We start from the raw sequence: 72,089 nt of genomic DNA, 5'->3' as shown, positions 1-72,089 counted from the left end.
CTGACAGAGGTGGGCGCTCTTGCATGATTGCCATGCCCGACTGAGTAATTACTGCCGTCAGAGACCCACAGCAAATGACAATACCATGAATCTCCTGCGGACTGGGCGATCATCGTAAACCTACAGAGTGTAGGTGAGGAGAAGCGAGGCTGTGGAGACAACCATCCGCCCCGGCTGTGTCCCGAGCGCGCCCAGCGCTGATCGCCAACTACCGGCACCCTCTTCCTGCCTGGCCTATTTCCTCCTAAAGGGACTCTGCATTGAGCTCTGGTGCTGGCATAGGAACGGGGGTAAGGAGTTCCCCTATCTCCCCCGCTTTGTGTGTGTGTACAAGCCCATAGTAACCCCCTGGGTGGAGGCCGCCAAGATATCCCAGGGTTGAGCAGATAATTACCCAGAGCGCGCCCTTGAGGTGGAGGCCTGTGGCGAGAGCCGGCTGTGTTGGGTGGTGAGCGGCATGCCTGTAGTGATTATACGAATGTCTGACATAATATCGACAGACAGAATATCTACATACACAAATATCGGCACAAAAATATCGAAATCAAAAATATCGGAGTCATATCTTCATAAAGGTAAGTACAAAAATATGGAAAAATTAATATCGTAGTACAAAAATATCGAAATTAAAAATATTGTTTTTTAAATGTATTAATAATAATGTAAAAATAATTTTAAAATACATATAATTTTACATATATTAAATAAAAATATTAAAACATAATTAAAAAATTAAAACTAATACATATACATTTAAAATAAATTAAACACTTAATAATTTAATGTAATTTTATTTTTTTTAATTTCATTTAATTGATTTAATTTAAATGTATTTTATTTTTACCCTGTTCGCCTGTACCCCAAAAACCCAAAACTGACCCTGAACCCTAAAAATATCCCTGTACCCCAAAAACCCAAAACTGACCCTGAACCCTAAAAATACCCCTTTACCCAAAAACTGAAAACTGACCCTGAACCCAAAAAATACCCCTTTACTCAAGAACTGAAAACTGACCCTGAACCCTAAAAATACCCCTTTACCCAAAAACTGAAAACTGACCCTGAACCCTAAAAATACCCCTTTACCCAAAACTGAAAACTGACCCTGAACCCTAAAAATACCCCTTTACCCAAGAACTGAAAACTGACCCTGAACCCTAAAAATACCCCTTTACCCAAAAACTGAAAACTGAAATACCCCTTTACCCAAAAACTGAAAACTGACCCTGAACCCTAAAAATACTCCTTTACCCAAGAACTGAAAACTGACCCTGAACCCTAAAAATACTCCTTTACCCAAAATTATTTAATATTATTTAATTACCAATTAATTATTAATTAACAATAACAATAAAGTAAATATATTAGCACATTAGATGTAATTAATTTAATTTAATAATTAATATTATTTTTTCCCAATTAATTAATTAAGAATAACAAAAAATTATATATAAAAAATTACTCTAATTAATGTAATTAACTAAATAATATTAATTAATTACCAACTAATTAATAATTAAAAATATGTACAAAATTATATTAATTAATTAACTAATTAAAATTAATTAATTACCAATTAATTAATAATTAAAAATATTTACAAACATATAATAATTAATTAATTATTATTAAATTACTTCCCACCCTATTCCCCTATAAACCCATAACCCGCTACAGAACATATTTATCAATTAATCAATTAATTAAAATTAATCAAAAATTAATTCTCAATTAATTAATTAATAATTCCTACTAACTAATAATTAATTTAACATAATTAAATTACTTCCCACCCTATTCCCCTATAAACCCACAACCCGCTTCAGTACTAAAAGACAATATTAATTAAATTACATTAAAAATAAATAATAAAACATAATAAATGCAATATAATATACACAAAATTTATTTAAAAATTGATATTAGTAACATCGAAATTATTTATTTCGATATTATTGATATCGATATTTAAAACTTCAATATTACTAATATCATACTAATATCGATATTTAGACTGTCGTTATTACTTACCTTCTATATTATGTCCCATCGATATTTAAACTTCGATATAATTGTATATCGAAATTTAAAACTCGATATTTTGTCTGTGTACCGATTATACAGAACTCCTCAGTCTGTGAGCAGCAGCCTATCTTCCTGGGGGCCGCCCTCCGGTGCTCCATCCACAGCATGGCCCAACCAGAGACATTGAGAGTGATCAGAGGCATCTCTCCTAGGCAGCGCGCTGTTGATGCAGTGGACCTCCCACTGGGTGCAAGTGGCGCTGCTTTGACCCAGGATCCCTAAGTCATCAACATCTGTGGGCACCAGGCCAGGGACACAGCTACATTCCTCACGAGGTGGGGTCCACGACTGGACGCGACCCGGACTGCCTATGGGGCTACATTCGTCTTGAGGCCTGGCCATGGGTGTAGGAGACTGAGTGACGCACTCCAAAGCTTGGCGAGCTGCGCCACATGAAGAGGAGACACAAGTGAGGCTCACTGGGGTTGAGCTGGTACAACACAACTGCCAGGTGGGAGGATCCATGCATGACCAAACCTTACTAGCAGCCCATTAGAAGCTTCTGGGGCACTGAGAGGGTGAGACATTACACTCGTGGCAGGTTCTTGGACGCCGCTGGACCTTATCAGCCATGAAAGAGATACAGATACCCTCTGTGGCTGCATTGTAGGGGGAGCTAAGAGACCGTTACTGATTCACAACCAACGAAACTGCAAATCAGCCACCCATCCACACTGATCTCCGAACCTTACAAGTTGGAACAGTGCGAGACCTACCTAGAATCAAGAAACCAGATTGCGCTGATGGTACGGTTGACCGGCATCCCAGCAAAATAAACCCAAGGTAGGCTACTCTGTGAAATCTAACAAATTCGACAAATACACAGTCCTGCAACAGACACTGCCAGATGATGGGGCTACAAATGAAAATAGACAAAGTCTCTTTTGAAATGAACTTGCTCAGGGCGGACATGAACAAGACGTCGGAATGCATGACAAAGATAGAAGACAAAGTCACAGAGCTACAAAGAAAAACCCGGAAACTGGAAGAAACTGCCCAACAACTTGTTCATCAGCATCGTCAGGTGACTCTTAAGATGGAGGATCAGGAAGGGTGGGACCTCCGCAACAATATTTGAGTAGTTGGGTAACCAGAGGGGGTAGAAGGGACAAGCGTTGACCTCTTCCTTCAGGATCTAATACTGAACCATCTCAAGCCAAAATGACTCTCCGCCTTTTTCACTTTGGAGAAGTCACATAGAGCCCCGATCCCCCCGCCAAAACCTGGGGTACCTCCCAGGACAATTATAGCCAAAATCCTCAACTACAGAGACCGCGATGCAATACTACAGGTGGCCCGCCTACAAGGAGATCTCCGGACTTTACCCGCAAGGTACAGCAAGATTGTAGATCGAGTGAAACGAGCGCTCAGAGACAAAGGCATCAAATATATGATGTTTTTTCCAGCAAAACTTAAGAATATAGCAGATGGTAAATCCTGGTTCTTCACAACCCCATTGGATGTGCAAGCGTGGCTCGATGGAGGGACTGCACGGAAGACGAGATCAGCAATCGAGGATAGCTTGAGAGATTCCTGAGTGAGTCCACCGAGCTCCCTAGATGGTCAGACAGAGCCGGACAACAGACGCCTGAAATCCTGGAGATCGAGATCCACTAGCCCCATGGCCATAGTGACCAACGGAGAATGAACTCCTCACATTTGACAGCAGACCCAGAGACTCATAGTAGCACTCAGTAATGTATACTACTTGCTCTTTGACAAAGGGGTAGTGTCTACCAAGGAGTATGGGCATGGCGAGACCAATAATGTATTATAATGCCTCTTTCCTAGTTAGGGCTAGAGTTAGGCCCCGGGGAACCTAGGGTGGTGCCGCACTACAGCCCCTGTAGCAACCTATGAGTTATTTGGGCGACAGGTGCTCTGCTAATTGGGGTTGTGGGTAGTTTCAAACCTAGACAGCAGGGTAGCAAGGAGGGAAGGGACAGTTTATCGGGTTTTTCTATTGTTGTTTGTATTTTCTTTTTCAGAGAGCCACAGGGAGGGGGGAGTGAGCGGGGCGTGGGTCCACAATTTTTTAACATTATGAGTGTTACATCGACAAATTATACTGACATCTATACAGAGGAACCTATGACTTATTTTGGACTTAATGAGTACACAATGGGACAAAAGTGCTAAAATATTACGCTGGAATTTCAATGGGCTTAGAGATAAAGTCAAACGCAGTATCATCCTGCAATATATTAAACAACATGCCCCTGACGTTATTATGCTTCAAGACCACACTTGGTGAGAAACTCCTGTAAGGCATTAAATAGGTGGGGGTTACAAATTGGTGGCGCATGCGGGATTCACAACCAGCTCATGAGGAGTAGGAATTATGGTAAGAAACTCCTTTCCCCATGCTGTGAGCTCCACCTGGGCAGATGACCGCGGTAGATACATATGAGTCACAGGTTTATGGGAAGGACACACGCTAACACTTATGTTGGTCTACGTGCCACCAGGCCTCCTGAGCACCACATTTAGAGAACTGGGTACTCTCTTACTTTCATTACCGGAAGGTCTCCTGATGATTGCAGGGACTTCAACTCAATGGCCTCGGGCACATTAGACCGACACCCACCACGTGCGCTTGGATCAACTAATAGATGGCTACATGACTTCCTTGAGGCGCTAGTGCTGGTGGATGGGTGGAGGACATACAACCCAGAAAGAATACAACACACTTTCCACTCCGGGGCCCATCGTAGCCTTTCCTGCATTCACTATGTCCAAGTTCCCACTTCACAAGCTGCTCACATCCGCGGCATCAGGCATTTCGCTAAAGGGATCTCCGACCACTCCCCTATATGGGTGCAAATAATCCTCAGCCAGGCAAAGGTGGGGATGATTGCCCCCATCAATCTGTAGTATCTCCAAGATCCTGGAGTCCGTAAAGCACTACACACATCTAGGACTGTGGGAGGCATTTAAACAGTAATACGAGGACAGGCACTGTCACTGATTGATGGGAGGAAGAAGTACATGCAGAAAGAGGTGGTAGAAGCCGAGGCAGGAATCAGCAGACTGAAAGAAGAATTAGAAACAGAGGTTACACATGAAAAACTCCACTCACTGCACCTTAAACAAGACGAATACAAAGCTCCAGCGACTGACAGGGCCAAAAGTATTGGGAAGGAAAAGTTTGGCAGAATATACGACCTGGGAGACAGAGTGGGGAAAGTAATCGCCTGGCTTGATAAAAAGGAAATGGCGAGTCGACTGGTACTGGAGCTAATAAATACAGATAGCAAACTTATAACCAACCCACAGGACATTGCACATCAATTTGCGACTCACTTCAGGACGATATACACGGCCAGTACACCACACACGGAGGATGACTCACATGGTCTGCTGTGTGATATAGCACCCACCACCTTATCGGAGGAAGAAGGTCACTTCTTAGACAGCCCATTGACAAATAACGAAATAGCACAGGCCGTTAGAACACTGTGCCCCGGGAAGGCCTTTAGCCCCGATGGCATACTCATTAAACTGTACAAACTTAAACCAGACAAATTAGCCCCGTACCTGAAAGCCATGTTTGAAGAGAGCAAGGAGCTAGGGACACTGCCAATAGATCAGAGGGTGGTCACGCTGGTCACTATACATAAGGAGGGTGAACCCAAAACCAACTGCGCCTCATATAGGCCGATTTCCCTTCCAAATGCAGAGCCCAAAATTCTGGCCAAGCTCCTCGCAAACCGTCTAGTGGAGAACATGCACAGTGTGTATTACGCTTTGGCCGGCCAGAGAGGGCCAGCCAAAGCATCATGCGCACTTACGGAGTGCACTTACTACTCCTCCCCCTGCAGTGCTCTGGAGTCACGGAGCCCAGCACCGCCCCAACTGAGCCCCTGCAGTAGGAAAAATAAAATGATACAAATGTTGCATTATTATCGTTTTATTTTTCTTCCTTCAACTGCTTTATCAACTTTGGGGCATATTATCAAGAAAGGGCGTTACATTATCGGCGCTTTTATCGGCAGGAAACTGCTGATAAAGCGGCGATAATGGGCTTGATAATATGCTCTATGGAATTCCAATCGAAGCCCATGTTACATGTCTTTACATCTAACATGGGCTTCGATTGGAATTCATAGAGCATATTATCAAGCCCATTTTCGCAGCTTTATCGGCAGTTTCCTGCCGATAAAAGCGGCGATAATGTAAACCTCTTTCTTGATAATATGCCCCTTTGTTCTTAGAATTCTGGCCATGCTGCTAAAATGCTGGTAAAGTGCTGGCCGTGTGGCAACTGTGAAATATAAAAGCACGCTGGGACAAATGGGAAAACAACTGAAAGCGCTTACAGCATCTGTCTGCAAGATTCTCGTAGCTTTGGTAGGTCAGCTGCTGGCCCAAAGAACAGCTGGAGTCCAGAGAAAAGGATGTGTTTGCTTTATTGACCTACCCTATATAGCACAGCTGTGCTTTATACTGATTACAGAGAGACACAAAGCCCTGATGGCGTTGATACATTTGAGGAAACAGGTGTTGGCTACTGGGAAGAATCTGTTGTTTGACTACTGGAAAAAAATATGATGGTTGAACAGTGAAAATGATCTGCAATAAATTATCTCTGGAGTCCAAGATTTGGAACATCAAACTTTCGTGTGGAGTTGGAATTACCCAAGAGTGTATTTCTGATGAACATAAAATCGTGAAAACTCTAATATATAATTGTGCATAGTGTGTGCCAAAGGGCTTTGTATGACTTTGTTCAGGACTCCTGTTCTAGGGGTCTGATTGTGAATGTAGGGTAGCCATTCCTCCCCTCTGTGCACCACTGTGTTAACTGCCCAGTGAGCGTCATTGCTAGATCCTTCATCCGCATGTCCTTGCAATTCCTTTACCGAATGCAGTGCAATCCAGTCAAATGCAGGGCAAACAAAGTTGTGCCTGGGGGAGCCAGAGATTTGGAAAACTAAAACGGAGTGTTGTCAAACAAAACCCACTTTGACCGGAATAATTAAAACAGTTGCAAATGTACAGTCCCAGTCAAATGCAGCTTGGAGCAGCTGCCTTTTCACGTACTGCAAATTTAAGCAATGCTGCCTTTGAAATCTCAGGTCAGGAATCCCAAATACAACACCAATGGTAGCAAGAGACAAGCCAGGGGTCCCAAGTGCAACTCCTGGCGATCCCATGACAGCCATGTCAGTCATTTGTATCATTCCATGGCTTTGTGAGGCATGCAGTATACACTACAGTATCTTCTTGGAAGCTCCGCCCACTCTCCGGCCCATCATCTTCATTGGCTTAGGTTATAAAGTCTACCTTGGTTTCAAGCTTGTTAGTACCTCCCCATGACAGCCAGGTCAGTCATTTGTATCCTTCCATGGCTACTGGCCCCTTTACTGCACAGGCTACTTTCTTCCCGTCCCTCCCTACCCCCCTACCGCAGTCCGTGACTTCTTGGAGCCCCACGCCCCTCTCCCATTTACTCCCAGTCATGCTCGTGCCTTCTCGCGCCCACCCGCACTCCCATTTTCAATGCAATAGGTCTTGTGTAAATGCGAGTCCTATTGCATTGCCAATGCTTGTTTCCTTATCTCGCATTTGCCCCATTCAGATCCTGTCTGCCATCTGCGTGTACATCTCTCTCCCAATAACTGCGTCCAGACAGCAAAATATCCACCCAGCCCCTGCTCTCACCTCCTTTGTCCTGACCTCTCCACCTAGTCAGTGTGTGAGTACAGCAGAGCGGTGGCGGGTCTGGGTGTGCTGTTGTCCACCCTCCTCCTGAGTTGCACAGCAGCGGTCAGTGCTCCGCTGCTCTCGTGCCCCAGTGGGAGTGCCGCCCTGCCCTCCCCTCTTTTGCCCTTCGGCATATACTTTCGTTCGATGGACACTCGGGCACTGGTTCTCAGTTGTAGCAGCCGCCACCAGACATAGCAAAGGGCTCCGTCTCACTATGGCAGAAGTAGTGCGACACAACACCCTCAACATCCCGCTCACTGCAGCAGTCACAGGTAATGGCAAGTGGCCTTCTAGGGAAGGGGGTGGGGATCAGGAGTCAGAGTGCTCTCAAGGCATCCGGCTGCAGCCTGTTCACCATGGCGGCTCCATGGACCATTGCGTCCTGTGGTGCAGTGATCAATGCCTTCTAGGAGAGTGCATGTTTTTTTGGTGCCCGGGCCTAGCGTACACTGTGCAGCAGTGTCGCGCAGCGAGAGTCCTTTTCCCGGCGTTTTGAAAATGGACCTGGAAATTCCACGCAGCTCGTGCGTGTTATTTCCAAGGTCCATTTTCATTGTCTTTTGTGTGCATGCTGCATTTTAACAGAACATGCAATAGGCCATAGGCGGTCGTGTAGCTCCTCCTATGGCCTATTGGTGTCTGTTACGCTCTTTAGAGGCATATCTTTTGAATTATCGTGGCTTGACAGCCACGCTAATTCAAAACATATGCTCCCATGTAGCCCACTCCCACGCCCCCCAGCCCCGCTGGCAGGCTCTGCCCCGCCACCGAGTCTGCGCTGAAACAAAACAGGCTGCAGGGCAGGGGGTGTTGTGGGGCTTAGTCCCCGCTCCTTTCAGATAGTTTCCTTTGAGTGACAGTGTGATTTTGCAATGTTTAGTCCAATGAACCATGTTTCTTTACGGGCCATTCACATCAGTGTGATTTATTTTGCTTAGAAACTCCAATAAAACATGTTGAACGCTCACAAAGGGACGCCGGAGCCCCCGGCTGCACCCCATCAGGGTGGGAGGACTTCTGGTGCCCCCTGTTTGTCTCGCAGTGAATGAGCGGCTCCGGCGCTCCCCTGGGCTGGGAAGCAGCGTTGAGACTCCACCTGCTTCCAGCTCCAGCCTCCGAGTTGCCTCAGACCGAGGAACAGCTTCAAAGCGAGGAACAGCTCCGCAGCTCAGCACATTTCTGAGGCTGCAGGAGGCAGAACAAGCCTGCCCCACGGCCCCCCAACCTCAGCGCCCGGCAGCCTCTCCACACTTCCAGCATTCCCACCCACCTGACTTCGTACCTCAACTCCATACCTCACCTGTCGTCCCTACCTGTTACACACCTGCAGCTACCTCAGTCAGACCTCATCTCCATACCTCTCTTGTCCATCTAAACTTCTTTACTATAATCCTCCTGCCTTCCCGCCTCACCTACCTGGGTCCAGACAGGTCCAGCCTTAAACCTTTATACCTCACATGCATCCACATCTGTAGAACATCTGCCCCGCTTCTATCCCTCCCCATCACCTCCGCCCTGTACCTCAACTGCTCCCGCCGCATTATAACACCGTGCCTCCTCCTGCATACCTCAACTGCAATTACCTCTTTACATTACCTGCATCGATCTCTGTACCTTACCTGCCCGCGCCTCTATACCCCATCCGCCCATCATCTGCCATTATCTGCACCTCAGGTGCTTCCCCGGTCTCCACTCCCCTAGCTCCGCTGCCTGCCACCCGACTGCCTCCTTCATGGGCCCAGGCATGGATGCTGGGGGTCGTTCTCGGTGCCGGAGGGGGCTGATCTTCTGATGATGTCCGGCGTGAATACATCTGGATTTCTTCCTTCCTTCCACTAAGCACGAGCCTGCATTAGGAGCCACGTGGAGCGCGCGAGCCCGGATTACTTGGAGAGTTGGTGGTTGTGTTCAGGTGTCACAAGCAGCGAGAGAAGATGCTGCACTGGGTCTGGGTATTCGCCTGGCTCATAGGTAGGCGGTTTGTCGAGTACCTGTGTGCAAGCGCGGTATATAGGTGAAGTTTCTGTTTTTGGTTCTACAGAGTAAGGATTGCAAACGACAAGAAAAACAAAACAAGTAAACCCTATAGCGCCATATATTGCGATCACCAGGTTTCTAGGCGCTACTGTTTTTGGATAGGAAATGGGGAACGGGGGATAGGCTGGACTCAAAGTGGGTCCCTTAACATAACAGGCATAACAAAAAAAAACTATAGCGCCTTTATATTGCGATCACCAGGTTTCTAGGCACTGCGATTTTTGGATATGAACTGGGGAACGGTGGGTGGGCTGACTCAAAGTAACAGCTCCCACCGCCGAGCCTGTGCCAGGCCAAGTTACGTTCTCTCTCGGCCTGATATATACACAGTACATAGAAACAGGCAACACAGGCAGGAGTGAGTAGGGTGAGCAGTGTGTGAGTGTGCAGGGTGAGCAGTGTGTGAGTGTGCAGGGTGAGCAGTGTGTCAGTGTGTAGGGTGAGCAGTGTGTCAGTGTCCAGGTTGAGCAGTGTGTGCGTGTGTAGGGTGAGCAGTGTGTGAGTGTGTAGGGTGAGCAGTGTGTGAGTGTGCAGGATGAGCAGTGTGTGAGTGTGCAGGATGAGCAGTTTGAGTGTGCAGGGTGAATGTTGTGTGAGTGTGCAGGGTGAACGTTGTGTGAGTGTGCATGGTGAGCAGTGTGTGAGTGTGTAGGGTAAGCAGTGTGTGAGTGTGCAGGGTGAGCAGTGTGTGAGTATGCAGTGTGAGCATTATGTGAGTGTCCAGGACCAGTAGTGTGTGAGTGTGCAGGGTAAGCAGTGTGTGAGTGTGCCGGGTGAGCAGTATGTGAGTGTGCAGGGTGAGCAGTGTGTGTGTGTGTGTGTGCAGGGTGAACGTTGTGTGAGTGTGCAGGGTGAGCAGTGTGTGAGTGTGTAGGGTGAGCAGTGTGTGAGTGTGCAGGGTGAGCAGTGTGTGAGAATGCAGGGTGAGCATTGTGTGAGTGTCCAGGGCCAGCAGCGTGTGAGTGTGTAGGGTGAGCAGTGTGTGAGTGTGTAGGGTGAGCAGTGTGTGAGTGTGCAGGGTGAGCACACATGACGTGCTTTGGTGCCAGTGAAGTCCAGTGCTTTCACTGGGACGTTGTTCTAGGCACCTAGAAGACCTGGCACATGTTACTTGAGGCACACTGGTGTGGTGGTGGTAAAGACAGGGGCACTGCTTTCAGAGTCTTGGTCTCCTAAGGGAGACCCCAATCACCTGCCAGCTCTTTCACAGGAGTGCCACATTTCCATGCTCCTTCATCTGACCAAAGCTTCCAATCCAGACGACAGACCCCAGTGTCTCACAGAGGATCACACAACACCACACAGACATACACCACACACACAACACACACACCACACACACACACCACACACAACACCACACACACAACACTACACACACACAACACCACACACATAACACTACATACATAAGACCACATACACACACCACACACACAAACCACACACACACACCACACACACACCACACACACACACCACACAAAAAAACCACACACATACACAACACCACACACACACAACACCACACACATAACACTACATACATAACACCACACACATAACACCACACACACACACAACACCACACAACACCACACACACACACCATCACCCACACAACACCACACACACACACTCACCACCACACACTCACCACCACAGACTCACCACCACACTTTCACCAGGCACACACACACACCACCAGCCGTCGGTGCACACTTTCAACAGGCACACACAACACCAGCCATCAGTGCACGCTTTCACCAGGCACATACCACACCAGCAGTCATTGCACGCTTTCACCAGGCACACCCACCACCAGCCGTCTGTGCACGCTTTCACCAGGCACACATACCACCAGCCTTCTGTGCACACTTACTCCAGGCACACACACCACCAGTTGTAAGTGCACACTTCAACCAGGCACACACACCACCAGCCATCCGTGCACAATTTCTACAGGCACACACACCACCAGCTATCAGTACACCACCAATTGTTAACGCATCCACAATTAACTATTGTAGCAATCACAGTATGGCACACTTTACTTTTAAACATATTAATCTAAAGCGCAGCATGCCACCATTGCTACAATTCAAATCCAACTCACATAATTCCACTACACACCACATGCATACACTCCATAACACATGGCGAAAAGACATTGCCATTTACAATGCCATTAGCTCAAACTCAAATAAATCCGAGACCAATTGCATTTCCAATGCTTGTTTCCTTTGGCACCTTTTCATGGCTCTGCAGGCCTAGAGGCTGCAGCAGAATCACCAGACCATGGTGCCTGCTGCCAGCAACACGGATTGCTTGTGACGGGCGGCACATGTTCTGCCGGGTCTTTATTAGTTCTCTCTTTTGTATTTTGTAACCAAGAGCTGTCTGACGGTTCCTCTTTCTATGACAGGTGTGACCTTTACTTATCTGTTCCCCTGCTGCCTGTCGGACACCAGTAGTTGCAGTGCTGTGGTCACACTTACTTCGCTCACTACTATTGTTAGTCGTGTGTCTAATGTTGCAGTGTTACGTTTTTAAAAGACATTTCAACTGACCTTCTGTCTTATATGAACATTTGGCCGAGTTGTGTCAAATTCTGTTTATTGGTAATAAATAAGACGCAGTCTGTAAATTTCTCACATTTTTGCTTAAAGTTTGCAGTGCTGTCCATTAACAATAATGACGGATCTCAATCCTAGGTGAGGTTACCATGTTACCCCATGACTACATTACAAGTTATAGGTTTAATTTAATAAATCAATGCATTCTGGTAGTTGTAGTCGTGCACAAAAATAATTATTGCACTCAATATCAGTTACTTTTTGCAGCCTTTCTAAGTACTGGTTGGTGTAACGGTGACAGGTAGCCACCGGGTAATCCTAACCACAGGTCATGTAGCACGTTGTAGAGGCAGAGCAGTAAATATTTCAGCTTCTCCCACTCCCAAAATTATTCTTTAAAATCACGTCTGAAAAACGCCAACCCTATTTGCGAGCACAGTTTTCTACCGAGTTGCACCTGTCTATATTTGTGATGTGGTGGCAGCTCTTATGTTGAATTATGTTTTTAATTTTGATGTGGTGGCGCATTACAACAGCAATGTCATTTGTATTGTAGAAGTGAGGCCTGTGATATGAAGTGACATTACCCTTCATGTGTCCCTCATAATGTCAATCTGGAGTATGGACTTGGCTTTTTGTTTTTGTGTTTTCTTTAGCATGTTGAGTTTTATTGGCCTGACTGTATCCAGTTCAAACTCTTGGATCTTTTCCCATTCTTTATATTTATTTTACTTCTGTTCTTTGTTAAGCTCATGCTTTTATTTCATTAGATGGGCCAAGTGTTGATACATTGTTAAGACTAAGGGGCACATGCATCAAGCTAATTAGGAATCGCAAACGGTGCGATTCGGTAAAATCGGCCGTTTGCGATTCCTAAATACCTTTTTTCTATGCATTAAGCATTTTTGAAATAAATCGCTATTTTTAGCGAATTCCAAAAATGCGATTGCTCTTAAGGAATCGCAAATTTGCGATACCTTAAAAGCAATGCATGATTAATTTTAAAATTGCGAATTCGCAATTAGGGGGGCAAATTACCACGAGGGTGAATACTTTGAAATAGTCCAACAACTGGCAATTGCTCTGGTAGCGTTTCAACCCATTGTTTATATCTATACTTCAAGACAAGTGCAAAACAATCTTAAATATCTTATATTGAAAATTGACCATATAAGGACACAAGACAATAAGTTGAATTGTAGCCCCATGCTTCTTTTAATTAACCAAGTAAACATTATTAGAGCATTGGAATGTTGGGAGCTCCATTGAAAACAATGGAGTGCTCCGGGCTTATAATGGCTGGTATAAGCCCGGAGCTCCAACATTCCAATGTTTCTTTGTTCACAGCTCTGGCTGTGAACAAAGGCTTCAGGGAACCTGAGGGGATTCCAATCCCCTCACGCTCCCAAAAGGCTTTGTTTTTTTTGTTAGAACATTCTGTCCTCTAGTGACAGAATGTTCTAATAGCCTTATAGCCCTTCGTAGATGGGCTATACCGCTATTAAAGTCCCTCTCCCTTGTTAAAGACCCTCGCCTTCGGCTCGGGCCTTTAACGCTGGAGAGGGCCTTTAATAGCCGATATAGCCCTCTACGGCGGGCTATAAGGCTATATTAGAGCATTGGAATGTTGGGAGCTCCATTGAAGACAATGCAGCTCCAGAGATCTGTATTCACTGGTAAAGGCCCTCCTATCTGAGTGTTCTAAACTCCACAAGCTGCCAAGAGCAATCCATTCTATTGTTTAAAATCACAGTTAGCTCAACAGTCAAGCCAAGGTGAAGAGCAGAGCAGTAGCAATGGCAAATCCTCAAAGATGTGTACAGTTTTGTGAAAAGCCTCAACAAATATATTTCAATTTATTTGGACACCTTTCCATTGATGAATGGGTAAATAAATTTGCTGGAGTTCAAATGGAGAAGACTGGGAAACGTCACCAAAACTATGCTGCACATGAACTGGATATACTTGAAGAGCAGAGGGCTGAAACCAGCACTAGAACAGCAACAAAATGGACGACTCAAATATTCAGAGACTGGTTAGTAGAAAATGGGTATCAGCCGGACTTTGAGATGAAACCACTGCCTGAACTCTGTAGCCTTCTGAGACATTTTTATGCAGAGGTAGGAAATGCTAAGGGGGAATGTTACAGTAATCAAAGCCTTATATCAGCAAGGGCTGTACTAAATAGACAAATTAATAATCCTCCTTTTAGCAGAGCTGTTAATATCATGCATGATGCTGTATTTGCACCCGCTAACAATGTGTTAGTAGCAATTTTAAAAAAACAACGTAGAGAAGGCAGAGATATCAGTATAAGAAAAGAATTTATCTCAGCACAGGACTTGTCATTGATAAAACACTGTGGTATCTTGAAATGTGATGAACCTATTTCATTGCAGTACAAAGTTTTTTTTGATACCCAACTACACCTTGCAAGACGTGCAGGGAAGGATTACGGGAGTTGCCTAAAAATGCTTTCACCTTCCAAATAGATGAAAACAACCAAGAGAATGCAACCTTAACTTTTAACGAACAAACAAAAAAACACAAAGAAATAGATGAGAAATTAAGATACCAAAACAGAGTTCGCATCTATGTCCAGCCAGACAATGATATGTGTCCTGTGAAATCGTTGAAATTTTATATTTCAAAATTGCCCAGAAATTCCACATACTTCTATGTTCAACCAATGAAACTTACTGTGGAGGATGCTGCATGTGCCACTGTTTGGTATTTCAAAAAGCCACTAGGAAAAAACACAATTGGAGGACTTATGAAAGAAATCAGCAGAAAAGCAAGTTTAAGTCGCATTTACACAAACCATTGTCTGCGCGCTACAGCTGTGCAATTGCTTGCAGATAATGGTCTAGAAGCACGACAGATTATGGCAGTCACTGGCCACAAAAGCGAAACCAGTCTACAGAGTTACTGGAAAGCTTCATCTGAAGATCGAAATATATGGTCCACTGTACTAGCAAATGCAGGTGACAATACCAAGAAAATAATATCTGTCAAAAACATAAATGGGCCTGAAACTTGTGCAGAAATAGAAGGCAATCCTTCTTTGAAGATGCCAGGGAGCAGAGCAGATCACAATAAGGAAAAACTTATTAAAGATGTTTTTTTCTCACTGTAACATCACATTTAATGGCAATGTACAATTTGGAATGAAATGAAACCTTATAACTGAAAACCTTCTGTAACAAATTATTTCTAATGGTTGTCATGCTTTGCAAAGTTCCTTCTTTTCCAAAAGTATTAGTGTGCATGCATAACTCCTAAATTTGAAACTTGTTATTCCATGATTTAGTACTGAAATTGTAGTACAAGGTGATGTTAATGGTGTAATAAATAATATTTTTTCACAGACTTAACGGTCTGTTGTTTTTTATTCTCCTTATTTGAATACAGTTTTATATAGCGCAAACTAGACCCGAAAATATCAGGTATCAGAGTGCTTTACATGTGCACCAGTTTCTTTTACAGATGGACGCATTCATTGTTGTAAGACACAGGGAGTTTAAGTGATTTGCCCAGAATCACAGGATGCTGACCGTCGTTGCAGAGATTTGAACCCTCCCTTAGTCAGCTCAGTTGCCATTATGGTAATATACAAGTTCAATGTCTTCTTTTGTCAAATTCCCCTCAGTATTTTAAACCTCCAGTCTACTTTCCAAATTCAATATTAAGTTTAAATTGTTTCACAGTTGGATATGTAGGTCAGGTATAGCTGCCAAGGTTTCAGATTGCCATGTGTGACATTTTCATAATTTTAGTGTAATTATGAGTGACATTTTAACGACTATGAGTGACACTTTCTCGCAAGCAAAAGCAAGTAAAGAAGACCAGGGAAACATTTAATTATCAGAAATTACACCTATTTGAGCAACAGGAAACTCTTAAGAGGATCTTACAATTGCTGTATAGCACCAGAAATGAAAGTGGCCTTGTAACCTGATTGGACAGTAGTCACTGACACTCAGCATTGGGCAAGCATCAGGCGAGTGAGGCTGAAGCTCACATAGGTTACAACCAGCTAGAGCAAGACTAAACTATGTGCACAAGGAAGAGTATACAAGACAGTTTTATTCGTCCAATTAGTAATCTACAGCCCTAAAATACCTAAAGCAATAGGTACTCGCAAAATGTAACTTACACCTATTTCTGGAACGAAAGATGAAGAGCCATGGGTGTGGACTGAGGGGCAGGGTTTTAAAACACAAACTTCACAATACCACATGAAGAAAATAATATATAAACATACGTCAACTGTCATCGTAATTCCGGGTAAGACAGTTGAGTTCAAGTGGAAATGCACACTAACATAGATACCATGTTGGAATAAAAAAGTTTTCAGTTTTGTTCTGTTAAAATGAACGTAAACCAAATGTTGGATGACACACTTCCCATAATAGATTCAGCACTTTAATGATTTAAATGTTGCAGTTATTCTTGGAAGTAGTGTTCAGGGAAGGCAAAGTATGAATGCACATACTTAGAAAACTTTAGGTTTCCTTTCAGAGTTTCACTTTATATTGTTACTAATGCTACTGTTAAAGGGAACCAGAACCACCCCCAAGAGTCTTAACTCTGAAGCCGTGCTTTCAGGTGTGCATAATAATCTCCTTTGATTGGACTCTTTAGCAAAGCAATGCAGAGAACTGCACAAATATGTGTGCGTTGGTTCACACAAGTAATGCGTGAATTGTGTTTAATTTCATGTTAACAATTTACTGCTTCCTGGTCAAAATTACAAGTTTGTAAAAGCACCCTATAGTAACGTGCTTAGTTGGTGCTGTTGGCTGAAATGAAAACGTTGGCGGAAGATAGCAGCATGCAACCCGGGCATGTTGGGCAAGGCAGCCTCAAGCTCTGTGAGGCAGCACACACTTGGTCGTGGCCTACATGCAGCCTCGAGCCTGCAGCCATGCCCAGGGCAGAACTTCAGCAACACTGCAGACGGCTGACAACGCGCTGCCGCTTACATTAAAAAAACACATATTATAGGTAAGATCAGGTGCCGCTTACACAAAAAAGCAGGTAGGTAACAAGGTGTTTATCCGATTTACTTCAGATTCCGAGTCCCGAATGCTTCCTCAGACTCCAGTCCAGGCCTGCACAGTCATTCTCTCTCACTTCACGGGGGGAGTGGACAGTGGCGGCTGGTGACATTTGAAAGTGGTAGGTGGAAACTGATAATCATACGGCACCGTAGCGAGCGAGCGTAGCGAGCGAGCCCAAACCCCCTAAGGAGGGTTCGAGGGGAATTTCCCCCGAGAAAATTTTGGAAAAATAGTGGGAAAATGGTTCATTTTCAAGCAAATTTGAGAAAGCAGGAAGGTTAATAAAGCAATTGTGAAAGTGCAAGTATTACATTATTAAAGAGCTGTCATATAACATAGGTAGCTGCTTATTCAGTATAACCACCGAGCTTTATAACAGACTTCAAGATACAATGCTTAGAACCTCACAGATTGTTTTTATTTAAACTGCAAACAACAAAACAAACAACTTTTTTGATTTAAACTGCAAACAACAAAAGAACCAACTAAAGAGGTCACAAACGATCACCATTCAACATATTTACTTTTTGTATCTAAATTCAGCACGTCTGTCTTTAAGCACAGCAAATTTTTCAATTACTTGAACGTTGAAGTCAGCAATATTTTGAACAAGCTTGCTCTCTATAGAGAGCATTGCCAACGCATTGAGTCTTTCCTGAAGCATGGGGTTCCTCAGGAATGTCTTAATCCTCTTTAAGGCGGAAAAAGATTGTTCTGCCTCTGAGGTTGTCATAGGAGTGGTAATTACTATTTTTAGTAAAGCTACTGTCTCTGTAAATGTCTTTTCCATATTAAGTTCATGAATTAAAGACAGCAAAGACCTGGCATCTTTGGCCTTCTGGTACACAGGCATTGAGTACATTACATGCTATTTCTCCCTGAGTGGCTGCAGAATTTCTTTAAAAAAAATACGTCCGTCCCCCTGACACTGCTGGTTTAGCTTCATGGACATGTTCAGGCCAACAGGACGCCTTGAATTGAATACTGTTACATTGGGTAGTAAAACAAGGTATTTACAGTGTAAAAAGACAGAAGTGTGATAAATTAAAGCACACTATTATGCGGATAAATCAGGCAGAATCAGTTATTTAACATAGCGCCACAAATATCAGGGATGAATTTGAGCTGATTAACAGAACACCCTGATCACTAGGGCATAACCTGCTGTTCAGCCATCCATTTGGCTAAATAATGCTTTATGGAATGTATTTCACAGACAGGCCAGATAAAAAACAACTCATTGCATCTGTGGTATTTAACATGACGCACACAGCTAATTTTGAACCTACACAATTTTAGAGGGTATTGGAAGAATACACTAATATTTAGCCGAGTTTCCGGACACATAGTGCAGAATATGCGCTATTTAAAAAGTACATCCGGAAGAATAAGGCACAATGCTGCTCTTTTTAATAGCGGTACAAAAGTGGGTGGTGATGGACGGAGCATCTGAATCAATCAAACACTCACACCCAGTAAAAAGATCTGGGTTTAATCCATCACCGTTCTTTAGCCCACTCTGCCACCCCAGTTCAGACATGGCTATATGCAAATCAGTCTGACCCTGTGCCTCATGGGAACAGTCCAGAACGAACTGCCTAGCTGTGTCTTCCCTGGACCGGAAACAAGCTTCCGAGGACCGGTTTCTGGCATTCCAGCCTTCTTCAGCCCAGCTTGCTTGAATCCAGTGGCAAAGTGAGCAAGGAACTCCCATCTGAGCATACCCTGCCACACTTATGGCGGCCAAAAGCGGTACAAAAGGGGGTGGTGATGGACGGAACATCTGAATCTTTTTAATAGGACATTATGATACATAGATGCTACTATTTTAAGGGGTAATTGGGTGTCAGGAATGGATGCGTCATGTTTATGTGGATTTTGAGTGCTACGCATTATGCAATTACTTATACCAGTTGCCGTCAGTCTACTTATCAGCTGGCTGCTGAGGATTTCTTGGAGTGCACTGTCCGCTCCATCGCAAATGGAAGGCGTACCGAGCCACTGGAATTATGCCACAATGGAAGGGTGAAAAATTTGTCCGGCAAGAAAAGTCAAATAATGCGGAGAACTGTGGCACAAATCATGGCAGCAATAGTTTGCTATTGCAAATTAGAAATGTCAGAGCAAATTTAGGACCTTGCTTGTACTAGTTTAAGACCCAAAATTCATCCAGCGGCCCTTTGCACTGGGGTGACTGCTACAGAAGGCCATTATTGTTAGTATGTTAGGCCATAGAGTGAGAATTATTTTCACCAGATTCAGTCAATGTTACGCCCTGTATTCATTTTCACCATGGCTTATGCGTTCCTTGGGATAAGCAAAATAACATGTATACACTGCGCCGTATGTATGGCATGCACACCCTAAAAAATGAACTGTCGACAGGGACGTCGGTAACACACGCCACAGGTACTCACGCCATCGACCTTGAAAGGATGAAAGGCAGCCGCAGCCTCATCCGTGACTCAAATTTGGGCGGCCCTTCAAACCATGCCCTAACTAGCACGCACCTGAGCCAATAGAGCAGTGGTTTTGCCTGTGGAACTCAACAGCACCACATGGCTACGCGTGCTCAAATGAGGCTTATTACAAATAATAAAAGTGATGGTGAGAGCTGGTAAATTTAGAAGTCTAATGTCTGAAAATTAGAAAATTCTTTTACCACGATGGAGAGTCAGACCAGAAGCCACCAGTTTTCCGCCATTGTCACGGAGCAGTGTGCAATAAACATCAGCTGGTACCTTTAGGTAGTGACGTGCGCTGTGAGCCTGTCCCATCCTGGCCATTTGTAATTGTTACCACATAGCAAGACTCGACTTAGTACAGATTATGAAAAAAACTGTTCGTAGCGCATGAAACATGTTTGCCTTTAAAGTATGTGGATTTTTTAAAGAGGTATTAGCTACGTGTAATAATGGGCGGCGGTCGTGTGCATTTGAAAGTGGTGTATGTAAAAAGTATGAGTGCAGTGTGAAGATGTGTGAAAGAGGCGTGAGCGGCTAAAAGATGTCCGTTTTAGGTGAGTTAAGTTTATGTGTGAAATTGGTGTGAACGCCCGGGATCATACGCGAAAGAGGAGTGTGCAAAGTCGCGAGAAAGAAACAAGGGCGAATCATGTCATTGATGAATGGTTTCTCATCTATCCAAATTCAGCAATGTTCTCAGGTAGAAAGGCACTGTGAGACACATAATGAAACTGAATATGCTATGCCTCTTGTCTTCCCTATATTCATGTTCAACAAACTCCGACCTTGGTTTTCAGTCAAAAACTGGGGCTATAGAAACCATTGCAATAGCATTAAACTCATTTAAAAAACATAGTGGCACTGTGAGGCGAAACAGCAGCTGCCATTAAACCAGGTGGATGGTCCCCATTCATCATCAGTGCAGGAGGATTAGCATTTTTAATTGGAGCTCAGCTGCTCACATCAGAAGTCACTGATCAACACACAGTTCAATCTCTATGCAGTGCATTGCCTCAGCTGATGGTGAGTGGCAGGTGTATTGTATGCCTGTCCAGAAACCCGAAGAGGGACAGTATAACGGTTTGCAATCAAATGGCAGGGCGCAAATGTTGTGGACTTCTTGAGTGGGAAACGGCCAGGCTCGTTTAGGCTCTAGGGGCCAAGAGGAATCCGACCTGAGCCAGAGCCAGGCATCTGGTTCGAGCTTTCCCTGGCTCACCCACCTCTGATGTGGGCCTGTTTATAGCTTGGTGACCCATTATGGAATGCTTTCCTTGATACTACCACGATAATCGCATGTAGCAAGAGTAAATGAATGAACCCTACACACCTTGAAAAGCTTTTCTGTATAAGTTCAAAACGACTCTGCGTTGCAAATATGGGCCACATATTAGCGATCTGATTTACTGATTTTACTAAGGTGCCAGGCCCTATTTTCTGTCCCAATCTGTCCTTGGCTAAAGCAGTTACCGTGAGAAAGGGGTCCTTTTATAAACAACAGTCCAAACACTTGAAATGTGGGCATTGCAACAGTAATTGACACCAGTTTAATTAATACCCAGATAGCATTCTTTTTATTTCTTGGATGTTTTTGCTCAGCCCAATCTGAGCTGTGAAATCAATCCTGTGCTTTCAAAAAGAGAACCCTGAAATCCCCAAGTTCAATTGCCGTATGTCTGGGAGCTGTTCAGCTCTCCATGCAGAAGGTTTCGTCTTTCGCCCTATATTCAGATCCTGTTTCATCAGTCCGACAAATTGGTTAAGTAGTCGATAGAGCGTCCCCTCGAGGGCCGCATGAAAGGAAGGAAGCAATCTGTTTGAGACTGTGACAAAAGCAGTCCTTATTTATGAACTGGCTGTGTGGCAATTTTGCGTGAGATCTATCTTGGTGTTAGAATGAGGTGTGTGTGTGTGCGCGTGGATGTGGTCGACGTGGGACATTTGTGCGGTGAAAGGAATGGGTGAAAGATGACTCCTTAAGAGTTGTGTAGTACTAGTAGTAGCCTAAGCGGCGGGCGCGGGTCACCGGGGTCTGTCATGTGAAAAAACTAAGTATCCTCCGGCCCGGGCATATGTCAGGAAGACGTGTTCCTCTTATGAATATTATCATTATGATAATATTCGGAATCGGAACACGTCTTCCTACAGATATGCCCGGGCCGGAGGATAATTAGTTTTTTCACATGACTTTGCGGGCGGTGTTGCGCTTCACGGCTCAGTTGGTTGTGGTTATCTCTGGCGTCCCCGTTTCCAGATATGACTCTTCGAAGCCAACTCTTCATACAATTGGACATGCAATACGACTACTCATATGATGTGGTATTGCCATGCCTACCTGGTTAGACTTTTAGACCTGCCTGCTATATTATTATTAAGTGCTAAAAAGTTTGGCTCTAAATAGCATTATTGATTAAAAACATACATATGAAATAGCATATTAGCATTACTCTTGTAGCTTTGGTTATGCTGCTAGTTTCAATTATAATCCTATTTCAGATTTCAAATCAGCAGCAAGAACTGCTTCAAGAAGTCAAGCTCAATGACAAGCAATCTTTGCCGATTTCCCTCTAACATTTAGCGATGGAACCATGAGTTTCCAAGAAAAAGGAATGCATGCCAAAGCATGATAGAAACTTGGCACCTTGAAATGTGCACACATATAAAAAACATCGCCTTCAAAACATCTGAACAGACAATGTCCGTCATTCACCTTAGTTTGTGACGACATCAACATTTGTTAAACATGTCTATCTGCGTACGATTTTGAGACAACACGGACGCCGTGTCTGTGATTCTGTGCACCCACTGCTTTCAGGCGCTGTATACTGAATTCTTTTATCAGAGTATTATGGAGTTATTGTGTTTATTTTTTACTCTTGAATAATGTGAATTAGGCATAGAGGTTTTAAGCTGTGGTGCAGACTGCAGCAGTAGTAAAGAAAGTGGCTTCCGGAAGTGCTTCCTGGACATTGGCTAATAATTGGTGATTGGCACATGCTTATCTCTTCCACATTTCATGTGCAGGGCCGCAGAACGAGGATGGCTGAAAGCCATTTAAATGCTTTAACAATGCGAGTGGCTGACCTTTTATTATCGGCACAATTATCATAGGCTTTTCAAAAGTGCTCCTGATTGCAGTTTGCAAGTCTGGTAATGGCATGGGTTTACCACTCTAGTGGAATAGATATATTAACATCCTTATGGTCAAATGGGCTCAGGCCAACTTTATAACAAGCTTTCACGTAGGCTTTAGATTGTCTGAGGAATGCCAGCCTGACTAGCACCGCACGAGCAAACCCCGGACAGCAGATCAGGGCACATGAGTCTGTCTCTCATCTCAATCAATTATGTATTTAATTTTGGACGTTAGACCACAACAGATTGACTAGCACCGCACGAGCAGACCCCAGACAGCAGATCAAGGCACATGACACAGATTAAACTGCGTGTCGTCCCCATGGCTCCATTATCAGTGCGCTGGCGGCACAGGAAAAACCTACGTGGTGGTGGTGGCAGCGCCAAACTCTGCACCAGGCGGTCCGGATCCGACCGACCGTAGTAGGCAGGCAGGCCGCAGGCACACTGTGGAAATGGCCAATCACCTCGACATGACTGGAATAGCCATACAGTGCGGCCCCTCTGAAGAGCAGCCAACACCCACGCGCGGCACCATCCTGCTGCAGCAGCCAATCCTGGCGCAGCGTTACCAGCAACACTGCACCAGGATTGGCTACGAGCAGGATACTATCTGCCCATTAGGCGACCGGGGCCCCCTGGTCCCTGCCTGGCAAACTGTATCTCGAGTGCTATAGAGGGGGGGGGGGTCTAACCCAGTATGCGTATGCGCGGGCACGTCTAAATTTGTGCTACTCCTGGATTCCACATGCGCATTTTTGCGCTGTCTATTCTGGAGTCTCCGACTGCTCTGCCTGTCACTCTCTCCCGCAGCCCCACCCCGCATGGCTCACGGCCCACTTTCCTATACAATGCCCGATTCTGTCGGGCTTTTCCCGGCAGGTAACGCCGCGCAGTGCGCTCAGATGATTAATCAGAGATGAGTGACTGAGATGCATTTTTTAAAAAGCCTATGTGTGGCAGACAGTGCGGGGTCGTCCATGGCTAGTGGGGCAACGCCCCAACGCCCCAATGGACGAACCGCCACTGATTACAACGCACGCCATTACAATGCAGATGCTATTACAACGCATGCCATTACAACGTAAGTATGGGTAAGTATTTAATTTAATTTTAACCCCTACACTATCCAACACTTACCCTACTATTACACCCCCTGGAGTTAGAATAGTAATTTTAACCCCGACACTATCCAACACTCACCCTACTTTTATACCCCCCTGGAGTTAGAATAGTAATTTTAACCCCTACACTATCCAACATTTAAACTACTATTACATTCTCATTAATTAAAATAAAATAAAATACTTACCCATACTTATGTTGTAATGGCATGCATTTTAATAGCATCTGCATTGTAATTGCATGCGTTGTAAAAGTTTTGTTGTAATGGTATGCGTTGTGACTGTATGCGTTGTAACACCATACATCCTGGTCTGAGGGGGGATTCTGTGTTCATTGTCTTGCATGTGATGTGCACATGCTTGTTGTGTGTCTCCATGGCCTTCCATTTGTGTACATCCCACTTTGGCTTGCTGATTTGTTGTGCTCAATTGCTGTTGGCATTTTGGGTGTCTGTGTGTCAGTGTGTATTATGTATGTGTGACTGTGCAGGCTGTGTGTCCATGTGTACGTTTTTTTCCTTGTAGGTGTTCATTTGGTGCTTGTACTCATGTTTGTTTCCATGTGTTTGGTGGTGTTGTGGTGTGTGTTCCCCTGGCACTGTGTTGTGTGTTGTGTGTTCCTGTCCTGTCACTCCTGCAGTGTCTGTCTCCCTGGTTATTTCTTGTGTGGTGCAGAGTGTGGATTCAGCTGGTTGTTGTTGTGCACAGGATGGGCACATGGCCTGTGCCTTCATGAGGTGTGCTGATGTGTGGTGTGGGGAGGTGTGTCCCTGAGGTCTTAGTGCCCTGCCTATGCCTTGGACTGGCCCTGCCTTCTGCATTCTGCGCATGTATTCCCTTGGATTGACCGCTTTGGTGACGTGACCGGGACATGGCTGCAAGTTTGTGGTAGATGTGTGACCAGGATGCAGAGGGTTGACTTGGTGGCAGGCGGGTCATGTGTGGGTATCCTTGTGGATGTGTTACTGCCCCAGCACGGTATCTGTTGTGGATTTTTGCCCTGCGTCAGCCTGTGTGTTGTATTTGTGTAGTTGCGTACCTGTGGCGGGCCAAGAGTTGATAGTGAAGTAGCAGGTACAGCACCAGGAACACGTGTAAAGCTGGGTCCATGGTGGTCGTGACTGGGTGGAGGGGACCAGGACTCTGGTTTCGCGCTCCGCTGTCGAGCTCCCGCCGTCTCTGATTGTGTGGCATCTCTACTGCGGTGCGTCTGCTTGTTTGGGCGATCCTATTTTGTGGAGCGGGGCAGACGTCATTCCGCAAGTCTCCATTGGCTCACTCCGCTGGGGTAGTGGGCGCACTTTGATGGCGGTGCACGGTGGATGGGAATTGGCCTATGTTTGGCAATACTAATATGGGGGATGTGTTTCCCGCTGCTCGCGGGCGGTAAAATGCATTTTTCCGCACCGCCAGGACCACAGTGGTGCCACCGCCCGACATCCTAATATGGACCCCCAGGTATTGTTGTATTTTACAATTCAAACAGCATACAGAGTGCCCAACTCCTTCCTTGCACTAGGACCCATGACACACTAGGCACAATCATGCTGTCCATGAACAGATTTACATCCCATGCATCATCCAATTCTGGCCTGTCTCTGCTGATGCCCAAGCTATTAGAGGAGCAAACAGTGTGTCTGTCTGCTTTTGTTTTCTTCATGGTGAGTGTTTTCTGTGAATTTTTAAGTTCTGTGCAGTTTGATATGCCGATTTCTCATCACATGTGTCTTCATTATGAATGGGTAATTGCTTAATAAGTGCTCCATATACAAGCCACAGCAAATGTCATAAGAAGCTTGAGGAAATATGACCACATCACCCCAAGCATGGACATCTACTGGTTCTTCTAATGCACCTATACCATCCTCAAAACTAGCTGCATCTTTTACAAAGCAATTACAACTGGTACTATGCCTACCGGATGTATGACGGTACAACGCGTGCCGTTACAACGTGTACCTTTACGACGCAGGTTTAACAACGCAAGTCATTACAACGACTTGCGTTGGGGGGCGATGGATAGTGAATAGTTTAATTTACTATTCCAACTCCAGTCCCCGTGGATAGTAGGGAAGGTGTTGGATAGTAAATTAAACTATCCCCTATCCTAGAACGCCCTCTAGCGAAAGCCGTTGTAACGACTTTCGCTGTAAATCCTGCGTTGTGACGGTACCGCGTTGTAACGGTTTTGTTGTAAAGGATGTTTCCCATGCCTACCTGGTTGACAAGCTTAGCTTCTCTGATGGCTCTTCCATAACCAACATCTAGTGTAGCATTTGACTGAAGACGAAGTGCAAAAAAGATAAACCTTGGCAACATATCTTCTTCTTATATGCAATTGTTTTTTGGGAAAATGTGCGAGTTTCCATCAGCACCACCTCAAATCTGCTCTTATTTAGAAAAGAGTTGAAGAATCACCTCTTTAAAGAATACTACATCACCATTTGTAACAGTTAGGGTACAACTGGAGCACCAAAAGGATTCCTGGAAAAATATTTCAAACCTACCCCACTTCGCTATGTCTCCTCACAAAATCGCTCTCTTTCATTCCTCTCATTCTCTCGCTCTCTTTCTCTCCCTTTCTGATATTGTTCTCTCTAACTATCCCCTCCTTCTCTCTGTCTATCTCTTAAAGCCTCCTTATGCCTGATGTAATTAACATCTGGAACCTACGTAGTCCCAAGCTTTCAAAACTGGCCTCCAAAGGCTCCAGCCCACTGGGAAAATGCCCGGTGGAATAAAAGGCATGTCAGGTCCTTGTAACAGTACACTTCTCGCAGAAACAACTACCTCTCCATCTATCGTTGACTATATCACACCTCTGATCCTGTACAACATATTGGCTTGGTGTGTGCTGTACATAAATACGTACTTGAGTGCAAGGCATTGCTGTAGATAGCGGGCTGTCATTCTTGGGTAAACTGCATAAGCTGTGATAAGCTGCAAAGTGTGAAGTCAGCGGGTGGCTTTATGGCCAGGATTTGTTTGGCCAGGAAGGACACCTTTCTGCACAAAAACAATCCTTAGAAGCATTTTCCTTTTCCTTTGTGTGTTGCAGAATTAAAAGAGGAAATAACAAGGAGAAATAAAGATATTTCTTCTCACTACATTTCACTGGATAAAGTGTAGCATTTTGACGCATACCCATGTTCAGTAGCTTTACCTGGGAATGTGTCAAATTGCAGTAGTAAATGCATGGGAACGCATATGATCCATCCTTGGAACCAAGGCCAGACTGGCATTAGGTGTTTCCCTGGGAGGCTAGAAGAATGGGGCTTGATTTTGTTCCCACAGACAGGTTTTTTTTTACTGGCGACTGTTTTTGCTGCACTAATTTGTAATGCGCTACAGCTGCCTAAAAAGGGTTTCCCTGCCCAGGGAGTAAATCCAGGGCTTAGATAAAAGGACAGGAGAGGCAGATTATCTAACACAAAGCCATGTTTTTAAACAATTGTGAAATTGAACGTAATCAGTCTTGTTGTGAAGAGCTGTGGGCAATGTGTTTCATAGTGAGGGACAAAGATAAGAAAAAAACCTTCCGCCCATCCGAGCTAATTTGAACTTAGGGACGATAAAGCTCCCTTGAGTGGTGGAGCGAAGGTTTCAGGAGGGAAAATAGGGACTGACCAGGGATTGAAGATAACAAGGGGCACGACCAGTTTTGATTTTGTACATATAGCTCAGTGCCTAGAATTTTAGCCAGTTTTCCACCCTGAGCCAGTGTAGATTACGTTAATGGGTGGAAATGAAAGTGGCCTTCGGGTCTCCGCAAAAGAGTCTGACCGCTGAATTTTGTACCATCTGTAGTCTGTGGACTACAGTTTTGTTAGAACCTAGATACAGTACATTTCCGTAGTCAAGCCTTAATGCTATTAAAGCATTGACCACGGTTTTCTGGGTAGACTCTGGTAGCATCCAACAGATGTTTTTTTAACCATTTGAGAATGGCGAAGCAAATTGCTGCAACTCTAACTGTTTGGGAGAACATATTGAGTGAATCATCAGTCGTGATGCCCAGATTCCGGACTTTGGGGGAAGGAGAGGGAAGATTGCTCATTTCACACAGCCAGTGTTGGTGGACCCAGACATCTTTGCTTTTGCCCAATAACGATACCTCCGTTTTTTCACCTTTTAACTTGAGGAAATTGTGTTGCATCCATGATGCTATTTTGTTTAGGCCAATTTTAATTTTCGTATTATTGTATTGTATTGTATTAGAGACTTACATAGCGCAAAACTGTTACTCTACGGGTATCCTGGCGCTTGGAACAGAGAGAAGCCTGAAAAAGGAGAAATCAGAGTCAGCTGTTTAAAGATATGTTTTAAAGCCCATTGCTTGGGAGGAGCCAGGTTTTCAGGCTCTTCCTAAAGCCAATCAACGAGCTAGCCTGTCTAAGCATTAGTGGCAGTTCGTTCCATATATGGGAGGCCATCACACCAAAGGCTCTACCACCTTTCCGAGACCTCTTGAATCTGGTGGTAGTTATTAAGCTGGAGTGAGAAGACCGGAGCTGCCTACTAGGATTATACCAGGTGAATGTTTCCTGTAGAGGAACTGGGCCCTGACCATGTACTGCCTTATATACAATGCAGAGGGATTTAAAGTGAATTCTCTCCCTGATGAGCAACCAATGAAGATCTCTTAGGGCCAGCGTCGTGGAGGATCTGCGTTGTCTATTTAGGGCCAATTTTGCTGCCATCGATTGAACTCTCTGCAACCCCTGTACAATATATTGTGGTGCTTCCAAGTACAGGGAGTTGCAGTAGTCCAATCTACTCAGTATTATACTCCTCACTATAAGGGGGCGAGTGTCTTCTGGGAATAGGGGAAGGATTTTCCGTAATGTACGGAGCGGGGAGAGGCAGGTACTGGCAGTTTTATTGGCCTGTGTATCCATTTGGAGGTTTTCGTCTACCATAAATCCCAGATTGCGCACCACTTCAGCCGAGGCCAAAGCGTCACCCTCAAGAGTGAGCTTGAACTCTAACGGTAAGTGGCATGACATTCTCGTGGCAGGGCAGTATAGTATCTCAGTTTTTCCCTCATTAAATTGTAAGGTATTTCTCTTGAGCCAACCTGCAGTTTGACACATACACTTCTGGAGGGTATCAATGGATATCGCTCTTTTCCCCTCTAGTGAGAGTATCAATTGAGTGTCATCTGCATAGTTGATGAGATCTATCCCAAAAGATTTAATGATGGGAAGTAGAGGACGTAGATAAATATTAAAAAGAATCAGGCTTATTGCTGAGCCCTGTGGTACCCTATGGAGTACTGGGGACATAGCAGAGGTAAATGGAGATAAGGATACCGCCTGCTGTCTTCCTGAAAGGTATGAGCGTAGCCATTTTAAAGCCTGACCTTTTACCCCTATGTCTTCCAGTCTCTCAACCAACACTGCACGATTAACCGTATCAAATGCGGCTGACATATCCAATTGACAGATGAGACCCCGTTGTCAGCACGCATTCGTAGGTTATCCATTGCCGTTACCAGTGTGGTCTCAGTCCCATGTCCTGGGCGGAAGCCAAACTGATCCCTGTCCAGGAGTAAATTATCCTCTAGATAGCAAGATAGACTTTCACTAACTATCTTTTCAAGGATTTTAACTGGGTAGGGCAGACAGGATATAGGTCGAAAACTCGCTAGGTCAGAGGGGTCCAGGGAGGTTTTTTTAAGAAGTGGAGTTATGATAGCTTGCTTCCAAGCCTCTGGTACCACCCCTTCCTCCAATGGCTGGCAGCAGATCTTCCATAGCCATGGTAGAGTTTCTTCCCCCAGGGTTTTCCAGATTTTATGCGGGAAAGGGTCCAACGGGGAACCTGAGGTCACACTTTGAGCCAGCTGGTTAAAAGAGTCCTCTGTAGGAGAGTGGAAAATATCCAGTATGGTGGCTGTTTGAGAGTCAGAGGCAGATTTCTCAGCTGAGCCAACCACATCGTCAGATTGCAAATTCTCAACAATTGTAGTTATTTTCTCTTCAAAAAAATCAGCGATATCATCACATAGCTTCTGTGAAGCTATTACTTTATTCCTGGCACCTACTGGACTAGATACGTTCTGGACGATATCAAAAAGTGCTTTGGTACTGTTAGGGGCTTGCAAAATATAGCTGGCATAAAAATCAGCTTTGACCTTAACAATAGATTCCTTATAATGGGTCTGTACTAGTTTCAAGGCTTTCCTATCAAAATCCAAATATGCCCTCCTCCATTTCCTCTCTGCCTTTTTGCATGTTACCCGTAACTGTTTTAATTCGTTGTTAGATCAGGGGGCAGAAGTTTTCCTCCTGTTTTTTAAGCACTTTATTGGCACCACTGTGTCAAGGGAATCCGCCATGATCTTGCAGTGGGTCAGATAGTTTTCACCTATAGAAGATGAGGGGGTAAAGGACATCCGGCCCTGGAGAGGCAGTAGAGTCTTATCTTTTATCAGCTTGGCCCATTCTCTTCCCTTGCGGAAGTTCAATGGGAAATTGCTACTGGCCTCTAGGCTAGAGAGCGTGATAGCAAAGTGGATTAACGAATGGTCTGTCCAATTTTGGGGCAGAACATCCATTACCTCAGTCTTAGCTTGCTTTGCGAACAAGAGATCTAGAGTATGGCCTCCTAGATGCGTTGATTGGGTTACCATTTGACACAGGCCAAGGTTCTCACAAGTTTGTCTTAGGTCCCTCAAGTGGTTGTCTAGACTTCCGTTGTCCCAAAGATTGAAGTCTACCAATACAATTAAATGTGCATGAGTAATACTCAAGTCAATGAAGGAGCTAAAAAGGTCCTGAAATTGGGTGTCCGCCCTCGGGGGTCTATAACAGAGCACCCCTGTAAGTAAGCTGCCTTTAGCCTCCTGTAATGAGAAACCCAGTCGTTCAATCCCAAGAATCTCATCTATTTGTAGGGGTACAAAATTCCATTTTTCCTTATATATTATCCCAACCCCCCATCTCTACCAGTAGTCCTTGGCTTATGGAATATTTTGTAACCATCTGGGCATGCAAAACCCAGCTGCACCATTGGCTCTGAGGTAGTCCATGTTTCCGTTAGGAAAAGAGCATCCAGACTCATATTTTCTATCATAGTATATACCTCATGATGGTGTTTCATCAGTGATCTACAGTTAATCATCCCGCAGTGCAAAATGTTATTACCTTGAGCTTTCCCATCATCTCTCTTACCCAGGAGAAGTAGCTGGTCTCTGGTGTAACTAATTCTATCCTGATGAGTGGTGCAACGGACAGTGAGGAAAAAGAAAAAATTATTTGAGAATCATCACGTATGAGAATATGGATAGTCCTGATTTCTCGGCTATGTCCGCCAGAGGTCTTACATAAAGAATAAAAAGCAGGGGGCTGAGAATGGAGCCCTGCGGCACTCCATGAGCAAAGGAATGGACTCCTGAGCAGGCTGTGCATGGAAAAAATGCGGAAGGTGCAGTTGGAAAGGAAGGCAATATCCAGTCCAGAGCGAACCACTGATGCCCAATGACTTGAGAGTTTTGATTAGTACGGCATAAGACCCTGTGTCAAAGGCTGCGCTCAGGTCTAATAAGATAAGAGCCACGGTGTCTCCCTTATCAAGGTGGTGACGTATACTTTTAGTTACCCCTAATAAGGTGGTCTCGGTGGAAAAGCCTGCTCTGAAGCCTGACTGAGAGGGATGAAGAAGTCTGTGGGCTGTCACAAACTGAGATAAATGTACATGAAAATGCCTTTCCAGAATCTTTGAAAAAGCAGGTAATAGTGATATAGGACGGTAATTGCAGGATATATCGGGATCAGCATTTGCCTTTTTGAGAAGGGGATGGATCATAGCATGTTTCCATTCTGATGGAACAAAGGCTTCCTGCAGGGAGGCATGGAGGAGATCAGTTATCACGGATAGCGAAGATGAATCCAGCTGCTTTAATACTGAAATGGGCAGTGGGTCTTTTGGAGATCCTGATTTCGTGTTATTGAGAAGTTTAACTAAACTATCTGTGTTCAGCATAGGCCAGGTCTCAAGGAGGCGGTCAAGAATGTCAGGTGGCTCTGCCTGTTGAGGGGGTGAGTAATTTATTTCAAGAGAGGGATGTGGAAAAGGAATGGAAGAGGTATTACCCGCCTGCGCCATCACAATGTCTTGATATATCTTTTCTACTTTTTCAATAAAGAAAGAAGCCAGAGCCTCACATTTCTGTGTATTTAGTGCAGGAGGCAACACTTGGGTTTTGGAGCCAGCGAGTTCCTTAACTGTGTTGAAGAGAGTCTTGGGCCAGTTTAGAACATCCGAGATGGAGGTGGAGACATATGGGCCCATTAGGATCTCAGGCGGATAGCCACCGCCCGCATGGTGGTGGCAATCCACCTGAGATCCATCCCCACCCAATACCCATTTCCCCCCGTCATATTACTATAGCAGGGGGACCGCAGGAGACGGAAAGATCATCCACCGTTTTTCCTCCTGGTCAACAAGTCGACCGGGCGGAAAAGAGTTTAATATGGTGGCGTTGTCTGTTAGACACCGCCAGCCATATTACAATGGGGGTGGAAACATGCCTTTCCGTGGCGGGAAAGGCATGTGGGAATCGCTTGCGGGGGCCCGTTGCGGGCCCCCAGGGACTCTGGGGGGTAGGGAGTGCACATGGGGAGTACCTATGGTACACCCTTCAGTTCCATGCACAACATGGCAGGCACCCCGCGGTACCTGCCATGTTGTGCATGGAAGTGCACAACAAGCCTTCCTGGCATTGTGGCGGGCGGTGCTGAGTGCACCATCTGCCACAATGTCAGGAATGCAGGATGCGCCTGCCGCATCCTAATGGCCCCATGGGACCCCCACCCTTATGGCGGGCGGTCCCATTTCCCGGTAGGATGGCGGGCGGACTTTGCCCATCCTAATGACCCCCTTAGTCTGCTCGAGCTATTTTGCAGAGTTTATGATATTTTTTAAGGTGTTTTTATAGTCTTTTTTGGATTCAGGAGTATAGTTCTTTCTCCACTTACGTTCCATTACTTTGCAGTTAGCTTTTTCGGATTTCAGTGACTCGTTGAAGCAAGGTGCGGGTGGCCGATAAATGTTTGTTCTTTTATTAGAGGGAGGTAGACAGGTGTTGATGGCATCTAAGAGCCATTTTTGCACTAAGGATGACAGGGGGTTTGCTTGTTGCAAGGAACAGGGTTTATGGGCATCCAGAAATTTATTAAGAGCAGAGATATCTATTTTTTTCCAATTTCTGATTTACGTTTCTGGTGTAGTAAAAGTGGATATAGAGTATACAGAAAGTGTTTGGTTAAACTTAATAAAATAATTTTCAGACCAGCTTGTTGCAAGAGTCGGAAGGAAAGTGATTTCTGCAAGGTTAGAAAAAATGAGATCTAAAAAATGACCTGCATAGTGTGGAGGCCCAGAATTTAGTAAATGGATATTCATGGAGGCCAAGTTGGAAAAAAAATTAGAGCTATTTTTACATGCTGTGTTTTCTAAATGGAGGTTTACGTCTCCCAAAAGGGAGAAATAGCTGTTTTCATAGCCAAAGGAGCTATGAGTTCAGCAAATGTCGAGGTCCAGGACAAGGTGGTGTTAGGGGGACAATAGACAAGTATACCCGAGAAGGTGAATTTAGGGGAGAGAGTCAGCTTGAAAAAGGCTGCCTCACAATTGGGGAAAGGGAGATGTTCAAAATCACATTTATAGTCTTTCTTAAAGACAATAGCTATCCCTTCTCCCTTTTTTGTACTGCGGTCTTTCCTGACTACTGTGTAGTTAATGGACAGCGCTGCGGCAATGTCAGGACTGTGAGCTCTCGTGATGTAAGGTTTCTGTGAGGAAGATTGCGTCAGGTTGATCATTTATTAGCAAATCGAAGACATTGAGTTTGTGTTTTGGGAGAGAACGACAGTTTATACTAATATCAGAGAAGATTTTGTTTTGAGAAGTTAATTGGTTGGAACTGGGGGGCTGATTATACTTCTTGGTTTCCGGCCTCCAGTAACATAATCCTCCTGAAAGTAAATCCTCTCACTTTCTTTTCAATCTTCCTAGTGGTCTGCCAGCACTCCACACATGTGCTCAAGTATGTTCTTTAAAAAAAAAAGAAAAGATATAGCATCATGTAACCACCATCCAGCCCTAGGTGTGTGTTTGCTCACTGGCCAATCAATCTATAATAGCACGCAAAAGCATTACCAATGATGGCCCTGGTAGAAATGATTATGTCTTGCCTCTGCTCATTCCACCCACTCATCCCTCCGGCTATCCCTCACAGAGCTTCTCCTCTTCGGACCTGGTGATGCTCAAAGTTGGTGCAGACAGCCAGGCCCAGAGGCCCACTGTCAAGCCCGGGTCCAGCTACCATCTGAGCCAATCATTAGAAGATTCCAGTTGTAACCGACAGCCCTGGCCTGGTATACTTTTTTTTCCTGTCCCAGCGTTTTCCAGCGTCAACAGACAGCACAGCTACTACCAATGGTGGTAAGTGCTGACCAAGTGTATGTCTGTGACACTATTTAAAATGTTAAATTAGGTTGATGGTGTCAATGCGACCCACATGCCTCCCCACCACACAGATCTCTAAGCTGGAGAGCACTGTGTTTTGAACATTTTTATGGGTTTAAAAGCACCCTCAACAGAGTTCCTTTTATATCCAGCAGTTTTCAGGCAACAATAAAAATATCAAGATAACTCTGGTATTTTCTCAGAATGTTGTTAATTGTTTTTGAGCTTTTTGTTTTATTTTAAATTACCTAGCACTTTTACTGATTTTAGTTATTTTGGGGCTGGAATAGTGAATTTAAATGTTTTATTAACCAACACTTTCCCAAGTTTAGTTGGTTTGAAGTTGGGATATGTATCAACAAAAAGAGAGGTAGGGAGAGTGAACACTCTTATTCCCCACTGATAAACAATCTCAACAACAAAAGAGTGTTCGAAGCTCATATAGAAATGGCAGGATTAAGAGCACAGGTAGTATAGGAAAAAACACCGACTTGGTATTTTTAGAAAGCCCTCACTCACCGACCTGGTCGGTGACATGCTTCATCATCGGGCCCCACTGGGTGTGGCTGAATGCCACCCCAGTGTGCTTCAACGCCAGATTTACTGCAGAGCAGGTGATGTGAAGTGGTGAGTGGCTAAGTGGATGTGAAGGTGACTTAAAATAAGTGTGGGTGGTGAGAATAAAAATGCCTTATTGTATCAAAAATAGTTTAATGACTGATCAATAAGACATGTTTAAAAAGGATATGTGTCGGGAAACTTAACCGATGTAGTAAATGGTTAGTCGCCTTTACATATATGTGTCCGTCAACATGTTTCTGCCAATGTTGGTGTAGATTTACCTGGCATTCGTCAGGACCTTTAATGTGCTATACCCCGGCAGTATGGACGCGCTAAGGCCCACCCTACCAAGGGACGTGTAAGTAAAAAAGTACTGTCGTGAAAATAGTGCAAATCTTGAACGGTACTCACAGTTCTGGAGACCCGGTTTCAGAAGGCTGATGCAGGTTTCAAACGGGTGCCTGGTCCCGTGGGCGGTGTGCCAAATGCATCTCCACCCCCCTCCCGAGGTCTATGGTGTATAACTTTTACACCTGTCAAGTGCACTTAATTGTATTTTTGTTTGGTGTCCAGAACTGTGAGTACCGTTCAAGATTTGCACTTTTTTCACGACGGAACCTTTTTACTTTCACGTCCCAGGTTCCAATAAGCTATGGTGCTGAAGACATGCAAAAAAAAAGGAAAATGTATTCTTTTTCTACGAAACAAATTGCTTTTTTACAATTCCTCTTATTTTTTGGGTCTGTTGGAGCGTTTTCTTTTTTTAACTAATTTTTAGGTTTTTGAGGGTTTCGTTACTGAGAGGATTGCATGCCTGCAGCCTTTTTTCTACAGTCGTATTTTGATATCTTTTTGGGGGCATTCCTTTTTTCACAGATTCGTATTTCGTTAAAAATATTATGGATTTGTTTGTTTTTGAGGACCATCTACTGCTACAAAACTGTAAATTATTTTTAATAATTATGAGTGGAAAATGTTTTTTGTTAAAATGTGTTTGCGTGCTTCTATTTTATTTTAATAGTTATATTATCTCATATATTTTAATGTACGTCTTTAATTTTTAAATGACATAATTATAATTAATAATTTAAAAAAGAGTAGAAATATGTTGTCTCATAGTTTTTTAATTTTTAAATGCTGTGTGGTGTTTGCTATTCTCTTATTTTTAAAATATAGATTTGGCTATTGTGTCTAGATATTCTAGTCCTATTGTGTTTGGGTACCGTCTAATTTTGTACTGTAGGTGTTCGTACATTGTTTTTGTTTGTTTACTATTTTAGTGAGAGATTGTTCTAGCCTTAGTACTTGGTAACTTTGTTCTTTTCTGATGGCTTCTATTTGTTTGTTTAAAGTTGGTTGTATTTTTCCTATTGTGGTTTGGAAGGCATTATGCCATCCTTTTACTGCATTATTTCTTTTAGATTTTTGTGCTAGGGTGCTTTCATGGACATTCCACCAGGGAATTTGGGTTGTCCTTGGTGCCCTGATCTTTGTAGTCCTCCTACCCAGGTGTCTTCAAAGTAGTCAAGCAAGGGTGTTAGTTTTGCTTCACTGGCTTGGTAGAAATGACTTTCGATAAGTATATTATAGTGGTTTGCTACTTCTTTTGTTGGTACATGGACCAAGGCTATGAGTTTTTTTATAGTAAGCAAAGTTGCTGTTTGTGGCATACTCTATGCTTAGGGTAGAGTTTTGGAGATGTCTCCATGTATTTTGATTGGAATGATAATAGCAACCTTGTATTGCAATATTTTTTTTATTTTTTTATTTTTATTTAGGATGTTTCATATAGCGCCAGCCTGACCGGTAGGTATCGGAGCGTTTCACACAATTACAGAGCAGTGCAAAAGATAGCAAAACACAATACAGTAAAGTGAGACATTCAGGATACGAATTGTAGTAAGGAGAATGATGATGAGTTCCATTGCCAGGTCTTGGCATTCCGCATCCGGGGGAGGCACAATATTACTTTAGACACTCCGAGCTGCTCCTATCTGTTAGATAAGGAGCGGTCGAGGAAAAGGAGTTTGAGCTGACTTTGGAATTTAGGGAAGGAAGGAATAGTTTTGATGTGGGGGGGATAGAGTTCCATATTTTGGGCGCATTTCCGGCAAAGGACCTATCCGCGTTTTTTTGATTTCGAGCTTTTAGCTCGATCTGCAGTAGGGTATTAGAGCTTCTGAGGTTCCTGTTCTGACCTGCTTTTTTAAGTTTGGACGCCAGATATTCGGGTTTACCTATGTGAAGAGCTTTGTGGGTGAGGCAGGCTGTTCTAAAGTTCACCCGCATTTCTATTGGTAGCCTCTTGAGTTCTTTTAGTGCCAGGGAGATGTGGTCTAATTTCTTTATTACAGTGACCATTCTGGCAGATGAATTGAGGGTTGCTTTCAGAGGAGCAAGATGTGTTTTGGCTATTCCAGAAAGGATTGCATTTTCATAGTCAAGTCTTGACAGCACCAATGCCAAGGTGGCTTGTTTGAGATCTTTGAATGGAATGAAAGGTTTTATTTTGTTTAGTAGCTTCCGGTTAAGGAAAGCGCTCTTCACCGAGATCTTGATATGTTTGGTGAGGAGTAGTTTGGTTTTGTCCGGGTTCAACTTTAGGTGGTTGCTTGACAGCCAGCGTTGCACTTCTTTTAGTGTTTCATTGAGTCTATGAATATCTTTAGAAGAGGAGATTTCCAAGTAGATTTGGGTATCATCAGCGTAGAGGTGGAAGGGGATGTTAGCTTTTCTGAGTAGGGTGGAGAGGGGTTCCATGTACATGTTGAAGAGTTGGGAGGAGAGCACTGATCCTTGGGGCACTCCCCTCCTAACTGGGTGAAGGTCGGATTCAAAGCTTCTGATTTTGATTCTTTGGGAGCGGTTGTGCAGGAAGGAGGAGAACCAGTTGAGGATCACATCGTCTAGACAAGCCCTTTCTTCGAGGGCTTTGAGGAGAAGATTGTGATCAATTGTGTCGAATGCTGCCGATAGGAAGAGGAGAATAAGGACACAGCATTGGTCTGAGTCCAGTGATTTGTGTATGTAATCAAATACGTTGAGGATTGCGGTTTCCCTGCTGCACCCTTTCCTGAATCCTGACTGATATGAGTTGAGGAGGTTGGTATTGTCCAAGTGCTGTGTTAGTTGTTGGAGTACACATCTTTCTAGGATTTTGGAAAGGAGAGGAAGGTTATAGACGGGGCTGAAGTTGTTTAAGTCATTTATGTCCAGGCATGGTTTTTTACCAATGGGGTGGCCTGTCCCACTTTCAGACAGTCTGGGACGATTCTGGTTTTTAGTGAGCTGTTAATAATCCTGCACCACAGTGGGGCTAGGGAGGGTTTCAGGGGCATATTACCAACAACTAGCGATAATTTTTGTCTCTAACTTGTTTAGAGACAAAAATTATCGCCGCACATCGGCGATTTTTATCGCAGATAAACCTTGCTATTAACAAGGTTTATCGCAAATGCGATAAAAAACGGCCGAAATGCATGAATATCGCTGAAAAGTCAGCGATATTCATGCATTATCGAGCAAATGCTCTTAGCCATGTTATCCACCTCCCATTGGATAACATGGCTAAGAACTGCTCAGGGCAGGTGTTAGCTTTTGGAGATATTCGCGCTTAGCGCGAATATCTCCAAAAGTTGGTAATAGGAGATAGCGATGTTAGGGACTGTTTCCAGTCGCTAACATCTTGGCACGCCCACTTTGCATGTCATTAGTGATAAATATCACTGACATGCAAAGCAAGGCCCAAGATGGTCGCTATCTCCTATTAGCTGTCACTAACTGGTGTTAGCGACAGCTTGGTAATAGGGAGATAATTTTATCTCCGCTTTCTTGGCTTTTAGAGCCAAAAAAGCGGAGATAAACCCCCTTGATAATATGCCCCTCAGTTTTTTGGTGAGTTGAGCAGGAAGGGTGTGAGATGAAGGTTTAGAGGTGGAGCTAAGTTTGACTATCTCTTCTTCTAGAATGGGCTGGAAGAGTGACCAGGGTTTAGTGATGGGAGGGGGAGCGCTACCGAGCACCCCACGCGGGCTGCTATGGGAAGGGGGCGAGCAGTTTGTAACCAGAGAGCGCTCAATCATGGAGATCTTATCATTGAAGAAGTTGTCAAAGTTGTCGCAAAGTTCTTTGGAGGCCTGCCCCAGGGAAGCATACGGTTTGGAAGTTTGCTGTCTAATAATACTGAAGAGCTCCTTGGGTCTGTGTTTTGCGCTATCTAGAGCAGAGCGGAAAAACATAGATTTTTTGTTCTTGATGTGATTGTTGTATTTCTTCCGGATAATTCTGAGTTTGTCACAATGGAAGGTAGTGGGCGAGCTCCTCCATCGTCTTTCTGCAGCTCTTAGTTGTCTCCTTTCTTCATTAGTATCAGAGTTGAACCAAGATCTGGACGAAATGGCTTGATTTTTTCTAAGTTTCAACGGAGCTAGTTGGTCAAGAAGGATTACCATATTCTTGGTATAGAGCGAGGTGAGGAAATTTGTGGATAGCATTTTGTCTCTGGGTAGGAGCAACTTTAACCTATCTTCCATGACGTCCAAGGGGATCTGGGAGAGATTTCTGGACCATTTGGGGGGTCTTGAACAGGAGGCAGGGCTAGGACTCTTTGGTTGATGTGGAATAAGATCATGTGATGATCTGACCAATCCACTGGGATGATGTTGTCGATCTTAATTGTGTCTTGGTGAGCAATGATGGCATCCAAAGTTGCTCCTTTGTTGTGGGTTTCTTCAGAACAGTGTTGGGAAAGGTTATTGTCCCAAAGGAGAGTATTGAGCGATTGAATTAGTGTGTTGTTGGCCTCGTTCCACGTAAATTGAGATCACCCAGGATTATGTGGTTAGTGTTTTTGAGTGCGCAGTGGGCAATCAGGTCGGATAGGTGTTCACCAAAAGTAGGGGTGTTGCCAGGTGGGTGATAGAGAAGGTGACCAACTAAAGGCCTGTTGTCCTCAATCTTGCTTAAGGCTACCGGTTTTCAGTTTTTACGGATTTTTACAGATAAATACAGACAGAAAACAATGTGTTTTCTGTATGCATCTATCTTTAAATGTGGATAAATACAGAAAATTGTGCATCTTTTAAGTGACATGCTTTCTTTCATGAATTATAAGCCAGCAGCTGAGCAGATGTACAGCATGGGAAATTAAAAAACAGGATGAAACGTCTTTAAATAACGGAATATCCTAACATATATTTATGGTATAGTGCTAATATCTACCAGTGTATGTATTGTGTAATATTTGGCAGCTTAAATAGCTAAAACACGACAGACATCAAAGTATGAGTGCGCATCTATCAGTTAAATAGATATGGAAATGTACAGTTTTACAACATTATTTATACGCAAACACAAAATAAATATGGATAAATACAGATAAAATGGCCAAAAAATAAATATGGATAAATACAGATGGAAATGGCCAAAAAATAAATACCATAAAAATGGGAGCCCTAATCTTGATGGAGACAGATAGGCACTCAAAGGAGCTATATTCGCATGGGTCCATGACAGTGATGTCAATGTCATCTTTATGGATGATGGCTACACCTCCTCCGCGTTGGTCTTTTCTATTTTTATTGATAATGTTGAAACCTGGGGGCACCAACATGTCTAAACAAGGTGGGAAGATCTCATTTAGCCATGCCGCTTTTCCGCCCGGTCAAGGAGTTGACCGGCGGGAAAAGGGATTAATATGGTAGCGGTGTCTGTCAGACACCTCCATCCATATTACTATGCAGGCGGGGACATGCATTTCCGTGGCAAGGCATGTGGTGTTAGACATTGGGGGCCTGTTGCGGGCCCCCAGGGACTCTGGGGGGTGGGGGGTGCACATGGGGGGTACCTATGGTACCCCCCAGAAGTTCCATGCATAACATGGCAGGCACCGCGCTGTGCATAATTGTGTGATAATAATCCAGTGTAGGGGGGCTCAAGCCCCCCACTCCCCCCAGGGACCGCCACCTCTATAGGGCTCTATTATTGAATATAGGGGGGTTCGTGATGGACCCCCCAGCCACGGGGACCACCACCCCTGGGGTTTTCAATGTTGGGAGGGGGGCCGTTTGTCCCCCCTCCTGGAGCCTTGTGGTGACCCTCGGACACTGCTGTTTGCTATGGTAGGGCGGGAGCCTCGCGGCTCCCACACTACCATAGCAAATTGCTTTCCTCTTTGAAAGAGAGAGCAGGAAACCTGCTCTCTCTTTTAAATAGGAAAGCAGATTGCTTTTTGTCCGAGAGAGCTGCATGTTAGCTGCTCTCTCTGACAAAAAGTAACGCCGGCTCCCGAAGGACGCGGGGAGCGGGCTGGGACCGTGGGGGCATTGGGGCACCCCCCACGGTCCCCAACGTTATATTTTAGCCCCGGGGGATGGGTCACCGGATATTATAATAATTAGACATAGAGGCTATTTTTTGTTTACGATAGATTTACCGTACACGTACCATAAATGTACGTAGGATGTACAGTGCAAAGTATGTAAGTCATCCCGTAAACGTACCTAAGCAAGAAAAAAATCAATAAAAAAAATATATTTTACAGATATCTATCAAGTTTATGTGTTTTTGTGTTGGCTGGTTCTAATGAGAACTTTTATCTTTATTGGTACTTATAAGTAAGTACTTATGCATAGTTTAAACTTGTTGAGGAGCAGTGTTTTATAGAGTGCTGAACTTTTGACCTCTGTTTACAGTTCACTTTTGCATGATCTGTTGGGGGTAGGGTGAAAAGTTATGTCAGTTGGAAAGGTTTGAAATGTTGAACCAATAGAAATGTGTGTTTTGTTTTGAATTATTGTGTGATGGAATTTGCTTTGTTATTAACGTGTATATATATGTAAATTGAGAGGGAAAATGTGCCATTTTTTGGTTCTGCTACAAGCACTAAAGCAGAGAGATTCTGTATAAGACTATCTGCTGTGTAAGTGGCTTTTTTCTTAATCTACCAAACAGTTTTAGAGGTGAGTTGATAACTTGTAAGGGAATGTATGTGGTGAATTTTATTTTTAGTAAGAGTAATGTGTTTATCCTTGTAAAATTTGTAGAATCATATTCTGAGTTTGTCTGCATTTGGATAAATATTGTGATAAAATCATTTGGTAAGTTAATGTGTTTAGTGCGTCATCGTTGTGCAATAAAGTGCAGTACTAAAAAATGTAGAATGTGTGCAGTCACTTTTTTACCTATAGAGTAGTTAATAGTGTTGTTTTTTTAGAATTAGGCTTGTGTTCTAAATGTACAATTTTGTAGTCAGTATACATAGACTGCTGCATACACTCTTTGGTAGATTTACAAGCCCCTTGGGCTTCTTTCGTGTTATATTGTGTCACATTTTTGGATGTAATGTTGGCAAAAAATAATTCAGCAAATTGGAAATGTATTTGCAAAATGAGTCCGGGCTGTCCACTGAAAATGTAGTAGTTATACACATAGAATGTGTTCAGTCACTCAAGCGTTTTAGTGTAGTAAATGTGTTTTAGTGAAATATACGCTTTTAAATATTTTGTCTGGAATCACACTGAGTGTCTGTGTACATTAAGGAATTATAGTTGCCCCTTTTTCAATAATCTCTCCTCTCTCTCCTTACAGTCTACCTCTCTCTGCTTATACTGTCTCCTCTGTTCTGCTGTTTCCTCTGTTTCCTTATTCTCACTTGTCTTTCCTTATAGTGCTGCTTGTTCTCACAGTCCCTCCTGTCCTCTTAGTCCCCCTCTGTCCTCATTGTCTGCTCTGTCTGCTAATGCTCCCCCTTCTTTTTATGCTCCCTCCTCTGACCTCTTAATCCTCCCTCTCTTCTCATACCTCCCTCTTAACAATTTCCCAGTCAGTATACATAGACTGCTGCATACACTCTTGGGCACATTTAAAAGCCCTTTAGGCCTCTTTCTTCTTCTATTGTGTCACATTTTTGGATGTAAAGTTGGCAAAAAATTAATGCAGCAAATTGGAAATGTATTTACAAAATGAGTTAGGGCTGTCCACCGAAATGTAGTAGTTATACACGTGGAATGTGTTCAGTCACTTAAACGTTTTAGTGTAGTAAATGTGTTTTGGTAAAATGAATGGTTTTACATATTTTGTCTAGATTCACAACTGAGTGTCTGTGTACATTAAGGAATAATAGTTGCCCCTTTTTCAATAATCTCTCCTCTCTCTCCTCACAGTCTACCTCTCTCTGCTATAACGTCCCCTCTCTTTTGATGTGTCCCCTCTTTCCTTATTCTCACTTGTCTTTCCTTATAGTGCTGCTTGTTCTCATACTCCCTTCTGTCCTCTTAGTCCCACCCTGTCCTCATTGTCTGCTCTGTCTCCTAATGCTCCCCCTTCTTTTTATGCTCCCTCCTCTGACCTCTTAATCCTCCCTCTCCCCTCGTACCTCCCTCTTAACAATTCCCCAGTCAATGTATATAGACTGCTGCATACACTCTTGGGCAGATTTACAAGCCCCTTGGGCCTCTTTCTTGTTCTATTGTGTCACATTTTTTGGATGTAATGTTGGCAGAAAATAATGCAGTCAATTGGAAATGTATTTGCAAAATGAGTTAGGGCTGTCCAATGAAATGCAGTAGTTATATAAGTGGAATGTGTTCAGTCACTTAAAAGTTTTAGTGTAGTAAATGTGTTTTGGAAATATGCATAGTTTTAAATATTTTGTCTAGAATCACACTGAGTGTTTGTGTACATTAAGGAATTATACTTGCCTCTTTCTCTATAATCTCTCCCGCCTCTCCCCACAGTCTACCTCTCTCTGCTTATATTATCCCCTCTCTTCTGATATTTCACCTCTTTCCTTATTCTCACTTGTCTTTCCTCATAGTGTCATAGTAGTCATGCAGCAAGGTAGACCTAAGGGTATGGACTGCTTCAAACACCTATATATATTAAGTGCACTTTTCTAAACATCTGCAAACTTGGTTTTTAAACTTTGAATTGCCTAGTTTGTATCCTGACACTTCCTGCAAACATTCTGGTACTGCTATTTTAGTATTGTAGTGAGTCATACAGCAGTATGTTCTTATGTTTGCACTGTTCTAAAAGTGAAGGTGCTATATATTCAGCTAGACAATTTCCTTGCAGAAGTGTAAGCATTCAGTCGGTTCCCAAGTAGGTTAGCACCCAAGTAGGCCTTAGGGCATGGACTGCTTCAAATCCCTATAGACTATGTATCCACTGTTCTATACACCGGCTAACTTGCCTTTTATACTTTCAATTCCCCAGTCTGTATCGTTAGAGTTTCACCAAACAGTTTCACACTACTGTTTCAGTATTATAGTGAACCATACAGCACTATGTGCTTATCTATACACTGTCCTAAAAGTAAAGCTACTATACATTCAGCTAGACACTCTCCTTGCAGAATTGTAATCATTCAGGGCCTCATTTATGAGGCTCCTTGCGCCATTGGAACGTCACTTTGTGTGATGTTCTGTGGCGCAGCTGTCTGCGTGATATTTATCAGGCAGCACTAAGGCACTTTTTTTGGCGTACTGCTGCCTGATAAATATCTGCCCCTTTAACACAGTGTTCTGCGTTAAAGGGGCATGCAATGGGTGTTTATGGGGGCATTCCCAGCAACACCCATGGCCTTTTGACACTGCCCCACATTTACAAGAAAACGTAAATCTGAGGCAGTGCCAAAAGCTTATGCCTCCCCAGGGGAGGCATAAGGAAGGCGCAACGGGGAAAAATAGTTTTATTTCTCCTTGTTTTTTCTTTTTCTATGTATACTTCTGCAGCACAGGTAGAAAACGGAAAAGTCTCTTGTGATTATTTTTGTACAGAAAGGTTTTTCTACCTGTACAAAAATATTCATCCTTGCAACGCAGGCACCCTTGCACCATTGTGCAAAGGTGCCTGCATTGGTGCAGTCAGACCATTGTGCGCCAGTGCAAGGGAAAAGGACAGGAATGCACTGTATCTTATAGATTTGGCGCATTCCTGCCTTTTCTTTTGCCATAGGGAAACGCAGCAGGAAGGCCTGCTGCACTTCCCTACAGCAAAATCTCATAAATGAGGCCTATGTCAGTAGCCAAGTACTCATGGTGCAAAGTGGGCCTTAGGGCATGGAGTGCTTCAAACCCCTATAGACTATGCATACACTGTTCCATGCACCTGCAAATTTGCCTTATAATTGTTGAATTCCGCAGTCTCTATCTTTACACTTTCACCCAACCCTCTGTTTCTCTTGGTATAGTTTTCTAGTGACTCATTGATCAGTGTGCAGTAAGGGATTCACTACATTAAAATAGTAATTAGTAGATGTACAATAATTGGTACATCCCCAGATATATATGCCAGTTATTGTGCACTGTGACATCACGACCATGGATGCACCATATTTACAATGTGGTGCACTATGGGGCAAAAATGGCACAGATATGTGATGTATCTGTGCTGAGAAGATGGCGCATTGCTTGACTTGCATTGGAAGCACAATGCAGCTCCAGCAATGCTCTTTGTGCCCTATGCTCATAATGCTGTGGCAAGCCTTACACCTGCTTCAAGCAGGTGCAGGGTTTTGACGCAGTATAAGCCCAAAAGTGACTGAATTAAATCTTATAGATTTCACGTAGTCACTTTTAGGAGGCGTTCCTGCGCCAGAACACCCCCCCCCCCCTCCTGCGCAGGAAAGCCTGCTTCTGGTGCAGGGTTTTACAATGTGATGCACCTTCCAAATGCGTCACATTGGAATTACCACACACCATGGCACATCTTTTGCACCACTGCTGTGTCACAAAAGTGATGCAATGGCTGTGTAAAAGAGGCACAAGGGGGTTGTAAATCCACCCCTAATACATACAAGTTTATCCATGCAGTTTCACCAGTAGTACAAATTGAAGCATAGACTTGTAACATATTTATGTATTAATTTGTATGTAAAACTAAATGTATATTTTTAAAACAATTTTGTGGTCCTCAAAAGAGTACCGAAACAAAATAAAAATTTTTGACTTTTGACTTTTTTGACTTTTGACATATTTATGTTCATATGTTACATTCAAGTGCTTCGACGGTACTACAGTATACTATAGGTAAACACCTTATAGATTTATGCTGTAGCACTTCCTTATAGTTCTGCACTTTCACATTCACCATACACTACTAATGTATTCTTTCATTCATTTATGCACTACACATTCATTCTGACAAACTTTTACACACTAACATGGAAATATAGCTCTTTCTTTGACCAGTGAAGGTAGTTCTGAAAAGAACTGTTTTTTTGTCTTTTTAGTTTTGTATTTTTTCTATTTTTTCAACGAGTTTTTTGATTTTTTTTTAAACCAAAAAAAATGAATTTTTTAAACAAAAAAACTGTAGAACAGGAACAAAAAAGTTTAAAAAATATATTTTTTAGGGCAACGGTGCTCCTCTTGCCTCTTTTCAATGAGGTCAACAGATTGCTCACCATAACAAAGCAACTCTTTGCAGTATTTGCAATGAAAAGTGAGCTCTGACAACTGTGGAACAATGATGGGATGCGGACTGCTTGGAGGTGGTGGTGGTGCAGTTGAGGTGCTAGCCACTGCAGGTGGAGGATTGTCTTGCAAGCTTCGAGTTTCCACCCTTGCATTGTTGTTAGGATGCAAGTTATGTACGTGGCGATCCATGCTTACAGTAGTGAATGAATACTTTTTAGATGGGTCACCTCTGGATAGTGTAACGTCACATATCTTGCACGTTACTTTTGGTGCATTCACCTTCTTCTGACCCTCAGGAAAAGTAAAAAACTTCCAGATGAAGGCTTCTTTCTTCTTTTTCTGAGGAGGCTCAATCACAAAATCATCATCAGAGGAATGGTCAGATAGAGTTTGAGGAAGACCAGCCATTTTAGAGATTCTGCTTCTAAAGTACTACAGCTCCCCAGAATAGATGCTGCTTCTGAGAGATTCCAAGTAGAATGATCAAAATGGGAGGGGTCTTTCATCAGTTGGAGTGGGAAGTGTTATGAACCAATGAAATCTCTTCTTTTAAAGTCACATGGCTCTGCGTACTCTTACGGTGCGCTTACGGAGCTCTTACTTTGTGTTTACTGTGCGCTTACGATGCGAGTACGTACGACATACCGCCGCGCTTTCGTAATTGCTTTTGAAAGTAATATACGCTTATTAAAAAATAATAAAAACTAGAACGTCATGCGGAAGCGCTGATGCGCCGTGTAACGGCAAAACGTATTTTTGACGTGTGCGTGCGTATGTGCTGAGTACGATTTACCGTAAAAAGGGCGGTGCGTTCACCGTACGCGTACGGTGCGATTATCCCCCAAAAAAAACAATGAAAAAGGAATTATATAGAATTTAATTTTAATATATTGAAAAAAATATATAATTAATAAAAATATATTTTTTAATTTAGTTTTGTTATTATTTTACAAAAAAATATGAAATATAAAATAAAATATAAAATAAATATAAATATTTATATTAAAAATATAAGAAATTAGAAAGAAATATAATAATTAATACATTTTAAAATTTTCATTTACAAAACCTTTGAAATCCACTGAAAAAACCATAGGTTTCACACACATTATAGTTAAGAATTAGCATTTAAAAAACCTTGCAAATTCACTGAAAAAAACATAGGTTTCACACACGTTACAGTTAGGAATTAGCATTTAAAAAACCTTACAAATTCATTGAAAAAACCATAGGTTTGACACATGTTATAGTTAGCTGGACATTTCACTCATATAAAACCAATGAAATTCCCCCGTTATAGTTACTTCAGCTAACTATAACTCGCGCGCCCGCAATGCACTGCTGATGACTTCACATATCACATCACTCATGACATCATCTATTAAATGGGTTAGTTTTGAAAATTACATATATTTTATATATGTAGATCTGAAGGTTGGTTGAACAACAATTTAGTATATAAGTGTATAAACGGTTGCTTTTTTGGTGAAAAATAGATTGTATAACTGACTGATTAAGTATATCTTAATGAGTACATGGGTTACTGAGTAATGTTTAAGTATATACATATCTGTGTCAGTCTATCAGTTTCTGTTTTAGTGGCTGAATGTGTTGATGAGTAGCTATATGACTGATACATTATGTCTATGTATGTAATTGTTTCTTTATTATTAGTAAGAGTGTCTCAGTGTCTAAGTGTTAAAATGCTACATTAGCAGATTTTACATATTGCATACATGCAAGAATCAGTGACATACTATTCCTATATGTTGTAGGCAGCATATGTTAGATGTTAGATGTTATCAGTGATGTCATGAGTGATGTCACTGACCATGTGATGAGTGATGTAATATGTGAAGTCATCAGCAGTGCATTGTGGGCGCGTGAGTTATAGTTAGCTGAAGTAACTATAACGGGGGAATTTCATTGGTTTTATATGAGTGAAATGTCCAGCTAACTATAACATGTGTCAAACCTATGGTTTATTCAGTGAATTTCATAGGTTTTGTAAATGCTACTTCCTAACTATAACGTGTTTAAAACCTATGGTTTTTTCAGTGAATTTCATAGGTTTTTTGAATGCTACTTCCTAACTATAACAGGTTTAAAAGCAATGGTTTTTTCAGTGAATTTCATAGGTTTTTAAAATGCTAATTATTAATTATATTGTGATTACAACTTATACTTTTATCACTGAATTTCAGTAAATGTTTTTATCGGAAAAAAACAGTTTTGTTGATTTGCAGAGTTGTTTAGGGACTCCTTTTAAAGCTCTAGTGGATTAGGGAGTGTGTACCTTGCCTTTTTTATGAACGTTTTGAAATTTGTCAGTATTTGAAACAGATCGCCTTTGTAAACTTTCATGCGCGACCGTGTGCGCGCACCGCGCTATATATTTCTGGAAAACATTGCAGTTTTGACCCATCTAATTTCTTCATAGACCCCCCCAGAGAAGTTATAATAGGTCAAGGAGACTGTACCTTGCCTTCTTTTTAACGTTTTGAAACTTTTGACTAAATCGAACACAACGCCTTTTTCAACTTTCGTGCGCGACCGGGTGCGCGCACCCCTGGGCAAAAACATAAAAAGTTTTATACTTTTACAATTTTGAACTTGCATCTTCTGAGAAGATGTACAAGATCAGGCTGTGTTTAGCTTTCCTACTTTTTACGTTTTGAAACTTCAGTGAATTAGACCGATACTTCCAAATGACGTACGTAACCAGGGAAATGTCATCGCGTACACGTCCTAATGCGGGCATGTCAAGTCATGTGACTCGAAAAGAACACTTCCAATTGGTTGTTAGTAGTTTCTGTTCTGGAATTTTCACGGATCCCACCCACTTCCCTCACTATCTTCTTTACTCTCAAGAGAGAAGAACGTTTTACATCTTTCCGAAGACTTTGATGAAATGGCTGCCGCACAGAATTCATCGTCAGAATCTGAAGAAAATTATCGGCTACCTTTAACAAAAAGAAATGAATCTTTCATCTGGCAATTTTTTTCTTTTCCTAAGGAACCAAAAAAAGTGAATGCGCCCAAAGTCACTTGCACAATTTGTGACGCAGTTCTTTCAAGAGGAAATCCTTCCAAAAAGTATTCATTTTCAATACATACGATGATGAGGCATGTGAGGCAAGTGCATCCTGAGAAATTTGCACAGGCATCGACAAGAGCTCTGGCAACACAACTACCATCAGCTGTGGCCAGCACATCTTCTGGTGGACGACCTGTATTTCCATCCAGTGCAGAGATGGACTTGAGACCATATTTGTCAAAGTTGCATATGAAATGCAACTTGTGTGGAGAAATTATTGTGTACGGAGAGCAGAGCCTCACTATGATTGAGAGAAGAATTAATGAACATCAATGCTCCGACAGAAGATGATTTTTCTCATTTCATTTTGATCCAGTTTCAGTTTTAAACTTCAAAATTTCGGTTCCAGTTTTAAAAGTCAAAAACAATATAACACTTGTTAACAAAAAAAAAAAAAGTTCTTTTCAGAACTAACTCATTGTACCAAAAAGAGCTCTATTCACAAGCTGAAGTATCGACGCTTTTTTTCGGGACAATTATGCAAAAAAGCGACAATATTTGGGGCATATTATGAAAGAGACGTAATACATTATCACCGGTTTCATCGACAGGACACTGCCGATAAAACGACGATAATAGCCTTCATAGTATGTTCTATGAATTGCAACCGAAACCTACGTTAGTTGTCTTTATATCTAACATTAGGTTCGATTGCAATTCATAGAGCATATTATCAAGGCCGTTATCAACGCTATATCTGCACTTTTCTGCCGATAAAAGCGGCATTAATGTATTACCTATCCTTGAAAATATTCTCCAGCACCTTTGTGGAAAACGGCATTATATCGCCTGTCGTAAGACCACTTTGCATATGTTGCGCACAGTAAGTTAATGCAATGCAAAGTGGGCGTAGGTCAAAGCACATGCAAAATGTGGTTGGAGGGGAAAACACCCTATCACGAAAAGAGGCGTTGCGAGAAAAAGAGGTGGAATAAACTTGTTTATCGTAGGACTGTTAAAGCCTGCTCTAATCAAGCATTCGGCAGCGTTAACATGAGGGTGTGGAAAATAAAACTAAATCTACCCCGTCACCTAATTACAAGGCACACATTGTAATGTTAAGTACCGCCGGCTGTTACAGGATTTACTATCACATATGTGTTCCCATTGATATTAAAGCACTAACACCGCAGAAAATTCCGCTGATAGCGTCGATATTTAGAACGCCGAGCAGCGGCGATTTTTATCACTTACGAGCCTTGCTATTATGAAGGTTTATCTCCTAAGTCTCTGATTCTCAAACTGTGCACCGTGGCTCCCCTGTGCGCCGTAATGAGGTGCCAGGGGCGCCGCGCACACTCTACAGTGACTAACCGTCCATAAATTCCACGGACATCCATACCCTGTTATCTGCAATTGTGGCCATCAGAAGGAGCTGCGCTGCTCCCCTCTGAGAGGCCTCACTCCCACTGCTGGAGCGGCTTCGCACTCCTCCAGGAGCACAGGAGCAGCCCCTCCCGCCCATTGAAGTTCTGTATCAGTCTCATTGCCACTTACTGAAGGAAAATGGGGCACTGAAGGATGTTCAAGTATGTAGCGCTCCTCCTGCTACAGCGTACAGAAGGGTTTGTGTTAGGTATAAAAAAGTGAAACGCCCAGGCTACAATGATATAGAACACTTTCTTTAAAGAAGCCTGTGAAATAAGTTTAAAAGATCAGGTTAACCTTCTTTTACTCTCTCATCATTCTTGAACATAAGTATTTACAATACTATATTCAACAATGCCATGGTTGCTGCTTTTTTATTTTAAGAAATTAGCAATCATTCACAAAGCCAATAGTCATGGCTTCTTTTTTGTGAGAAAATACTTGCTATATTATATATCTGCATAGAATGACAGAAACAACATAACACCAGTCGGGTGAAACACTATGCTAAGCGCAGATTTTTAGCCTATGTGTTTTAAACTGCCCTCTGAATTACAACCAACACTCTCTTTGAAGAGACCCCCCGATTTTTTTAACACCTCTTAAAGCCCTGGAAACAACACCATTTAACATTTAACATCATTTACCTCCAATGTTTTCATATATCAGCGTTGTTGAACTCACTGTGTGAAATGTCGCTGATTTCATAAAATCACTTTTAAGGCGCTCCTTATGACAGTGCACCCAATCCTGTGTGGAAGTGCTCACATAAAACATGACACTGGTATGACCAGGATAGACAAAGAAATAACACAGTGATGGAAAAGTTTCTTTATTTTTTATACTTACCTAAGAAATAGTAACAAAGTAAAAGTACATTCTTTAAAAAACATCGTATCTGTGGAAGAAAAGTAAAAATAAGGTTATAATGTACATTTCATAAAACAAAAAAAAGTAGGAGTGAATGAAACAGAAAGTGAAAGAAAAAAAGACTGAGGGAGAGTAAGAGACAGAGACAGAATGTGTAGTATATAAATCAATGAGTAAGGTAATTAATTGAAAGAGATAATATCACTGAAGGAATGAGTGTCTAAACGAAAGAAAAGTGAGAGAGAAAATAAGAGTTGATCAGTGATAGTACACAAAATAAACAGTCTCTTAAAGAAACACAGTAAGAGTACAGGAATATCTTAAGGAGATAGATAAATAAAGGAAAAACAGTAGGAGAAACAGAGTAAAAAAGGGTGAGAAACAGGAGATGAACGGAGTAGAAATACACAAGGACTGTAAGAGACAAATAAATAGAAATGAAGTAGGGTAAGGGAAGTAAACTATGGGCCTTAGTTATGAAGGCCTTGCGCCGCCCTTGCGTCACTTTTAACATGGGAAAAAGTGGCACATCGGTGGCGCAAGGCTTTCATAAATGAGGCCCTGAATTGAATTGAATTGAAAATTCCATTTGTATAGCGCATAACTACCCGAAGGCCTCGCAGCGCTAGGGACTGAATTCTGTGTGCGACTGCAGGGAAAGATTAATGCGCTTTTGAGAACAGATGGGTTTTCAGTTCTCTCCTAAATGACATCAGGTTGCTGTTTTTCCTGAGGGACAGGGGTAGGGAGTTCCATGCCTTCGCCGCTGAATAGGTGAAGGAGCGGCCGCCCCATCGAGCTCTCTTGATTTTTACTTTTGTTGCCAGGTGTAGTGAAGCTGAACGTAGGGTTCTAAGAGGTACATACGGCGGTACTAGAGGGTACAGTACTGCCGGGCCAGTTTGATGGAGGGATTTGTGCAGGATGCACATGGCCTTGAATAGTGATCTTGAGGCCACTGGAAGCCAGTGAAGCTCCTTTAGGGCATTTCTCGCTGACTGCCAGCGGGGGATATTAAACAGTAAGCGGGCAGCGCAATTTTGAGTGACCTGAAGTTTTTTTGTCACTGATGCCGGGGCCCCAAGATATAAAACGTTTCCGTAATCCAGGCGGGAGAGAATCAGGGCCTGGACCATGACCCTCCTCGCCTGGAATGGGAGCAGAGGGAGCACTTTCCGGAGCATTTTCATTAGCCCTATGCATACCGAGGCAGTGATAGTAGCTTGGGTCGAGAAGTCTAGCGCTCTGTCCAACCAGACTCCCAGGCTCTTTATCTGCTCTTTAGGAGGGGGGGGAGTACCGAGACACAGAGGCCAATCATCCAGGAAGGAGGTAGGGGAGGAGTTGCCAAGCACCATGATCTCGGTCTTCTCCCCATTAAGCTTGAGGTGGGAAAGTTGCATCCACCCAGCTACAGCTTCCAGACATGGACCCAAAGTGTTCGACGAACCCCCCTCGTGGTCCAAAGAGACCACGAGTTGAGTGTCGTCAGCGTAGGTGACAATCCGCACACCAAAAGGGAGAACGATCTTCTCCAGAGGCTGCATATAAACATTAAACAGCGTGGGGCTCAGGGAGGAGCCCTGAGGAACCCCACAACTGAGAAGATGTTTTGATGATGTCACCTCGCCCTCAAATACCTGGAAGAAGCGTTCCTCCAAAAAGGAGGTCAGCCACAACAGGGCCGCACCCGACACTCCCAAGCCACTCAAACGATGTAATAATGTGGCATGGTTCACAGTGTCGAATGCGGCACTGAGGTCCAAGAGTATGATGGCTGTTTTACCACCTTGGTCCATTATGGCTCTCGCTGCTTCCGTGACCGCTAAAAGAGCGGTCTCAGTGCCATGTTGTGGGCGAAACCCTGTTTGGGAGACCTGAAGCAATTTGTTGGATTCCAGATATTCCCCTAAGGCTTTGTTGATATGCCTCTCCAGCAGCTTACTCATCCATGGAAGCAGCGAGATAGGGCGAAAATTGGATAGATTGTTAGGGTCCAAATTCGGTTTTTTTAACAAGGCCCTTACCATTGCACACTTCCAGGCGGCTGGTACAGAGTTGGAGGTAATGGAGGTATTAAGAGCCTCCATCAAACAGGGGCGGATGGTATCCATTGCTTTGACTAAGGTCTGGGGTGGAGCCGGGTCATTTGGGGATCCAGAGGTAACCTTCTGAGTAAGAGAGTCTAAGGTATTAGGGTCCAGGAGTGGAAAGGTAGCCAAGGAGCAGGAAGGGGGCAAATCTGAGTCTGAGGTGGGCAGTGGATTAGTGCCCCCATCATTTGCTGCTAATTGGGAATATATGGCCTGAATCTTCTGTGAGAAGAAAGTGGCAAGATCCTCACAGCGGGCCTGCGCCCCCTCTGATATAGGTCTCTCAACAGGAAGAGATATCAGAGATTTAGCGATCTTAAAAATTTCCCTCGGTGAATTAGCTGCCATATTAATTTTATTTTCATAAAACTTGGCTTGAGCAAGTTTTATCTCCCTCTTGTAGTGCTTTATAACTGCCCTGTACTCCAATTTTACTTTAGATTTAAGTTTAAGAATTGAGCATAATTAATGAAAGCAGACTAAGGGAATAAAATTAAAGGTACGCTAAGACAAACGAATTAAGATTCTAGAAACAAAGTTGATATAAGGTCAATAAAGGTGAGTCACCATGAGACAACGGAAGAATCAAACTGAAGAGATAGATAGACTGAATAAAATAGTGACAGAAAAGATGTTAGAGAAACAGGAGAGAAAATTAAACAACGCAAAATGTGGATGAGTTAAACGGGATAAGCATGACTGAACAGTACTGACAAAGGAAGGTGATGAAAAGAATAAGGATAAGAGAGAGGCAAAGGAAACTCTTGGATGTTATTAGTTGTACTTACCTTTTAAATGTAATATCTGTGGAAGACAATGAAAAAATGTGTTATAATACATATTTCTAAATCCAATGTAACAAAATAACTTAAACAACATATTACATGGTTTATTTTTGCTGTACTCAGAATATATTGATTTTTACTATAAACAGTGATTTCAATAGTAATCATCATGTAACAGCGGGAAAAAAAAACACAATTCAAATGATTTTTGTTTAAAAAACCCGTACAAGATCTCTATACATAATATAAATACCTGAAAAAAACATGTCTTAAATGTTTTTCTCTAATTCGCAATTTCTTGAGTAAGCACAGTACATCTTCCTCAGTTACAAACTAATTAAACCATAGCACTTATTTTTAAATACGTCTCAACAAAGCTCCGTGCAAGTATGTTCTTAAAACATTTATCTTAAGTACACATTTTCTTCTCTCATACCTTTCCGCATGGCCAAATAGTATGAGTTAACTCGTCATTTTTTAAATACCTCTCAACAAACTTCCGTCCAAATATGTTCTAAAAACATTTATCTTAAGTACACATTTTCTTCTCTCATACCTTTCCGCGTGGCCAAATAGTATGAGTTAACTCGTTATTTTTTAAATACCTCTCAACAAACTTCCGTTGAAATATGTTCTGAAAACATTTATCTCAAGTACACATTTTGTTGTCTCATATGTTTCTGCGTGGCCAAATAGTATGAGTTAAGTAGTTATTTTCTCAAATTACTTAATCTTAGTGTTATCCATTTTTTTCTCAACCTTTCAAATAAAAATTCTAACGTGATCTGTACCATCAAACATTAAGTAAACTTGTACCTGATACTATCACCATGCCAAATATAAATTTCATTTCTAGATTTGCACACCCTCAGTCACATGATATTTCTAAACAACAGAGTTTCATATCTTTACAGTGTTAATCTTCTTACACCAAGTAATTTTATTGAAATTTGGGTTGCAAAAATAGCAGATAAGAATTAGTTAGGTCAAAAGGCAAACGTTTCTTAAAAGTCAATTGACTATCATTGCAGTGTCCAGCCTGTTGGAGACTTCAAATAAGCTGTGTAATGTCCTGATGATGTTGAAGGCCCTTCATGAAAAATAATGGCTACAGTTACAAATGTTCTTCTAGAAATAGATACTTGAGAAGCCACAATTTTTTTTATTAAAGTTGACAATTTACTCCCATCAGCTCTGCATCGTTGAAATATTACAATTACATATTGTCCATTTCTGTGGATAAATAATGTTGATAACATTTCAGAGTTACATTGAGAGCAGACCATGTTCAACTACTTTATTAAAGGACACTTCTTTACAGTCTGGTAATGTTAAATATATAAATCTTTCAGTGTGTATATCAGTAGTACTTGAAAATGAACAATTATCACACTTATGTTCCCATTTATAAGAAAGGCCAAAAAGACTATAAATATCTACACCTTCATCTTCCAAAACTGTAAGCATATACATAATAAATTCCTGACAATCTTGCTGAATATTCTGAGAAAATTGATTTAGTCCTGCACATATGTCTAAAACATTCCTTAGTTCTGAAACACTTGCTACTTCACTATTATCACTGCTACATTTTTCAAATACAGAATTAACGAACAACAAAATGTTTGCTCCCGATTTTGTACAACCTGTTGCTGAAATTGTTTTAGAAAAAAAACAACATTAACTACTACATTTGCATAGCAGTTGACACCAGACCAGTTTCCAAACTTAAATCCAACAATCTGTTCATATGGCTGAGATACCCGCCACCCCCTCTCAACACAATCCCCAAGGATGGGAAACCGGAAACGGTTCTGAACTTTTGGAAGGCGGGAGGGAGTGACCCTCCCGGCCGTATTTATTAAAATATGAAACAAAATCAAAACATTAAAATAACAGTTTCATATTATGTACAATTTCATTTCCATATTACGATGTTTGGCTAACCTTAACAGATCTCTAATACAAAGGTTCTCCTAGCCGAACTAACATCCTACAAACATTTGACTTGAAATTGTACATCCTAACGTTAAGGGCCAACGGCAAGGTCGTAACCGGTGTCAGATCCCTAAACCAGAAATACCACCCTCACTTGTGAGGGGACCAACCGCACAGAGGCGTACCTCAAGTGCATCTACCAATTTCCCTTGGACTTGACGGGGGCCCCAATGAACTCGACGCCATTTAACGGTCGTCCGAGGACTCGTGTGAGGTGTCTAAGAGGTAGCGTAAACCCCCTCCCGAACTCCACACAACTTACCCATCTGCCGTCGCAGATGTCCTGGCCCCGGGAAATTCCCCAGGAGGGCCCGTAGCCCCTCCTATCCAGGAAGGGGCCTTGACCACCTTTCCTTTCCTTCCGGCGGCGGCCTATCCTTAGACGGGACCGCCTCCCCGTTGAGGGGCCAATGGCCACCTCCCCCGAGCGCTCCCATCCGTAATGGGTGACACCCCCCCATAGGGATCTTCCAATTACTGCTCACCGATCATGACCTTACCGCCCGACAATAAATACGACAAATCTACCTAAATTCCTAAATTACAAAACAAGTATAACTTATTACAAGCATGATTACTGATCAACACTAGTGCAAAATACTTTATTTGCACAACATACTGAAAATGACCATCTTTATTGCATATTCAAAAAATTTCACGACAATCATCACAACCTGCAAGAAAATAGAGTTACCACATCAAAACTTTATTCAAAACAACTAGCTGTCCTCAGGGGCTGGTGGGTGGGTCAAAATTGGCTCTTCGTTCCGTCTCGAGCTCACGTGCAGCGGGGAGGTGCAGCTTCAGAGCACAGGAACAAGAGGATGCTTTCTTGGCTTGTTGCTCCTTTTATCCGTCTTCAGGGCGGGCGTAAACCCGCCCCCGCCTGCCTCCGAGGGCGTGGCCAGTCGCGTCAGTGTCTAGGACAACCCACTCCTGGGCGGGAAAAGGCGCGCCCCGGCTACGCCGCTTCGGGCATACCAGCCGAGACTCGCCTCCCGCCCAAGATGGCTTCCCGGGGGGATCGTGGTACTCCACCATACGTTCGGGGGGACCGAATGGTCGCCCCTTTCCATATGGCTGAGATACCCGCCACCCCCTCTCAACACAATCCCCAAGGATGGGAAACCGGAAACGGTTCTGAACTTTTGGAAGGCGGGAGGGAGTGACCCTCCCGGCCGTATTTATTAAAATATGAAACAAAATCAAAACATTAAAATAACAGTTTCATATTATGTACAATTTCATTTCCATATTACGATGTTTGGCTAACCTTAACAGATCTCTAATACAAAGGTTCTCCTAGCCGAACTAACATCCTACAAACATTTGACTTGAAATTGTACATCCTAACGTTGAGGGCCAACGGCAAGGTCGTAACCGGTGTCAGATCCCTAAACCAGAAATACCACCCTCACTTGTGAGGGGACCAACCGCACAGAGGCGTACCTCAAGTGCATCTACCAATTTCCCTTGGACTTGACGGGGGCCCCAATGAACTCGACGCCATTTAACGGTCGTCCGAGGACTCGTGTGAGGTGTCTAAGAGGTAGCGTAAACCCCCTCCCGAACCCCACACAACTTACCCATCTGCCGTCGCAGATGTCCTGGCCCCGGGAAATTCCCCAGGAGGGCCCGTAGCCCCTCCTATCCAGGAAGGGGCCTTGACCACCTTTCCTTTCCTTCCGGCGGCGGCCTATCCTTAGACGGGACCGCCTCCCCGTTGAGGGGCCAATGGCCACCTCCCCCGAGCGCTCCCATCCGTAATGGGTGACGCCCCCCCATAGGGATCTTCCAATTACTGCTCACCGATCATGACCTTACCGCCACAGGCCGGATAGTTGACCGGCTATCCGGACCCCCCACACCACTCCTGCCTAAAGGTCATGTTTTAAACTCTTTAGCCAAGCTATGAGGTCTCCTATGAGTAACTCATTCCCCACCCGGGACAAATGAACACCATCCCCCAAATACATACTGTCCCCTTTGATACAACCATGCGAAACAGAATGCAGTGTACTTGAACGAAACAATCTACTCACTTTGTTATTTATTTTCCTTACTGAATGATTCAGAGCAGAAACAGAAATAGCCCCCCGCCACACTTTTCGTGGGATCATATGGGACCATGCAATTGTGCACCCTGGAACTCTTCTTGCCAACCAACTTACTGTGGAAAGCATTGCCTCAAGAAGAAGTCGTCTACCAGTGGCCACCAAATCGTTGCCCCCAAGATGGACTATGATTATAGACGGCGGTGACCTTGTCCGCCCTAACAAACCCTCAAAAAAGGATTGAAACTGGTCAATACAGAGCCCGCCCTTTCCGTAGAAGGACACACTGTACCCGTATTCCCCAGCCACGTGAATCATGTCACCTGCTTTGAATACGTCCGCGGCACGCCTCACGTATGAGTGGCCCACGACCCACACCTCCTTTTCACAGCCGGTGATGTCAGACCGCTGGTCCCCAGGTGTCGGGTCGACTGCACAGTCCGCCCCGCCTCGTAGGCTTGCGCAACTGAAAACCAAACAAAACAAGAAGCGTGAGTACATCATTACAGCTTCACAACATGTGCAACCGCACATACCTTTTATAACAGTTCGAGGACCAACGCCCCACACGTTTTACTTCTTCTACACTCAGACCCCTGGCTGTAGCCTCTGTAGCAGCCCCTATCCGAAAGGAATGGGTCCCAAACTCGCCGGGGTTCAAGCCCGCGGCCGAAATCGACATCGCAAGCACCCGCTGGAACTGAAACCTCGTCAGTGGGGTGGCGTCAGCGTGTCTCAACAAGGTCCCCCCCCATGATGCCACCCTTTGCGCTAAATATTCCACTACGCAAACCACAGGGCACATGGACGACCCGGGAATCCTTTGTATGATTATGCAGTCCCCCTTCGCACCCTGATCGGTCTTGGACCTGACAAACGAGACAGTCATCGTCTCCCCCTTGACCTGAATGTGCTCTCGGCACAGTCCCCCCATCGTATCCTGCTTGTTCCTCGCCACTAGTTCGCTCACCCGCATAGCCCCATGGAATGCTAGCGCAAAAGCGGCTCGGAATAACACCGTTTCATACTGTGATGAACAAGTTGCAGGGAGTACGGATAATAACAGGGCCAACCTGTCCAGACCTATCGGGTGCCTCTCATCTACTCTGCGACCCTCAAGGCGTTGCCACCCACGTAGCGCTTTCTGCACCACGAAAGACGCTGTCGGGTCCTGGATCCCATGAGCCCTTGCCATAAAGGAAATGGCGGCCCGATGCCTCTGGGCCGTAGCTACTGATTTGCCTGCCTGATGTAAAGACAGCAAAAATTTTACGACAAGCTCCTCCTGGCCCCAAAGCTCCCCCCTAGCCAAACCCAAAAAGGACCAATAGGAACGGAACACCCCTTCGTATGCCTTCCTTGTCCTGGGTGCTAAACTCTCTCCCACGAGGTTTTGTAGTTCGGGGCACCGAGAGACCAGAGAGCTTCGGGAAAGGGTGCTGCCACTGGGTCCGCTGTGGGCAGAAAACCCAAAAAAGCCTGCATACGGAAACGAGAAAGCGCATCAGCCGCTTGGTTCAGTACCCCCGGGACATGTCTCGCCCTGAAGAGCACATTCAACTGCATGCACAATAACACAATTTCTTTAAGCAGTCTCAGCATCCATTTGCAACGTGCTGCCTGACTATTGATACTTTCAACCACGGTCATGTTGTCAGACCAAAACACCACAGACTGATCCCTGAACCCCTCAGGCCAAGTTTTCAAGGCCACCAAAATAGGGAAAAGCTCGAGAAAAGCAATGTTCTTCGTCAATCCGCACTCATGCCACCATGACGGCCATTTTTGGGCCGACCATTGTGTGCCGAATATGGCACCAAAACCTACACTCCCCGCCGAGTCTGTCCACAGCCCCAGCTCCTCAGAGGACACCGCCGGTTTGTTCCAAACAATTCGACCATTGAAATCCGCCAGAAATGCCAACCAAATGCGCATGTCCTGGCGAACCTCTGCCGAGAGCCTCGTGCGGTGATGACCCTCCTTCAGGCCGACCATGGCTTGTGCAATCGAGCGGGGAAAAGGGGCGGGCCATCGGCATTACTTTCAGGGCAAAATTCAACTGGCCCACCACTTGTTGCAATTGATGCAGTTTTACCTTAATCTCACCAATACATGTTTCCAGGGATGCCCTGAATTTTAAAACCTTTTCTTTTGGTAATCAAAAACAACCCACTGCCGAGTCGAGCTCGATCCCCAGAAACTTGAGGGAAGTCGAGGGACCCACGGTCTTACCTGGCGCCAATGGCACACCAAATTGGTTGATTAAGACACAAAATTCATTTAAAGCCTGTCCACATTCTGGATCCCCGGCTGCCCCCAGGAACAGAAAATCATCGAGATAATGCATAACATGTCGAAAACCCGTCTTCTTTGTGAAGACCCATTGCAGAAAACAACTGAACTTTTCAAAATAGGCACAAGATATGGAACATCCCATTGGCATACATCTGTCCATGTAATAGCGACCCTGAAACCTGAAACCAAGGAGACGCTGATCGTCTGGGTGTACCGGGAGCAACCGGAACGCTGACTCGATGTCTGACTTTGCCATCAGCGCCCCGGGCCCCAGGCGATTCAACATGGCGACGGCCTCATCGAAAGATGCGTACCGCACCGAACCCACTTCCGGGTCTATCGCATCATTCACGGAAAAACCACGTGGGGCTGACAAGTTATGTATCAGCCGAAACTCACCCGGGTCCTTCTTGGGGACCACCCCTAGAGGGGAACAAACAAAATTAGCAACCGGTGGCAAATCAAATGGACCGGCGACACGACCTCGAGTCACCTCCTTCCCAATCTTTACCTGTACCACAGCCGTATGCTGCAAGACCGATAGTTGATTCTTACAGTTTGCTACACCCTGAAAATCCCCCACTGGGATACGGAAACCATATGTAAACCCGTTTCGCAACACCCCAGCGGAAGCATGATCCGGGTATTCACTGAGCCAAGGAATCATTGCCATGGTATCAATCGGGGTAGGTAAAGGCGCCCCTCGGACTATTTCAGACCTGTTTGGCGCTCCCCTTACCACCGTTATCACCCGCTTTGGCTCTGCACATGGACTCGGGATGGGATGGCTGCCCACACCCCCCACATTCATGTCTGAACTTGCATGACCCCTGGGGCCTCGTACATTTACCTCTGTTAAAATTCCAACAAATCCCCCTTTTACCTGCGTTGCCACTCGGCTTCGAGTGGTACTCGTTACCTGCACCCGTCCGAAAGGGTGTCCCAGAGTACTGGCGGGAAGATTCACCCCCGCTACTCCCTGACAATGGTACTTTTAACATTCCTGTACTCTCCATTTTTTGCCATGACACGGAGTCGTAACAATCCCAAGTCAGAACTGGGTCGTGTTCCTTAGCTTTTCTAAAAATATTGTCATAGCAGAACCACTGATTGCCCCCATACGCTACGGAATACTCCATGATACGTGATTGATAAATAGGCAACTCGGTCAGCAACTCGGGCCTGCGCTCGCCCATGATGGAAGTAAAAATGCCCCACGCTCTGCCCCAAGTACCAATGTTTTCGTCAACCTTAAAAGCGGCCATTTTTGCGCGCCAAACACTCGGATGCATGAGCTCCTTTTGGCTCTTAACATGTTCCATCTCATAATGGTCGGTAAGCAAAGAGAATATATTAACATACATATTCGCCCAAATCTTTTCCTTAATTTCCAGTGGAACATGCTGAGCCACCTTCTCCCTTCGTGAAGGTACAGACCCTTCCCCCGCGATCGACAATGGCCGCTTACCTGAACCAGAAGCTGCAACAGAAGATGGTCCCTTCACAGCCTCCCTAGATTCCCGCAGTTGTCTCATTACTGCCCGGGCGTCGTCAGCCGTGGTGCCCTCGCTATCTTTTCCCAACCACGCTGCCAGTTGTGCCGCTAACTCGGGAGGCATATCTTCCCCGGTCACGGGGGTGACCACCACGGGGATCGGATTCCCCTCCTTCGGCACCGGGGTCGGCTCCTCAAGTGGGGTATCGGGAACCGGGGTTTCCCCCCCAAGCGCCCCCCTTCTGGACCTCTTGCCTCTCCCACCGGGGACTACTCCCGGCAAAGGCCGTTTCGGTCCTCCCTCCCCGTTTTTAGCCGCCATCTGCTTCTTCAAATCGGCTACCTCCTTCATGAGCATGCGGAGCATCTGATCGGTACTGACCCGCTTTCCGACTTTCTTGGGCATTCTCAGACGGGATATCTGTAAGACAAAAAAGAAAGATTACAACGCTCAAAATTGGCTCTTCGTTCCGTCTCGAGCTCACGTGCAGCGGGGAGGTGCAGCTTCAGAGCACAGGAACAAGAGGATGCTTTCTTGGCTTGTTGCTCCTTTTATCCGTCTTCAGGGCGGGCGTAAACCCGCCCCCGCCTGCCTCCGAGGGCGTGGCCAGTCGCGTCAGTGTCTAGGACAACCCACTCCTGGGCGGGAAAAGGCGCGCCCCGGCTACGCCGCTTCGGGCATACCAGCCGAGACTCGCCTCCCGCCCAAGATGGCTTCCCGGGGGGATCGTGGTACTCCACCATACGTTCGGGGGGACCGAATGGTCGCCCCTTTCCAATACTAACCTTTTTCTTACTGCTACCCATGACAGCTACATCTTTTTTTCTTCGTTTCTCTACTACTTTGGTACATTTTTCCTCATTTCTCCTTTTCTGACCAACCATACACTTTTCAATTAAAGGATATTGAGGTAAACTTGGAGCATATTCTCTTCTTAACCTATTATACTCCTTCACACAATTTAGATCTGCACTAATCTTTGTCTCATCAAAATCAATTAGATAAAGTCCACATAAAGTTCTAACTCGAGATAAAGCAACATACGCCATACCCTCTTTGAAGTCAGTGCTTTCAATATTTACCAAAGCACAATCTACACTTAAACTTTGAGATTTGTGAATAGTCACTGCATATGCCAAACAAATTGGAAATTGCTTCCGACGGACATATAAGTCTTTCACAAGCAAAAAACGAGTTGAACAGCGACTGAATTGTTGAACTTTCTCAATTCCATCAAATTTGATTCTTAAAAATTCAATCTCATCTCTATTTGAGTAATTGACAAAACCAACAACATTACCCATTGCTCCATTTACCAAACCTCTTTCTACATGTAAATGTCTTCATAAAATAATCCGACAATTTAAACATACATACAGATTTTTTTCTAAGCCAGCAGTTTTAGATATAGATTTCTGAAGAGAATCCAGTTTTAACTTCAACTTTTCAGACAAAACAATAGTACTACCTTCATGCTCTATTCTATCTTTAGCTTCCAGTTTCTTAATTTCTTGATTCTCTAACTTCAACATTTTTTCATTGAAAACCGACATTCTTTGAGAGTTGGAATCAATCATATGACTGACCTATCTGCTACCTCTTTACTATATATTTTCTCAGGTACATTATCTTCATTAGGAAACAGCTTGGAAAGTAATCGTGTTCGTGAAGTTTCTTTTGCATCTTCAGTTAGTATTCCAATCCTTATATCTTGAAGAATATTTCCATATTTAGTATCCTTTGCCTGTCGCATATTTTGAATCAGTTCAGTATATTTGAAATGTGACCATATATTAACATTTCCAATACTGCCCAGGCACTTTCTGGTCTCTTCATGCGTAACAGTTTCAAATACAGGTTGTCCTTTCACAGGAGTTAGCTGCAGTAGATCTCCAAAAACGATGACATGTTTACCTCCAAATAACACATCATACTCTGTCTTAAGTATCTGTTGCATTCTTAAATGCACAAAAGCAAGCATTAAATTGGATACCATGCTTACCTCATCAATAATGAGAAGTTTCATCTTTTTTAAGGACTCTAGAAACTTCAAAACAAGCTTCTCCAGATAGCTTGTGATATTGTAATTTATTTTCATGTTCAACTGGCAGCATCAGTAAACGATGTAAAGTAATACCTTTAATATTATGTGCTGCCAATCCAGTTGGAGCAGTAACAACACAAGACAGTGTTGACTGAGTTCTTTGCTGTAGATATGTAGTAATTCCTTTAATTATGAAACTTTTACCAGTTCCAGCTTCTCCACTTACATATAGTCGAATAGGTTCAAATGACATACATGAGCATTCTTTTTTCTCATGACAAAAGCCATGCTCAATGTGCTCTGTCACTTCATCATATATCTGTCTTTGCTCAAGATTAAATTGCTTCTTCAATTCTTTTAAGTTTATTACTTCCTCTTGACCTTGCTGCATTGCTCTTTCCACCTCATCCATGGCAGTGGCTGCTTCATTTTGGATAATTGGTTGTCCCAGTGCATCTTGACTTAATGAAGCCGAACTTTGACTACCTTGAGAACTGTCTCTAGCAATCTTCGCTGCAATTGTTGCTTCTTGCTCTATTTCGTCATTCAACATTTGGAGATAATTACTGAAAACAGGACATTCGATACTACTTTTAGATGCGTTAAATGAATCTTCATAACTATCAAAGTCACCAAGTAGTTCCTCTTCTGTACGCCATGGTTTAAAGAGTTGCAAAAGAGCTAAATAGTAAAATTCTCTTTTGTCAGGTGTTTCGCAACTCAGTTTTCGATGATTAATCAAGTGTCCTTTTCTTTGTTTCACCAGACATCCTTCATGTCCAATTACAGCGTGTACACCTTTATCAATATTCTCTGTAATATTCCTTTTAAAACTGTAGTTTTGAAGTATTTCATACAGACAAATGTTTTCAAGCAGAGTACTTCTATTTGGATAGTATGTATCCAACATATTTGTTTTCAGAATGTCTGTACTGTTTAGTTCTTTCTGTGCTAAATATTCAATTTCTTGCACAGGTTTCAGAACACGGTTTCGTGTTTCTGCAAGACCCAAACTCACCCACAGGATAGTTCTTGATTTTGCATGAAGCCTTGCTGATGATAAGCGATCACAACATTCATATGCTCCAATTTCTCGATGAGACAACATCTTCAAATTGTACGTATACAATTTCTTGCTTAGGCTCTTATCATGAGAAATGTCTTCCCACATCTCCTTCAGTTCCGTCTTTTCAGATTTCGTGATGTAAGACGTTACATATCGAGCCACAGCAATAGAGTTGTCTGCAACATATTGTATGTCCATGTTAGCATTCCACATGGACAAAATGACTGGGTTATAGTCATTTATATATTTGGATTCTTCACCTCTTCTTAAATTGTACGTATTTTTAGGTGACCTTCTTGTGATGTTATGTCGCAAAGATGACATCAAATTGTTGACTCTTCCTTTTGAAAGTACCGGTCGTGCAAATCCAAAACGACATTTGGTGTAGAATTTAGTCTTTGATTTGAATTTTCGCCGACAATATTTTCCACAATGATGACTTTGAAAGCGTAACACTTTTCCTCTTAAGTCCTTATCAGTTGTACTATTAGGTATGTCACAAGTGGCATATTGTTCAATAAAAGACAGTACAGTCTCATCCGAGTCTGTTCCAAATTTAGGAGCATCCTTGATCCATAACAGCATATGAATATGAGGACCACCTCTTGCTTGATATTCTTTTCTCCAAAAGAAATCCAGTACTTCACCAAGAGGTGGATTTTTCTTGTTTGTAATAAAAGACATCATAGCTTCAAATCTATGATTAAAATATCTGCAAACATTAACCGGATCCAATGAACACAGTTCTCCAGGTGTCTTGTAGTTTATATTTTCCATGTTTGCATTCGCCTCCCGAAGAAATTCCAGTAAATCTTCCCAAGCATACTCTGCACAGCTTAGAGTTAAAAACCATGTAGGTGCTCCTAAGTTTCTAAGCATGCACTTCAAATCTCCATGACAACGGTACCAATACTCATTAGTACCACGCTGACAAGCCATTAAATTAATTAGGTGTGAATCCAAAACACTATCTTTCTGTTGCACTTTATCCATAAATTCCTTTGCTGAAACATTTTACAGATGCACTCCACTTTTTAAGATATGGTTTACTGCATAAGAAAGACCAGATAAATCACTCTCAAACAGAAGATGAAACAAATATGGAATGCATTGGCGAAACCTCGGATCTTCTGCATATAATCTTGTTGTCCGGTACTCAGATGCAGGAATCTGCATAGGTCGATCATCATATCGTGTACCTTCACCTGTAGGGAATAACTGTGGGAAACAATGACCTTACAAACTTTCTTCCCATACACTAATAGGATTTCCTTTTGCTTTTTTCATCTGAAATAATTCAATAGCATTCCCTATTGCTTCTTTGGAATGCAGTGGATGAGCACTGTAATGCTCATAAATTTCTTCACTTCTGGATAAGTCAACTTTTTCAATTTGTCCAATAGACAAATCATTGTCCTCTTCTTCACTTAATTCTTCTTCTTCTACGTATACATTTTTATAGTATTTATTGTTTTTGACTAAATACAACGTTGCCTTTTCGACTTTTTGTAACATCCACTAAATCTTGCCAGATTTTCTTACTCTGTGTAGGTACACCATTAACTAGAATAACTAGAGGTTCCTCTTCTACATTTTCAACACCAATTGTTTCCATATTTATTTTTTAAATCAAGTGCCAAATATACAACTCTACCCTTTAATCCTCTTTGTGAATCAGAAGGATTTAATTTGCCAGTATTAGGCTCCATACGAACAATAGCCTGAAAAGGATGTACACATTGAATCAGAATAGTCTCATAAGTATTTAAATCCATCAGTTCCGATGGAATATTTATCAACTCAAAATTATTATGTACAGCTCTAGGAGGCATTCTATTTTCATTTAATTTATTATAACAATACTTACAAATACGTTGCTCAAAACCCAAATCAAAATAGTTTTCTACCAACAAATAAGTTGCAAAATCTTTCCATTGACTAGTACTTTCATCTTCACTTTTTAAATATAAATCAACTAACCTAGTTTGACTTTTGTAATGAATGCGTTGACAACACACACAAGGAAAATTTGGTTTCTCACCTGCAATGACCTTAAACTTTGTTATTTCCTGTTCAAAATTTTCAATATTAAAATTTCCAAAATTTTCTAACACATTTCCTTCTATAACTATATCAGTTTCTGCATTGTCTTCATCTGGACCAAAATAACTTACCTCAATTTCTGCACAAATCTTCTTAACATCTAATTCACATCCATGCAAAAGAGCACTATTTAACTGTTTAAGTTTAAGTGCTGGACTTTTTGCATAATACAACTTTCTCACTAATTTTCTCATTTTCGTATGATGTACTGCTAACATCCTGAAGTGATGAAACACACTCTGGCATATTTTTTTAGAAAGACAAGCCAGGGAATGGCCTTGCAGACCTATTTTTTCTCGCACTCTGCAATGATCTAATTCTTGCAACATTACAATTTTTTTAAGACTTTCCTTAGTGTACTTACGTAAGAAATTGCGAAAGAAATCAATTGAATCCTGTTGTACACTGCAAATGCTACTACAATGCCAACTGTAAACAGGAACATTAGGACGTCCCTCTAAAACCTCTCGAGCTATCACCTCTTCTGCATTTCTAACCACAATTTTCTCTTTCTCAATTGCACAACCATCCTTCACCTCATATGCTCGACCACTGGTGTCAACTGCATGCAACAAATCGTTACTTTGAAAGTAACTCTCTTCATTAAAAAATGGCTCAGAAGTTGAAGTATGCATCCACTTCCCAGAAAACACTTTAAAAAAATTACTTCTATTTATGTGTCTCTTCCATTTACTTTTAGCTTTTAAAACTCTGATTGCCTTATTTAGTGTATTTATTCTATTAATTACTAAAATAAATAATTTTCTTTTTGTCTCAAACGCGCGCTGAACAACATCCTCTATATGTTCTTTCTTCTTATAAAAAGCAGATCTTCTTTTACAAACTTTCTCCTTTTTTATTTAATAAATTCGAAACTACTCTGTTATAAAACATACGCTTCCTGATTTCCGTAAACTGATTCGTACGTGTTTTACTGTATATATTTTCCTCTCTGCTGATTCGAGAAACATTTTGATTTTTTGTAGCATTTCTCCTTCTAGATACTGATAACTGTTTTTCCTTTTGAAGATTATCATTTACACTTTTCCTTTGAGATAATCTTCTTAAAAAATCTTTGCTTTTCTTACCAGGAGCACTCTTCTTTTTATCCGTCCTTTGTTGTTTTGATAATTCTTGTAATTCTTTCCTCTTCAAATGGTATGTCCGTTTATACAGCTTTCTTTTTTCATTTCTGGTCGGCATACTAATTTATGTTTCTGATAAAAATGACAATCTGTAAAACACAAACATAACAAATATTATAGTTGGCTACTAGCAAATAACATACAAGTTAAAACCACAGATTCATTTTCTAAGTAGAATAAAGACAAAGAAACAGTCTCTGAACAGAGTAAGAAATCCTGTAGTTAATGTTGGTTCTAAATTTATGACAGTCCATAGCTGTGTTAACATTATAGACGTATTTTTTGATTCTAATTTTTAAAGCATACAAACAGTACACTGTTTTTCAAGAACTGTTGGTGATCCTAGTGCTTTTATTTTTTTTACTATAATCTGTTATACACTTCATGAGAACATGTATTGTCACTCTCATAAAGCAGATCAACGATGAATAGTACAAGAAAACTGTCTTCAAGAATGCTTTACTATCCAAAATAATTTTATTTATTTAAAAGTTCATAATCTAAGAGAACTTGAAGCATAATTTCATTGGGTACTTCTTCTGATTCATGACCCTCATCCTCCAAACTCTCCTCTTCCCCTTCCACCATCTCAAAATAAGCACTGTCCAATGTTATATCCATAAAGTCCTCATTTTCAAAGTTATTTTTGTCCTCAAACACTCCTTCTAGTAACTCCTCTAGCAGATCATTTACGATTTCAACATTTATTTGCTTTTTTTCAGAATAATTCTCCATCTCTAATTTTTTTTCTTTCTTCTGTATCCTTTTAAAAAGTATAAAGACTAAATTATATCTTTTTCATAAATATATAACTTAAAAGTACCTTTACTAATTTTTAAACTACATACATTTTTATACTTTCTAACTCATTAACTACATATATTAAGATAGCACCTTCCTCTTGTTTTGAAAACAAATTGACACTATGAGCCTAGACATTAACACTGTTCCTTTTTTTCATTAAATAATTACTGCTGTAAAAAGACATCTTACTGTAAAATTTGTTTTTAGATTTTCTGGATATCACAACTATTGACAAACTTTATAAATATTTTTTAGGGATCCATTTTCTGAGTTCACCACTACAAACTGCTATTCAAACTATATACAGTCTTAAGGGGAGGCTCACATTGTACAAACCATAACATTCACTTAACAGATTACTACTTCCCACAGAGACAGTTGCTTTTATGTTTCAACAGCATACTCAGCATGTGAATTTCATAGCATGTACACAATTTCATGCTAACCATGAGGAACCACATCATAATAAAGCTCTGCAAATGTATGTAAAACAGTGCACACAGATAGTACAGTCACAGATATGCAGAAAATATGCCCATCACACCAAGAGCCATATCATAATACACCTCTGTAAATGAAGAAAAAAGACAGCCAAAGATAATACAGCATGAGTTTGAAAAATAATGAACACTTAGCAAGAATTATTCCATGGAAACCGCAAAGAATTATAGTGAAATGATAGATGAACCAGAACTGCATCGAAAAGAACACATGCACCAGGCCCATAAAAAGATAATATCAACTGTCAGTGGAAAAATATCTCAAAATACATATCTAGTACAAGCAGATACAGACATGGCAAAAATAGAAGATAAAATCATGCTCCAAACCGAAACTTTGCAAATATTTAAAAAAATCTTGCTTATTATTTTAATGTGCACCCAAAAAAATTGCCTTTCAAAAATACCAACTCACCTGAAAAAAAGAATATGATTCCTGAAAACTCTGTAACGTAGAAGGCAGGTTGTTGCTGTTCAGCACCAAACACTATAAAAAAGAGAAATAATGAAATTTAATTAACATATTACAGACATATTTATTACACAACATAGAGCCATTGTAGCAAACAACAAGCCTGACAGAAAAATTACCTAAGATTCTCTACCATTAGATATCCTAATGCATAACTAAGTTCAATAATTGTTTTTTGAACACATGACATAACTAAATAATAAATAAAATATTAAATATAGAGTAGAAAATAGATACAGGACAGGAGAGATACAGACTACAGGAGAGAGAGAGACAGTAGCAGGAAGAGGAACATACAGAGACAGACCAGCATTCAAAGCACAAATGGAGAGACAGAAAAATAACAGCAGCACTGAAAAGTCAAGAAAGAAAGGGAAGGTACAATAAAGAAAAAGATGACCATGCAGAGGGAGTCACAGAGTAGAAATAACAGACTGAGCACAAAGAAGACAAAAGACAGGAGGCACAGGGACAGAGAGGACAGCAGGCAAACACTACAATAGGGTGAGAGAGAGCAGAATGAACACAGAGATGGACAAACAAAGCAGAAGAGAGAGAAAGATGGAGAGAAGAAGAGTGAATAAGAGGGAAAGTTATATACACCACCATACAGACAATGTAGGAGGAAGACTGAGAACAGGACACAGAGAAAGATACAAAATGAGCACGAGAAAGAGAGAGATATCACAAGGGACAGTGAAGGTAAGAGTGCTTTCAGGCCAGAAAAGAAAAGACTGACAGAAATGAATGAATATAGTGAAAAGCACAACAAAGACAGAGAGAGCAAGAGAAACAAAAAGAATAGGACACAAAGGGTCTCATTTATAAAAGCCTTGCGCCACAGATGCGTCACTTTTTCCCATGTTAAAAGTGACGCACCACCGGCGCAAGGCCTTCATAAATAAAGCCCCATGTGAGGGAGAACAACAACTGCATAGAGAGAAAATGTATGAGAGACAGGAACGGTAAAAATCAGAGGATAGGCAACATGGAGAAAAACTGCACAGTAGACAGAGATACAGAAGGCGAGCCAGACACACTAAAATATATGAAGTAAGCAGCACAAAAACAGTATGTTGAGAAAACGAAAACAGCAACACAGATATATGTATACTGACTCCACTAACTTAGTGCAAGAACGTATCTGTTACAGGAACTTCCGCATAATCTTAACTCACAACTCTTTGTTTCCCTTTAGCCCCAACCCTTTCCCCTCTGAACTCTCACCCACCATTGCAGCTCTCGGCCACA

Source organism: Lissotriton vulgaris, chromosome 7 (genome assembly GCF_964263255.1).
Source record: "Lissotriton vulgaris chromosome 7, aLisVul1.2, whole genome shotgun sequence".
NCBI classification, from domain to species: domain Eukaryota; kingdom Metazoa; phylum Chordata; class Amphibia; order Caudata; family Salamandridae; genus Lissotriton; species Lissotriton vulgaris.
Note: the sequence above shows the minus strand (reverse complement) of the source record.